General features: G+C 41.9%; 2 protein-coding genes and 1 pseudogene across 5 annotated transcripts; 1 reads left to right on the plus strand and 2 right to left on the minus strand.

The window, feature by feature from the left end:
* Nucleotides 1-928: 928 nt before the first annotated feature.
* On the minus strand, nucleotides 929-4,956 carry Armcx1 (armadillo repeat containing X-linked 1). 2 transcript variants are annotated; one of them, XM_057759219.1, is made up of 4 exons: nucleotides 4,841-4,956; nucleotides 3,933-4,011; nucleotides 3,110-3,205; nucleotides 929-2,844 (listed from the first exon to the last, which is right to left on the minus strand). In XM_057759219.1, the coding sequence occupies exon 4, from the start codon at nucleotides 2,711-2,713 to the stop codon at nucleotides 1,322-1,324; it is 1,392 nt and encodes a 463-aa protein (XP_057615202.1). In that variant the 5' UTR covers nucleotides 2,714-2,844; nucleotides 3,110-3,205; nucleotides 3,933-4,011; nucleotides 4,841-4,956; the 3' UTR covers nucleotides 929-1,321. The 2 variants fall into 2 exon arrangements, with proteins under 2 accessions (XP_057615202.1, XP_057615203.1); XM_057759220.1 differs by having other exon boundaries at nucleotides 3,929-4,011.
* Nucleotides 4,957-32,501: 27,545 nt separating this feature from the next.
* On the minus strand, nucleotides 32,502-42,557 carry Armcx4 (armadillo repeat containing X-linked 4). Of its 3 annotated transcripts, XM_057759218.1 has the most exons (7): nucleotides 42,479-42,557; nucleotides 41,902-41,979; nucleotides 41,048-41,137; nucleotides 40,675-40,757; nucleotides 40,318-40,388; nucleotides 39,921-40,002; nucleotides 32,502-39,798 (listed from the first exon to the last, which is right to left on the minus strand). In XM_057759218.1, exon 7 carries the CDS (start codon nucleotides 39,684-39,686, stop codon nucleotides 32,787-32,789), a length of 6,900 nt encoding a protein of 2,299 aa, XP_057615201.1. In that variant the 5' UTR covers nucleotides 39,687-39,798; nucleotides 39,921-40,002; nucleotides 40,318-40,388; nucleotides 40,675-40,757; nucleotides 41,048-41,137; nucleotides 41,902-41,979; nucleotides 42,479-42,557; the 3' UTR covers nucleotides 32,502-32,786. The 3 variants fall into 3 exon arrangements, with proteins under 3 accessions (XP_057615201.1, XP_057615200.1, XP_057615199.1); XM_057759217.1 differs by having other exon boundaries at nucleotides 32,502-40,002; nucleotides 41,060-41,137; XM_057759216.1 differs by having other exon boundaries at nucleotides 32,502-40,002.
* Nucleotides 42,558-66,607: 24,050 nt separating this feature from the next.
* LOC130868545 (lamina-associated polypeptide 2, isoforms beta/delta/epsilon/gamma-like) lies at nucleotides 66,608-68,754 on the plus strand (annotated as a pseudogene).
* The last annotated feature ends 3,335 nt before the right edge of the window (nucleotides 68,755-72,089 follow it).

Below are 72,089 nucleotides of genomic sequence, written 5' to 3' on the forward strand. Positions count from 1 at the left end.
GTGAAGAAACTGACTTCTCCCTGACCACAGACAGTCACAGGCCAGGATCCTACTTTTCCTAAAATGAGAGCTGCAACCTTCCAGGGAAATGCTGGTGCGTCAGGAAGTGGGCCACGCCCCACACTAGGCTCACCCAGCACTTGTTGGATCCAGCTTATCTTATAATTAACCTAAATAAAAACAAATAAATGAAAATGGAACACCAGAGAGAGATTAACCAAAGAATACTGATTCTTATTTGAGAGTAACAGGGGACATTACCGCTCGAATCCACAGAGCACAGTACACCGTGGGCATACTCAAAGAGTCTGAGGCGAAGCAAGCAGTAATTCCTGGCCACAGTGATTGATAAGAAGTGTAGCATCAATCGAGTGTTGAGCAGAGCGCTCCTGGGCAGATAACCTTCTTAAAGGGCTCTTTATGTCAAGTTTAGCAGCATCTACACATGCCTGTGGTTCTGCTAATCTTCTGTTATTCTCGGACAATTGTCTGTAAGAATCCTTCCCTAATAACCTGTCAGCTCCATTGATGTTTTATGAATATTTCTATAAGGACCTCCTCTTTAATCCTGACACAGGTTCACCAGCCTGCTCTCTGAAGCTGAAGTCCCACCTCCAGGCCTTTCTTCCACCAGTCTGCCCTCAATAATCTTCAGACCCTTTGTTTCTTATTCTTCAAACTCACCCTTCCCCTTAAAATATTCCCAGGGTACCACTGTATACAGTAGTTTCTGCTGCCTCTTAGCACCAATAGGAAGCGTTTGCCCATGACTAGAAGATCTTCCGGATTTTATAAACATACAAAAATAGTCTTTAATTTTATGTATTCTCTCTCTCTCTCTCTCTCTCTCTCTCACACACACACACACACACACACACACACACACACACCTTGAACCCAAGGACGAAGACAATGTCTTTTCTTTTCTCTTTTACTTAAACATAACTTTTTTGATAAAGCACAACTCTTAGATGAACAAATTTAAACCAATACAAAAGTATAGCTCATTTATGACATATAGTTACTTCACTGTCAGTTTGGGCAACCAATAAAAATATCTCCACCTAGGTAAGCAAGTTGAATTCATAAATGCTTTCTTTGTGTAAGCTCTAATATGTATTTGGCATATTTAAGATGGCTCAGTCTAAAGCCAGCATCAAGGGCTATTGATAATCTGTGATGCTCATCATCCCTAAATAGCAGCTCAGAGAATCTCTTTGCCACGCAAGCACAATGAAAATCAGAGAAGTTACAAAGCACATTGTCCCCACGTGCAGACTGAAGAAACGTTACGTCAGCAGGGCTTGGGGCACATGACAAATTACAGTTTGGTTAGCACTTTGAGAACTTTCACTTTGACCACCAGATCCTTATGACTGGCTAATGCTCTGATTTTCTTAACACAAACTCCAGACTCCTTGAATAAAAAAAATAGCGAGCTCCTGCTGAATTCTTTCCGGGAGGATGCAAGCCCTTCGCTTTTTATGTTGTCATTTATATTCTCAAAAAGGGTAAGGATGTTAAGAAGAATCTCTCTATCCCATTCCTTGTTAAAGAGGGAAATCAATTCTGATGGTACTTTACAACTGACCAGCTCTCTTGTCATGGCTGGATTTTCAGTAAAGTTTATAATTAGTTTCATAGTCTGTATCTTGGTGAAGTGATTTCCCAGGAATAACAAGGCAAAAAAGTCTGGAAAAGAATAGGAAAGCAAATGTTGGTAATGATTGGTCACAGTCATGTTGGTTAGCAGTCTTAGTCCAGCCATTTGTACGGCTGAGTCCAGGCGACAGATCATGGTGTCATCACACACTTGACTGATGTAAGTCTTAATCTTGCCCTGATTTTCGGAATTAACACTCAAGTTATTAAGGGCATTGTAAGTCTTTTCCCTAATAATGGGATCTCTTGTTTTTATCAGTTTTGCGATAATTGGGACCCCACCCAATTCACGTATGGCATTTTGATTAAATGAATATGCTGCATTGTTACCCAGTGTGACCAAGGCCACCTCCTGAGTAAAAGGGTCATTTGTTCTCTCCAAGATGTTAAGGACCTTTTGAAGGTCAGGAGCACTCAGAATATCATCAATTTTATAAGGAAAGCTGAACTTGGTCCTGCGTACAGGCCACGTTGTGGCTGGAGTCTTGGTGCTCTTAGTTCGATTCTTTTTCTTCGGTTTTCCACTTGCCCTATTTCTAGCCCTAGAGCCACTCCTGCCCGGGTGGCAACCTCCACCCCTGCCTCCTGGGCAGGGCAAACTCGATGTCAGGGTCCTTCTCCCAGAGATAGTACCAATCCTGTTCCCTCTGCCTGCCTTCGCACTTGCCTGTTCCTTCAGGATCTTGAAAAGGGCCTTAGCCTTAGCTTCTAGGCCCCCTCCACCCTGGGATTCTGGGTGTGCTTCCTTCTTTACACCTGGACCATTCTCAGGTCCCACATCTACATCAACCTTGGCCTTTGAGTCATCCTGAGGTTTGTCTCCTGCCCCCACCCCAACATTAGTCTTAACTCCTTTCTCAGTTTTGCCCCCCATTTCCAGTTTGTCACTACAAGACTCTTCCACCTCTTCCTCCTCCTCTTCCTCCTCTTCATCATCCCACAGTTTCTCATTCTCGTCTTTTCCCCAAGTCAGTCTGTATACACAGTAGCAGGCACCAGCCCCAATGACCATGCCCGCAGCCACACATCCAGCTTCCCGGGTGCGGCCCATGGTACAGCTGGGGTGAATTCCTTAACCAGGATACAAAGCTGGCTTGCTCTGGTCCGCAATATTCCCAGGTCAGGGGTAAAGTCTTCCAATTTTGTAGGTAGGAGAAACTACAACAGCAGATACAGTGAGACCTGGAGAGAAAGGAGATTTCAGACTTGTGACTTATCCAGTTGTGCCTTTGTACATAAGGAGACTGGATCACTTGCCTGCAAACATACAAACATACAGAGATACTGGCTAGCATTGGGGACTTGGTATCCTCTTCATTATTCCTTTCCTTTATCTGGAAGCAACTTTAGAAGTTTTCCAAACACCCAGATTCTCCAATCTTATGTTCTTCTACCCATCCCAAGAATGCTAAATTGAATAAATTGATATGTTGCTTATGATCTTTACCCTTCCAGATGTCCTGAGTCAGGGTCACAGGGTCACCCTCACAAATACTACCAGAGATTCCAGTAGTCCCTTCCTTCTTTCCAGCTTCTTGCAGATCTGCAAACAAAAGAATACAGAGGTCTGATCTGAGAATTCAAGAGCCAGATAATTCACACCCAACCTAGGATATATATCCATCTCCCAGGCCCTTGCCCTTCGCTGCAGTCTTTCTTAACTTCTATTACCTTCCTCAGTGCACAGGAATGTGGCATTATCTCCTTCCCCTTCCTCCTTGGATGATCAGTCTCCTGCCCCCTCCCCACTACTCTATCTGACACTTCTCCCAAAGATGACAATATCCACCCTTCCTCGTAAAGAAATGGACAGCAGTACCTAGAAATCAGATACACTGTGAGTGCATCCACTCCTGCTTCTGCCACCCCGACGATCTTGAAGAGAGCCTCTCACTCGATTGGACGATTATATATGGCTTTCCACAGCTCTGCGAGATTTCTTTCCTCCCTCATCTCAGTTTCTAAGTTCACCAAACTTAAGGACTAACAAACTAGGTGCCTATTAGACCAACACCAAGGACACTGTACCACACGGTATTTTAGAATAATGTCTTCCCTGTCTCCAACCCAGCACTCGCTACAGTTAGTCCCACCTAACCATTCCCTCAGCTTCTTATCTGCAAAATGCTTCCCTTGGTAAGCTCAGGACCAAAGTAAAGAGATGCAGGGAAAGTCTAAATCCACTCGAGTTCATTGTCATCATTATTGTCTACCCCAGTAGCCCTCCCCTCTGCACCCCAAACAGTGTCATCACGTTTCCTCTGACCTACTTGATTCTGGAAATCGTTTCTGCCTCCCTGCTTCTCGTTCGGACTGGTCTTCAGGAACAAGATCCAACAGATGCAGGCGCTTAAGCGGAGACAGAACACAAAACTTAAGCCGTCTAAATGCCAGCGTTCCCAAATCTGGGACCTGATTGATCAGACGGCTTTCACGTTTTTATTTCTCACCCAACCCCCAGTTCTTTGGACTCCGCTGACACCACCCTGACTCTATAGTACTACATCCTGGCATTCCTTTATGCGGTGGTCGGCCATTTTCCCAGTAAAAACCACACCCCTTTGGGAAACGCAGGGCCGGAGGCGGGCCCAGCGAGTAAGAAAAACTCGAGCTATGGAGGATGACAGATCTCTTCAGTTCTCCCCAACCCAGCCCACCCCCAAAGATAGCCATTTTTTTCTGTAGGACTATGAGAGCTGTTCTTTTTCCTGAGGCGGGGACATGGGAGGACAGACACGAGTTATGTTAAAGCCCTAAGCCATCACCACCCTTTTATGGTCCCTGGACAAACTCAGCTTTTAGACTGACATGCAGAAATTCAATGTCGATTATCCCTTAGCTCTTAAAGGTACTGCGCCCTACTTAATAACAGTCTTCACTGCTTCTAAATTCTGTCTTCGTGGATGGATCCATGCACCAATTCATAATAGTTGCCCTTCCAGATTCAGAACATGCCAAAGACACCCCCCCCCAAACTCCCAAACCCTAATCTGGGGTCTCCCCTGAAATCTGTCCCTCCAGTGTACACCGTTTTTTGTTTTGAGTTTTTGTTTTTTTGTTCTAAGACGGTCCGAAGACATTGCAAGAGTGTGAAGAGAGCAGACTGAGTGGCTAGCATCTCTGTCAACAGCTACCCAGAAGACAGTGATCCCAGACATCCCCCATCGGCAACACAGACCTGTTGGGATCCAGGCAACTTCTCCTGCTTCTGCAGCACGCCTGCCCGCTCAGCAATAACACCGAGAGAGCAAACACAAAACGTAGCGCAGAATTAAAACGATGTCTGCACACGTCGGCTTCTGCTCACGTGACGGTCACGTCACCAGTGAGATCAGGACACCAACTACACTCCCGCCAACACTGCGACAGGAGGCAGCATTTCCCCTTCCTTCCCTGCCACACCAGGTCCTGCTATTCATTTCCTCTTTGTTTTGTTCCCAAACTAGGAGCTTCTTTTGTGGTTAGAATTTGCCTTTCTATGGTTAACACAGAGGCTGCGTTGGCCTTTTCTTTCTCTTCTAGGAATAATCCTGGCTTTTCTCTATTCCTGCCTCAAACGCTTTTCCCTTCTTCCCTCCCCCTTTCAGCTGGGAAAGCCCAGCGTTTCCCCAGCACTCCTATACCAAACAGGATTTTAGAAAAGGAGACAGGGAGTGGAATTATGTTTCTTAACATTTTCTGCCCACTTATTTAAAATCAGCTTTACTTTTACACTGAGGATATAAAATTATGCTTTTCATTTGTGTGAAGAAAATTTGAAGTAAAAGAGGAGAACCCAGGGGACCTAACTAATTGTAATATATATGCATTTATCACACATTTTCTACTGATTGCAAATAGTTGCTTTCAAAATGCACTAATTTGTTTTTAAAACGGAAAACTGGAATGTTTTGAATGACTTATGAATATTCTAAGAAAAGATGGCTAGTTGTCTGATTTGAACCATTTTATACGAACTGTTCCATTTTTTTCTACTATTGCCTCAACTTGCAATTTGGTAAAATAAAAGCAACATAATCAATCCTAACTTATTTAATTAAAGTAAAACATGTATTTAAGTACCCAACATCTTTACTGCTTGCTACAAGAAAGGTTTGATGACGCTAAACACCTGCCCCTGGATTAGATTGCAGTCTACTGAAGCTGAGACAGCTGAGAGTGAGGGGGGGGGTCCCATTCTCCTTGCCCTACCAAGTGAGGAATGTGCTGCCTCCTACATTCCAGAGCCTCTCATTCCCCGTATTCGAGCAGCTGTTTGTTGCTCCGTCCAAATACACACACACATACCCATGCATACACGCATGGGTAACTACAATAATATATGCCACCTCTATTCAGATAACACACTTAAGTAAATATATCTGGCTCCTGCAATGCCTTTCCCCAAATTCCCAATAAGTATCTACGCATTGCACAGGAGATCTTACTGTTTTCGCCTCCCTCTCTGCCCTTATTCATGGTGCTCCTGGTCCTGCTGCTGGCAGTACCTAAGAACAGCTTGCTAGGCCTCTCTGGCCTCCTGAAGTCCTGGAGATCCTGGAAGAACCTAAGCTTATTTCAGGGTCACTGCCGACAAGTTCACAGTCACATTGATGACTGCTTGGCCAAATGTATTCCCAGGTCTACTGCCAGCACTGACCACACTTAACCTAGAACAGGCAGTTTCATCTGGACAACTGTTACCTAAAGTTGTGTTGAGAGTCTGTGCATACAGTTGTTCATTTTAATAGGGAAAAGAGTCAGAGCTTTTACCAGACACTCACGAGCTGCAAACAACTGGAAAACCCCTAAACCCAACCACTCAAAAAAATATAGATATATACTCCATCATAGACTTGCTTATCCTATGACATCACCTCATTTTAAGTATGAATTGCTCTTCTCAAAAAGAGAAAAACAACTACTGGGAAGGATGTCGAGAATTTGAACCCTGGTACAATAATCTGCTGAGGAATAGAAAATAGTGTAACAATTATGGAAATCAATAAGAAGTTGTTTCCAACAGTCAAAAAAAATGTAAGTATTGTCTTAGTTATGTTTCTATTGTTGTGATAAAACACTGGCTAAAAAAAAGCAGTCAACAAAGTCATTGTATGTTATTAAAAAACAAACAAAAAAGAACACTTACTAACTTCCAACTTGAGGAAGAAAGTGTTTTTCCATGTTCAAATTTTCAGGTAGTTGAGGAAAGCTAAGATAGGAGCTCAAGACAGGAACTTAAAAAAAAAATAAAAAAAATTAAAAAAAAAAAAGACAGGAACTTAGGGGCAAGAACTAGCTGAAGCAGAGAACATGGAGGAGTGCTACCTTCCGGCTTGCTCTCCATGGTGGGTTGGATCCCCCCACATCAGCAGTAATCAAGAAAATAGCCCCACAGGCTTGCCTGTAGGTCAGTCTGATGGAGACATTTCTCAATTGAGGTCCCCTCTTCACAAATATGTCTAGTTGTGTGTCAAGTGGACAAAAACAACTAACTAGCACACATGCGCTCATAGATACATGCACACACACATACAGATATACAAGGGAGAGAGAGATTGCAAAGAGATAAAGCTATGTCTGCCTGCACTCTGATGTTCATTGGAGCATCATTCACATTAGCCACAATATAGAAACAACTAACAGATGAATGAGAAAGGAAAATGTAGAATACACAGCAGGATAGCAGGGTATTCAGCCTTAGAGAAAGAAGGAAATCTTGCCATATGTGATGATATGGATAGCTCTAAGAAAGATCATGTTAGGTAAAACAAGCTGACAGAAGGACAAATAGTGTGAGATCTAAAACAGTCAAACTCATAGATTCCCAGAGGTTGTCAGGGGCGCAACAGAAGGGAAAATAGTGAATTGTTCTTAAATAGGTAAAATGCTTCAGTTACACGACATGAATAAGTTTTAGAGATCTACTGAACAACATTGTGCCTAAAATGAACAGAACTGAAAATTATGGACAATACATCATGGATAATGGCTTCTTCACTAAAACTGTGAAAAGCTGACCATAAGACTCACAGTCAAAGGAAAAACACCTTTGTCACATTTAGCCAAATAAATATGAATTTTATATATCACAAGTTAAAATAGAATGGCTAACATGGATTTTGCAATTTTCTCTCAAGCTTTATTTTCCCTTTAGCTGATTAGCTACTGGTCCAAATTGCTGTTATCTGCTTCATTCCCAAGAACTATTATTTGTACATTTCAATGTTATACTATTTAGCAAAGTTTCCTCTTATGTATTCTTATTGAATCATAATAGTTTAAAATATAAAATAACTTTTTGTACTATTTAATTCATTTTGCTTAGTTTATCCAAAATTAATTTTAACAATTCTATTTAAATTCTCATGCTTTTGACCCTTTCCCATTTCATTTTCAGTCTTCCTATGTCGATTTTTATGTGTCTTATAAAGCATAGTTTAGTTTTTTTATAAAATCAAACTGAAAGTATTCTAGTTGGGGGATTCAGTCATCCATATTAATTACAATTGCATATTTGAGGCCTTATCCCTGACATCTTATGTTGTATTTTCTATTTTGTGTAATTTTTTGTTGTTGCATCTTATGGGGTCTTCCTGATATGTGCTTTTTCCTTTTGCCACTGAAAACTTCTATACTACAGAATAATTTTATTGGTAATTACAACCATTCATACATACACTCACACACACATATACATAAGTATAATAGTAAAAGTGTATATATATATATTTTAAATATTATATTTAATATATTATTTATATACATACATACATACAAACACACACACATACTTTTTTGGTTTTCCAAGACAGGGTTTCTCTGTATAGCCTTCACTGTCTTGGAACTTTACCTGCAGACCAGGCTGGCCTCAAACTCACAGAGATCTGCCTGCTTTTATCTCCTGAATGATGGTATTAAAATCATGCACCATCACTTCCCAGCAACAATTATATTTTCATCAAGCATGTAAACATATTTTCTCCCAATATCACAATTTCATCACTATCAACAACTACCCTACCCTCCAGCAAGATATGATTTTTAAAGATTTGTTGTTATTATTATTATTATTATTGTTGGAGATAACACATGTGTGTATGACTACAGGTGCCCTCAGAGGTCAGAAGTCTCTGATATCCCTGAAGCTAGAGTTACAAATAATTGTCAGTGGCCACATATGGGTTCTGGGAACTGAACTCAGGTACCTGCAAGAGCAGTAGTTGCTCTTGATTGCCAAGCCATTTCTTCAGTTCAAGATATGTCTTTTAATATTGTATCCTAATTCCATTTCCAAATTTGTTTGTATCATTTTGAGTATAGAGGCATAATAATATCATTATATTATTGTAGTACATCACTATAATTTTAGAAGTTCTTTCTCAACAATTGCATCAAGCTTCATAGAATATTTCTATACTGGCTAGTTTTGTATGTCTACTTGACACAAATTAGAATCATCAGAGAGGAAGGAGCCTCAGCTGAAAAAATGCCTCCCTGAGATTGAGCTCTAAGGCAGTTTCTCAATTAGTGATCAATGGGCAAGGGCCTAGCCCATTGATGGTGGTGCCATCCCTGGGCATATGGTCCTAGGTTCTGTAAGAAAGCAGGAAGAGGAAGTAGCAGGGAGGATAAATAACACTGTGGATGTTTGAAGAAACCATAGGAAGGAATTTTTTTTTTTTTTTTGATTTTCGAGACAGGGTTTCTCTGTAGCTTTTTGGTTCCTGTCCTGGAACTAGCTCTTCTAGACCAGGCTGGCCTCGAACTCAGAGATCCACCTGCCTCTGCCTCCCGAGCACTGGGATTAAGGGCGTGCGCCACCACCGCCTGGCCAGGAAGGAAATTTTATCAGGCATATTTGTAGATGCTCTTTGAATATATTTCCACACTCTGAAAATTTTGCTGAAATGCAACTCTCCTTCACTTTCCTTCTCTAAAGCATGAAACATATATAACACACCTCAGGAACACATGCTCATCCATGTTTATTGCTTCATTGATTAATACAAGTAGTCAAAGGAACCGGTCTACTTGCCCATCAACAGATGAATGACTAAATAAAATGTGATACATGTACATGGTGTGGGAAGTTCTTCTATGTGTTGCTTTTATTGGTTAATGAATAAAGAAGCTTGCTTGGCTTGTGATACATTAGAGTAGATCTAGGTGGGGAAAACTAAACTGAATGTTGGGAGAAAGAAGGCAGAGTCAGAGATGCCACCTGAGACAGATGCCGGGGACGGAACTTTACCTGGTAAGCCACAGCCATGTGGTGATACACAGATTAATGGAGATGGGTTAATGCAGGATGTAAGAGCTAGCCAATAAGAAGCTAGAGCTAATAGGCCAAGCAATGTAAATAATATAGTCTCTGTGTGGTTATTTCAGGGCTGAGCAGCTGGGAGCAAAATAAAGTAAATATGGTAGTTCTTTTTTAATCATGATTTACTTTTATATGAAGAACTGAGATTTCGAAGTGTGTGTGGGGAGGTGATGTTAGGGGATCAGGAAGAGGATGAAGGAGTCGTGAGGGAAATGGGAAACAGAGAGGGTAATGGAATACATGTGACAAGAAAGGAGAAAAGAGGGTTAGCTAGAAGGAGGAAGGGAACCAGACAGACAGGGACAGGGAGAAAGGGGAAGGCTGGAGGGAGGGAAACAGGTGAGAACCAAGTATATATGTGTGAAGATGTTGTGATGACACCCAGTGCTTTATATACTTAGCTGAAAAACAATTTAAAAGAAGTGAAAGAGATACAAAAAGCCTCACAACTAACAAAATTTTAATTATGCCCTATTCATATGATTTAAGTAACAATATTGTTTTTATCATCAAGTAATTAAAATAATAAAGAATTTCAAAAAGAAGTAAACTCAAAATCACATCATTGAAATGAACATATTCAGAGCCACAAGTAGGAGCCCACATTCAGTCTTGGAGTCAAGAATATTATGCTAGGAAGGATCAAGTGTTACTAGAATTGCTTTTCTTTAAGGAAATGGGAAACCAGGATTAGGCAGAGTGGCACTCACATTTACTCACCACTTAGAAGGCAGAAGCAGACCTGTCTTTGTGAATTCAAGGTCAGCCTGGTCTTCATAGGGAGTTCCTACATACTGAGACTCTGTCTCCAAAAGAAGACAGAGAGAAAGAAAAAGGGAGAGAGAAAGGGAGGGAGGGAAGAAGAGTGGGGGAAGGGAGGGAGGAAAGAAGTAAGGAAGGAGGGAGGGAGGGAGAAAGGGAGGGAGGAAGGAAGGAAGGAAGGAGGGAGGGAGGGAGGGAGGAAGGAAGGAGGGAGGGAGGAAGGAGGGAAGGAAGGAAATAGAAAACCTTACTCAATATCACGTTTATAGAGGATCATAGATATTAGTGCCACCATCAAAGATGTGATGAATGAGTAGTGATTCCCCCACATTCCCATTTAACTTACCTATAATGAGTCTTTCCCTCCTACCATCCAGACCCCAAATAATGACACAGAGACTTCTTATTAATTATGAAAGCTTGGCCTATAGCTTAGACTTGTTCCTAACTAGCTCTTATAACTTAAATTAACCTGTTTATATTAATCTATGTTCTATCATATGACATTACCTCTCTTCCGTCTTGTATCTCCTGCTTCCTGCCTGTGTCTCCTGGTATTTCCTATGTGCCTGGATTCCCCTCCTCTTCTTTTCTCTCCCTGGAAATCTACCTGGACCTCCTGCCTAGCTACTGGCAGTTAAGCTTTTTGTTACACTAACCACAATAGAAGCATCTTCAGACAGTGTACAAATATCCCACAATACTTAGCCTATTTGGCCTATGCAGAAAACAAATCTTGGAAAATGACAGTGGACTGTCATAAATTAGACTAAATGATGACTGCAAATGCAGCTGCTGCTTCAGATTTGTTCAAATTGATTGAGGACATTAACTCATCCCTTGGAGACTTGTATGCAGCTATTCATCTAAAAAATGCTATTTTTTTCAAAAGTTTGAAAAGACTACCAGAAATAGTCTTTCATCTGCCAAAGAACAGAAATACACCTTAATTAACTGTTTCAGGGCTAGGTCAGATTTGCCATTTTGTTTCCTAATTTAATCTGCAAGGGTCTTGTGCAGATCAAACAAAGTGCGGGAGAAATGGCAATGACTCGAGACTTACTTGAAAAGGTGCTTTCTTTGTTTGCTTGGGTCTTAGGGTTACTATTGCTATGATGAAACACCATGGCCAAAAGCAACTTGAGGAGGAAAAGGTTAACTTGGCTGACACTTCCACATCACTGTTCATCACTGAAGGAAGTCAGGATGGGAACTCAAATAAGCAGGAATCAGGAGGTAGGAACTGATGCAGAGGCCATGGAGGGATGCTGCTTCCTGGCTAGCTCCACATGGCTTGCTCAGCCTCCTTTCTTATAGAACCCAAGAATATCAGACTAAGTGTGACATCACCCATCATGAGCTGAGCCCTCCCCCAACAATTACTAATTTTAAAAATTGTCCTACAGCTGGATCTTATGGAGGCCTTTTCTCTGTTGAGGGTCCTTTCTTTCAGATTACTCTAACTTGTATCAAGTGGACTTAAACAATTCAGCACAGTTTGTTTATTGTTTGTTTTGAGACAAGATCTCTCTATATAGCCCTGGCTGTCCTGGAACTTGCTATTGTAGACAAGGTTAGCCTCAAATTCAAACAGATCTGCCAGCCTCTTCCTCTTGAATGCTGAAATTAGTCCTCTCAAGCAACCAACCCAGCTATCTTAATTTAGAAACATGGAAATAAAGGCTTACTTCTCTTAAGAAAAAAATAAGAAATGGCATTTTTATGTTGAGGACCGAATAACAAATTCAAGAGCTTTCAAATGTTCTAGCGGTCCAGTGATGTTTACCATATGAAAGTGTCTCCTTTAAGGTGGATAAAACATGTTGAACATGGCCACTCCCACAACCGAAAAAGGGGCACAGCATCCAACGTTTTAACTTCTTATTTTTGAGGTAGCATATTCTTTATACGGATGTGTTACTGTGTCACATTACCTGAGTAACCCTAAAAGGCTGTCAGTGTTGAGTGGAGCCCACGAAAGAAAGATGGACAACAGATCTACATTGTCAGGCAAGCTACTCTGGTACCTGAAATCTACAATCCAGCAGGTCAAGTCGTGCTTCAAATTTTCAGTGTAGATGTGAGGTTTTGGTTTTAGTTTGGTTTGGTTTTTGTTTTGTGGGTGTTTTGTTGTTGTTGTTGCTGCTGCTGCTGCTGTTGTGATGTATTATAGACACACAACAGTCCAAACTCATGCATCTTTGGGGAAGAACCCTGTGACCTTCTGCAGATGGCAACTTTCCTTTAAAGAAATGGATTCTGACTTGTCAGTGGGCCTTAATGGAAACTGAATATCAAATCACGGATCACCAAGTTACAGTGTAACCTGAATTGCCCATTGTGAACTGAATGCTGTATGACCTAGTATGCTGTATGAAAATAGAGCTTCACCAGGCCCATAAAGTAAAAGTTATATGAGAAGGTTGTTCAAATGTTCACGGTTCTCACTTCTAGTGAATTCATTACACCATCTTTCCTAGCCTGTACCTGGCCTCATGGAGATTTCCCTACAATTGACTGACTGAGGAAGAATAAAGTCTTGTGTAGGTTACAAATGGGTGTGCATCATCTTCAAGTACCCCCCGTAGCTGTAAGACAGACCTGTACATGATGATGATGATCCTGTGATGGTTAGGCTTCATTGTCAGCTTGACAGAATCTAGACTCACTTGGAAAGGCATCTCAGTGAGTGAGTGTCTGGATCTAGTTGTCCAGTGAGTGTGTCTGTGTATGTGTCTTGATTATGTTAATTGAAGTGAGAAGACCTACCTACTGTGGGTGGTAACATTCCCTAATCACAGGGTTCCTGAACTGAATAAAAAAGAGAAAGCTGGCTCAACACTGGTATCCATTACTCCACTGTTCTAAAGTCTCGACTGTGAATGCGATGTTAGCAGTTCTCTCAAGTTCCTGCTGCTGCCACGTCTTTGACATGATAGACTGCTACTTGGAGCTGCGATCCAAATAAAGCCTTTCTCCCATGAGTTGCTTTTGTCAGAGCATTTCTATCACTGCAACAGGAAAGAAAAATTAGGGCCGTTCTTGAACAATCTCAGAGGGGAGTTGTGAAGTTAAGTTGTGGGTAGAACTTAAGCAATGCTCATGGTTGTTTCTTTTTCTCAGAAAGAAAAATTATGGCCAATACAAGCTATTACCAGTGCTCTCCGGTACCCTCTAAAATTTGACGATAATACCTTATTGCTGAAGATACCACATGTTTGAGTCATAGAACATGAAGAAATCAATCTGGTACTCAACTAAAGGCTTCATTGCCGCTCATTAGCTTTATAGTGCTCATAGCTGCCATGACCAATTGGGGAGGGGGATAGCAATTATCAGTCCCACTCAGATGTGAATCCTGTGGCCTGCAATAATGACTGACCCTACACACAATATCCCCATTATTGTAATAGGGGCATGAACATTAACGGAAGTTAACTAACCACTTTCTGATGAATCTAAGGTTTGCTCCGTGAAATGAAACCCATTCCTGGCATTAACGGGGCAAGAACTTGTGACTATATAGGTCATACCATAGGAGAGAACTTAATACTGCTATTCTGCTAACTGACATACTATTAAAACAACTCCTAATTACTTATTGCTATGCGTATAGATTAGAACATCTCTCATCCTCATCAGAGAAACTTCTTGCGGTAAATGGCAACTAACATTAAGTGGTCAACATGCCAAGAATTAGAGACTGTGCCATGCTCAGCCCTAAAACTGGGACATCTATGTAACACTCCCCACCCTAAGGCTCAGGGATCATTACAAAAGAGGGGGTAGAAAGATTGTAACTGTCAGAGGTGTTGAATAACTTCAACGGAACAGTACTTTCAGGCTATAACAAAACGCTGTACATGTAAACTCATAACTATGGTGATAACATGTGAAAGGCCTATACAAGCTCAAAGAAGACAAATGTCAGCATGAGGGTAGTGTGCTTCCCTCAAATATCTCACCACTGCCTGGGGAGCTATTAGCATTTGATAGCTGCTAAGTAAAGGAGAGTCACTTTTCTTCAATGTGAGCAAGGCCCCAATTCTTCCAGTTAATTTAGCAATACAAATTGTACTTGATAGGTTTGAAAAAGAAGAAAACCTGAAGTTAGGTAGATAGGGAGGTAAGGGGGAAGAAGGTGGATCTGGAAAGAGTTAGGCAAGTAGGGGTGACTATTATCAAGATATGATTATGAAATTCTCAAAGTATTCATAAAAATATTTAAATAAGTAATAAAATGTTTTTTAAAAGAGAGAAAAGGAAAATGTTCATGTGATAAACTGTGTTACAATTTATGTGTTTCCGTCGATTTTGCTGAGTGGTAGGAACTTCAAAGAAACACAGTTGGAAAACTGATGGCTAAGAATTCTGGGGACATGTATGTACATAGGCCTTTCTCAGTGGACTAGAGATACGAAGGTATTTGTGACCCATGTGAACATTCACAAAAGGGTGACCACAGCAGAGAAAGGCCTTAATAATCAGTGGACATTCCGATCTGTTCAGTTGGTGTCAATCAGCCTCTTTCTGCAGCTCTCTTACGTATTTTGCAATAAGCTTATTCACAGAACTGCCACTGTGGTAGACATGGTCTCAGCAACACAGGATTATATTCCCAAAGACCGACCTGCTATAGCCACTACTGACTGTCCAATCCTTATGTACTGACAATGAGTTCGATGTATTGCTCCTTCCCTCAGAATAACAAGCCAGATACCAGGTGACAGGCTTATTACATTGAACTGTAGCCATCATTCTGAAAGAGCATGTATTTTTATTCTTACTAGAGCAGATGCTCACTCTGCATATGAATTTGTTTTCCCTAGTTTCAATGCTCCTGCAAAGCAATCATCTGCAGGCTTGCAAAATTCCTCGTGCATCATTATAGCATCCAACATAACATTGCTTCTAATCAGGGAACTCACTGTACAGCAGATGAGGAATAGCAACAGGCTCATGCTCGTGGAATTCATTAGTCTCATGCCAAAGTGGGATGGCTTTTTGAGGATTTAGTTACAGTACAACCTGGGTGGCATTTCCTTACAGGTAATTCCATATGAGAGTAATATTATCCAAGGAGCTGAATGTGCTGCAAATCAGTATCAAATTTATGCTGCTGCTTTTCTAATAACCGGATTTTATGGGTCCTGGAATCAAGGAGCGACGGCTCTATCATCTCTATTGCTCTGCTAGTAAATTTTTGTTTTTTAAAGGCTATATCCTGCTTTCAGCAGCAAACTTAACAGTGACTCCGGTGAACTGGACATCATAACTGCCACCTACAACTTCAGCCTCCTGATGCCTTTCACTCGATAAGACTTGTGATACTACCTTGTTGATCCTTATTCGTAAGGAATTGGATGAAAACCTAGAGGTAATCTAATCCACGGAGTATTAAAGGCTCAGACCCATCAAGAATGAAGGTTTAGGCCACCTCACCTACCCAAGAACCATTGCCAGAAAGAGAGGAAAGAATAGGTAGAATAGTTACAGAACCCGGCAATAACCACAACTAGTTGCAGGAATGAGGGCCATGATTTCTGTGGGTGGCTCTTCTTTATTATAACGATATAGAGAGCGAATATGTTTGATTTCATCCCTCCTTTATTATTTTTATTGTACAGCATGAGATTTATTAACTTTATATCCTGCTATTTAGGTTACAGGATAGCAAAGAGAAGTGTAAACATCATCCAAGGACTTTGTATACTCTGGGAAAAGCCTCAGTGCATTTTCAGTGGTACAGAGAATATTTGCATTATATTAAAGAAACAAATCACTCTAGTGGTATTTTATTTATATTTTAACAAATAATATTAAGTGCCTGTCCAAGTCAAAACATCCACTTTATTTGAGCTGGAAAACTCATTAAATGAAAAACAAAACAGTTAAATATATATATATATATATAGGCTTTTTTTCTTTCCCATACTTAGAGGATTCAATTTTTCAGCCAAAAATACAGTTCTCAAAAGAATTGGTTTGGACAAAATTAGTCTACTTTTTTTAATACTTATTTATTTATTATGTATACAATATTCTGTCTGTGTCTATGCCTGCAGGCCAGAAGAGGGCACCAGACCTCATTACAGATGGTTGTGAGCCACCATGTGGTTGCTGGGAATTGAACTCAGGACCTTTGGTAGAGCAGGGAATACTCTTAACCTCTGAACCATCTCTCCAGCCCTTAGTCTACTTTTTTAAAATAGTATTTCTCTCTCATCTACAGTTTCAATACTGATATTTCATGGACCTGTGAGTAGGTTTTAACATTTACTTTCATTGTGTCCTACTATAGTTCAAAAATATAATGCAAAGTTCCACCTGTAGGTTTTAAGTAGTTTTGTCATAAAGTATTGCAATTATATATTTATATATTATATGATATAAATTAAGTATCATTGTTATGTTTTATATTATTATTATATTTATTTCTTGTGCATTGGTGTTTTGTCTGCATGTATGTACCAAGGTCCTCTGGAAGAGAAATCAGTGCTTTCAACTGCTGAGCCATCTCTCCAGCCTCCAATATATTTTTACTTTATGATTTGTTATTGTTATTAATCTCTTTATGATACTTAATCAATAATATATTATACACATAATATACATGGCATATATATTTATATGTTATATATGTGCAAATACATGTAGGATTGATGCTGTTTATGGCTTTAATAATCCACTGGTATCTTACAAAAAGGTCCTCTGTAGATTGATAGGTGGCCACTGCCATATGATTTCTAATTAGCTGCTTTTTTCCCCACTTCTGTACATTTATTCCTATGAAACATGTGTTAGTCATATTAAACTCTATTATAGTTTCTGCATAGCTAAGTGGTTAGACCTGACAATGCCTTGGAGTAGCCCAGTATCCTCTGAGATTTTAAATAATGACTTATTTTATACTGACAAGTTTCTGCAACCAAAACCCAAAAGTAAATTACTAATTTCTTTCTGAAATATGTGATCTTAACTCAAAGTGTGAGTGTTCAGCTCCAAAGCAAGTAAAAGTCCAGAAAGAATAAAATCAGGAAAAGTAAAATAAAACTGGTTTTATGACAGTTAAAAATGTGCCCCCAAACAAAGTATCTCTGTATAAGTGCTCAAATAATTACACACACTTTGAAATTTTTATGCAAATTTTAGTTTACAGATAAGTTTTTGTGTATTTTGGTGAAAGCAGTGTCTCAGAGAGTAGGTTCTTAAGGTTTGTGGACTCAAATTCCTGGAATTATGAAAACAGAATTTTTATTGCTTCCATCCTTTATATGTCTGGATTGTCAGTCACCTAGGAGAATCTTGAAATGTAAAAATTGGTATAACCCATTTGATTGCCTAACTAAATAGTTCATTATTTCATTTCCCTTGAAAATGTTACTGATATTTTCATAGGCACAAACTGTTCAGTCAGAATGTTATTTTTTTGTTTTTTTATTTTCACACCTAGCTCTAATAGGATAAAAGGGTAGATTATTGAATTTACTCTGAAAAGAAGGGAGAATATAGATATGATAAGATAAAAAGATGGATTGTTGAATCTACTTTAAAAAGCAACTGCCAGTTTTAAATGTTTTACATTGGATTGAACATTTGCATCTTGTATACAAATTTTGTATATTGATATAAATTTGAGATTAATTTTGTTAAAACATACTGTATACACATTTCTACTCTTGTTCATGGTATTGTACCTATATAACTCATCTGACAATGTAATACAAATTTCTAGTCTTTGAAAATTATTACCCAATTGTTTAGGATAAGAAGAAAATATAGATTAGTAGTTAGTCACGAAGTATAATCGAACTTGTAGTCACATTAGGTATGTTTTCAAGGTCAAACAAAGGTATATTTTAGATAAGTCATCTTCAAACACTTCAGAGATCTACTAAATATGGCATTTAAGATGTTTTAATAACCTAGATTTTTCTTTTGGCAATGAGACTTGTCTATTCCTGGAAGCACCGATCTACTTCAGAGAAGATAAGGGGCATTGAAGAAACTCCACATGGAGTTTACTTTCTTTGTGTTGAAAGTAAACCACTGGGAAAAAAAAATGCCCTTGCCTCAACTGCTGACAGTATGCTGTCTGAATTGGACAAGCAGGACACAAAAGAAAGTGACTGACTGGCAAACATTGTCAAGACAAATTCAGATAAAATATTCCATATCTATTCTATCTTGGTGAGTCCCAAGTCTTGTACCTAATTTACTTTCTATCATAACTTGGATTTCTGTGCCAGGTAAATAAGAAAAACTATAATATATTTAATATTCAACTCCATAAGAGACCCAAGAAGGAAATAATATTAACTGAGTAAGCAGAAAGTGTGAGCAAGTGACTTCCAAAAAAAAAAATGTGAGAAATCACAGAAACAGCTGACTGCCTGGACAGTCACCCAAAATTCCTCTATAATAATTCAGGACATCGATCTTCAGACTACAGGCCTAGCATACTCGACAGACTATTCTGTGAAGCATGATATTCTGAAGGGCTGTTTCTCCTTGTCTTGACAATATTTGGCAGTCAGTCACTTTCTTTTGTGTTCTGCTTGTCCAGTTCAGAATGATAGTGTTCAGCTCCCTTGTTCCCCTTAAAATATTTTAGAATTTTATTTTGTTTTTGTGTAGCACATCAGAAAAACAAAGCAGCCAAGCCACTAGAGAGTTTACCTCTATGAAATCTTCAGACTGAAAAGAGAGCAAGTTCCTGTCTCATTCCACTTTATAATCCTCTGTAGTGCTGGGATTAAAGGCATGCACCACCACTGCCTGACCTGTAGGGCTGGCTAGTGTGGCTGCTAGGATTATAAGTGTGTGCCACCACTGCCCGGCCTGTATGGCTGACTAGTGTGTCTGTTTTGTATTCTGTTCTTCAGGCAAGCTTTCTTTATTAAAATACAAATGAACTATCACTACATTTGTGTATGTGGATATGAGTAGAGACACATGCATTCCCCCATACACATGTAATGGTACAGCTATGATCTTGGCCTTGGTCAAAGAAATTTCTTTACACAGTGGGAGATGATCAACGTAGAGCCCAACCCTTTGCCCGTCGGCCTCCCAGCCCCTCAACCGCTAGGCCCACCATTGCACTCATGAACTCAGCATCTGTGGTTACCTGCAGACCACTGGGTCCATCAGCAACCCATCATAAATAGGGAGGGAGCTCATGAGCCCTTCCCACCTTGAGGAGCTTTGGGTAATTAATGGCAGCTTGAAAAGAAAAGAATTTTTTTTTCAGTAAGTATTTTTTTCAGGAATGTAGTCACTGGTAATTGCTTGCCCTCAAGTAATTAACAACACACATGCTCATGTAACTACCTAATTTAACTCAGCGGGTTGCAAGAAAACAACAATAATAAAATAAAGACATGAAAGTTAGAGGGGAACTCATTGAAGAGAAGGGGTTCCACAGCAGTAGGAAGGAGATGAGAGAGGGTAACGAGGAGAGGAAGTGACCAAAATACATTTTAGATTGCATGCAAGTGTGAAATTGTTTAAAAGTAAAAAATAAATTTTAAAAAGGTATAACCATGCTGGGCAGTGGTGACCCACGCCTTTAATCCCAGCACTTGGGAGGCAGAGGCAAGCGGATCTCTGTGAGTTTGAGACCAGCCTGATCTACAGGAGCTAGTTCCAGGACAGGCTCCAAAGCTACAGAGAAACCCTATCTTGAAAAAAAAAAGTCTAGCCACAACAAGATATAACTATTTATGAATAGACATTTTTACTGATCACCAGATGCTGTCAAGGGCACTAATGGAATATATACTGAGTAATTTTTGAGTCTTAGACATATAATACCTCAATGTTAAAACATATTTTTTGAGGGTCAGAGAAATGACTCAGCAGATAGAGGTGCTTGCCACCAAGCCTGTTCACTGGAGTTAGATCCCTTAGATCCACATGGTAGAAGGAGAGAACCAGTTCCCACAAGTTATCTTCTTACCTCTACATTCATGCCACCACACACACACACACACACACACACACACACTTTTTAAACTTGCATTTTTGAATGTCTGGTAAGAATTAAACAATTTTTTCATAGAAATGCTAACATGTTAAAGCTAAAAGCCACTTAGCAATCTTTTATAAGATTTTGTAAATGACCTTTTATATTAGCATAAAAGATAATGGTTTTTGTTATGGCCTTTTCTTTTTTTAATACTTATTTATTTATTATGTGTACAATATTCTGTCTGTGTGTATGCCTGCAGGCCAGTAGAGGGCACCAGACCCCATTACAGATGGTTGTGAGCCACCATGTGGTTGCTGGGAATTGAACTCAGAACCTTTGGAAGAGCAGGCAATGCTCTTAACCACTGAGCCATCTCTCCAGCCCTGTTGTGGCATTTTCATATGTAAGCTTCATATCTCCTCCTCCACCAGCCTCCCTACACTTCCCCACCAAAACTAAAATTGTTTCTTATGTATTTGGCTGTGAGTGAGGGGTGGGTGTGCATACCACAGCACTTGTGCGGAAATCAGAGGACAAGTTTTGAGGAGTCCGTTCTCACCTTCCACCTTCACACGGCTTCCAGGGACTGCACACAGATGGTGTTAATCCCAAAGAATGGAGGAGAAAGACCAGCAACTCAAATAATTGTGCCCAAGTTAATTAAAGTAAGTTTTATATTTGTGTACATAGGCTGCCTCCTCCAAAGGCAGGGTTTGAGAGGTCAGCATTGGATGTGTGGAAGACAGGGCTTTGATAGCTCAGGGGTAAAAGGGTTTCAAATTCGGGATTTGGTGCACAAAATAGGCAGGGTAACAGGAGTAGAACATATGCATAACACGTTAGTGCTGAAACAAAGACATGGTCGCAAAGTGGGCATAACAAGGTGATCACAGCAAGGTAGTCACAGGTGGTCACATAACCTTTGAAACAGAGGGAGGGTTGCAAGGGGTTATAAAGAACTTTCGAAACAAAGACATGCTTCTGTTCCTGTGACAGGCAGTACAAAACTATTTGTAGTTAAGGTTGCTTACAGATGAGGCATAGCCCAACCCTTGAGAAACAGAGGTTTAATCATAAACAGGAATGAACCTGTTTACTATAAGATGGCTTTTAAGCTTAAGATGGAGGCAAGCTGGTTCTTCAATTGCCCTTATGTTCTTCTAAAAGAAGATACCAAAGTGTTGACAGAGATTTCTGTCCTGCCCGGTCCTGCAGCTGTTCAGTCCCAAAGAAACACACAGAGGTCTACATTAATTATAAACTGGTTGGCCTATTAGCTCAGGCTTCTTATTAATTAATTCTTACATCTTAAATTAGCCCAGGCATTCTCATCTGTATCCTCTGAGTTTTGCTGACAACTGCAAAACTGACCTTTTCCTCTTCCCAGAATTCTCCTGTTCTTGTCACCCTGCCTCTAGTTCCTGCCTGGTTGCCCTGCCTATACTTCCTGCCTGGCTACTGGACAATCAGCATCTTATTAAAAAAATACAAAAACATTGTCTCACAGCACCAAAGAGCTCCTTTTCTCTCTCCCCCACCTCTTCTTTTGTCCTGTCTTTCCCCAGTGCATCAAGAAAAAGTTGTATGAAGACTTAGTGAGAAGGCAGCCTTGAAGAAAGCCCTCCCTAGAAACTGTTGACTTCTTGATTTCAGACTTCCCAACTTCCAAAAATTAATTTCTGTTGTTTAAACTAACAGTTCATTATATGTTGTTTTAGTAACCTGAACGGATAAATTCAAAAACATTATGCTAGGTGAAATCAGCTGATCACAGGACAAATGTATGACCCCACTTACATGAAGTTCCTGCAGCAGTCAAATTCATAAAAAAAAAGAAAGAAAGAAAGAAAAGAGAAATATTCAAATCCTTCATCCACAACTCCAGGTTATCCAGCCCTTTCTTTGAGGGGAACAATTAATTCACATGATTCCCTTAAGAGTCCTTCTTGTCCAGGAAGGAGGGTTGCATTTTCATCTTTTTTTTAAAGATTTATTTATTTATTATGTATACAGTGTTCTGTTTGTATATATGTCAGCAGACCAGGAGAGGGCACCAGTTCTCATTACAGATGGTTGCGAGCCATCATGTGGTTGCTGGGAATTGAACTTAGAACCTCTGGAAGAGCAGCCAGTGCTCTTAATCTCTGAGCCATCTCTCCAGCCCAAGGCAGGTACTGTGCATTGGCCGGGAATCGAACCCGGGGCATTTTCATCTTTATAAGTGATAGTAAATGTTTCCTCACATGTGCATAATCCTGCAAAAGCCAATAAACCAAACCTTAAACTAAGCCCTGAAACCAAGGCTATTACTGAAACATTAAAGTAAAACCTAGGGATCTGAAACCAGTATTGAATACAGACTTGGCTATGAGACCCCTTAACTCTCATGGAATGTTGTCCACTAATGTCTAAGCCCCTCCCTCACCATTACACTTAAAACCCTTGGGACTGGTCATGAAAGCCTTAATAAATTCCATGCTTTGTGCTCTCTTTCTCTCTCTGTCTCTCTCTGTGTGTGTCTCTGTCTCTCTCTCTCTCACACACACACACACATACATACACACACAATTATTAAGGAATACATGGATGCCTGTGCCATGTGGATTCTGATGCTCATTGTTAGCACAGTGCAACTCGTAACTCTAAACATTTACACTTTGACACACTGTTTAGGCTCTAGGAAAATGCCTCTTTATATCTAAACAAAAGGCAACTGTGTCCAAATGGCATCAAGATTTGTGAATTATGTCACTCTTCATATAAAAGATAAGCATTATTTCATGCTGCCAGAAACAAAAATTCAAAAGATGAAAGATTTAAGGAAAATACTAGTTAACTTTCCAAAGCCAAAAATCTATGAACATGATGCATTTTTGCTTAATAAACTATCATTCCCTAGTAATATACAGTGTCTTTTTATTGTTTCTCTGCATTTCCCAGCTTTTCTTGCACAATCAAAATTGGTGCAATATTTGCAACATATGGAGGAAAGTTGAAGAAAATTTTGCAATATTAAACAACCTGTGAACTCTTGATTTTAGGGTCTATACATAAATCAACAGACAGACAGATAGACAGACAGAAAGATAGATGATAGATAATATTGGTAAAACTTTATCAAATTGTGTTCCCCCAGAGAGCAGATTGTGAGATGATATTTTGAGGGAATACTGAAAATCGACCATTATGAGAAGGAAACAGGAATAAACTACAAGAGAAATCAAATTTCATTGCACAGGTAGTGGAATTTCTCAGCATACTCTGTCAAGAATTCTGAAGAATGGGATAAAACCTCATAGATGCTCCAAATTGAGTCCTGGCATCATCAGTGGGACACTTTATGACAGCATCAGTGGGTCACTGGATATGTGCCACCCTGCGAATAGGATCTACTCGTAAATAAGGAAACACTCTTCAGCTGAGGCTGTCCCCGAAGAGGGCTGGCAGCTACATTCTCTTTGGTGGCATTTCCAACAAATGAAGGGAATTTTAAACAGTACCACACTCTTCTTGTAAATTCTAGATCACTTCGTATAAGTTCTGTAATCAGTTCCACAAGAATCAGGTGAAACTAAGAACAAAGTACATCCCCCATCTCTACATTGTCTCAGAGCTACAAATAGCTACCTCTGTTTGTTGCTATCAAATATAGATCAACATCATTCTTAGAATTTGGGTTATGTGACCAGATTCTCACTTCTTGAACACATTGCCCTCTCAAGCTAAAGTTCCTACATTGTCTGGTACCTACACAATAAGCTTACTAATCTATGAACAGCACTTTTTTTTTTCCTTTCTTGGAAAGTTGTCTTTTTTAAGATTTATTTATTATGTATTACATGTTCAGTCTGCATGTTTGTCTGCAGGCCAGAAGAGAGCATCAGATCTCACTATGTGAGCCAATATGTGGTTGCTGGGAATTAACTCAGGACGTCTGGAAGAGCAGCCAGTGCTCTTAACCTCTGAGCCATCTCCAGCCCCCAGGATGTCAATGAGGCCATAGGCAACAAGGTGAAAGAAAGGTATTAGAATAGCAATGATAGATGTGTGTGGAAGACTTGAGCTTATTCAGCCTTCTACATTCACGGGTCTGACGTAGGCCACCTCAAATAGCCATTTGATTTCCTGTAATCATGCATGTATTCCATCTCTACCAGCCTGTAGTAGCATACGAGGCACTGTTTTTAAAAGGTCTGCTATCCTCCCCTGTATGTAAAAGAGCTCTGCTCCAGAAACTCAGCTAGACTGTAACTTCTCCACTAACGCTTTCTTTATCAACACACGCAACGCTGATACCACATACCAGAGGGTCTGTCTTTTGTGTGGGCCAAGTGTCTGGACTGCTTGAAACTTTACTTGGGGCCATAAAACCTTCTTCCACTCCAGGCCCCACTTAACGTTGGAAGTTTCTTTTGTTCCCCAATATGCAAACTGAAATAGGGAAGAATGTGCTCCTTCCAGAACCTAAGAAGCCAGTCAGATGGTGAGCTGCTTTCTTTGTGAAGAACTCTGGGAATTTGTCCCTTATGTAGCAGGATTCCTAACATTCCTCAGACCACTCAACCACTAAAAGTCACACTTAATATGGTCAGTCTCTGGTCCTTTCTGGAGTTTGGCTCTTATCTCCTATAGTGTATGTGTCTTGCCAAGGCCACCAACAAGCTACCTCTTTTGAAAGCATTGTGCAGACTCCTTTAGACTGTATTAAAGCGGAAGATATGAGAATTAGTAGAGCTTTGGGAAAAAATAAGAAATGGAGGGTTACCCACTCTATGTGAGTACAAGCATTTTTGGTTTTAATGATAGGAAGACAAGCACATTTTTCAAAGAACTGAATGCTATGTGCAAAGGTCATGATAATCGCCTCTAACCAAAATACTACATATATCTGACATGAGTTTAGAATTGCCTTAATATTTGGTTGCGTTGACAATAATTTACTATCATCTTCCAGGCATCATCCACATTTTTCAGGCCACAACACTGGCTAATTAAGAGAAAGCATAATGGAGATTGCATCGCTATATTTTCTAGGTCTTTAGAAGATGCACGAAGTTGTGCCACACCCCCTCCATATAAATACTAAGTTGGCTAGGGAAAGCATAAACAATTTCAGAAGCAGTCACTTGGTCCTTTCCTCTACTAATAGCACTGCTTTAATAGGCCAAAGAACAATGGGGCTGGGACCAAATAAAACTTCAGAGATCACAAAAGTAGCTACTGGGTCAGCCTCTGAACTCAGTAGACCTACTGTGTGCTGGACCTGGGACTTGATCTCGTTTAATACCTAATGTCCATATTCTCATGGGAACCTTGGGACTATAATGACATTTTGGGTCTCTGAGTATCCGTAGCAGGCAATTGAAAACCAACGTTTGTCCTCAAAATATTTGGTCATTCATCTTTCCTTAGCAGGTAGCTACCTGAGTCATCAAAAAGAACTGAGGACGCATTCCTATGAAGTCCTATGAAGGGCATCAAGAGATAGTCATTCCAATAGCATAACTTAGAGCAAAAGCTCTCAATAACTTAGAACTGCAAACTGGACAGGGACTAGCTTTTTTATTGATCTTACTGAGCTCTACATTTTTCTCTGCTCCCCTCCCTTTCTCTCCCCTCCCCTCAACCCTCTCGTATGGTCCCCATGATCCCAATATACTCAGGAGATCTTGTCTTTTACTACTTCCCATGTAGATTAGATCCATGTATGTATGTCTCTCTTAGGGTCCTCATTGTTATCTAGGTTCGGGAGTAGCTCTTTATTAAGGCAACTTTCTTCAGACTCCCAACCACCTTTGATTTCTTTTGAGTGGCTTATTAGCTGATTATTGACTGTGTATGCCTCATTAATCGTGCCTTAACTGCAGTAATATTTCATTTGTATTTTAATAAATAAAGCTTGCCTGAAGATCAGAGAGTAAAACAGTCCCCACTGATCAGCCTACAGACCAGGCAGTGGTGACACACACCTTTAATGCCAGTAACCACAGAAACCAGGCGGTAGTGGTGCATGCTTTTAATCCCAGCCCTAGAGTGGAATATGAGATGGGAGGAGACAGCTCTCAGACACAGGCTCATTCTGGGGATTCCTGGAGGCAGGATCGCCATTACGGACTGAGGTAGAGGTAAGAGCCAGTGGCTGTTTTGTTTTTCTGATCTTCAGGTTGAACCCCAATTTCTGTCTCTGGGTTTCTGTTAACTGTGTTACACTTAACCCATTATCCATCTGTAGCGCTGTGGATCATCCCTATGGGTCCCTGTAAGTTATGACACTCGACCCCCTGCTCTGATCTTACATTCTCTTGACCTCTGAAAGCTAAGGACATCCCTGAAGGATCTATTGTCTCAGAGTCATCAGCATTTCTACTGTTACTCCTCCACTCTTAGCACACTCTTCTCTGAGCCCAGGCCCCTAGAGAGGAACATCACTGAAATGATCCTCATAGCTTTGCTACCAGTGTGCACTTGGAGTTTTCCAGTAGAATATAGTCCTTGGGAAAAATTTCCTACATTATATAATATATTTTCCTATGATTCGTGTTTATTTGATTGCTTTAAAATTTTTTATTTTACGTATATGGGTTATTTGTCTGCATGTATGTCTGTATAGCATGTACATGTTGTGCTTGGGGAGGCCAGACAAGGGGATCAGATTCCTGGAACTGGAGCTACAGATGGTCGTTAGTCACCAAGTAGGTGCTGGTAATTAGGCCTGGGTCCTCTGGAAGAGCAGCCAATGCTCTTAACCTTTGCAGCCTCTTATCTGAGTCTTTAATCCATTCTTCCAGCATCCTTGATGGCAATATGTCTCAATAGGAACTTTTGTTTTCCCGTACTTTAAGGAACCATCTGAGCCATTAATTCACATCATTTCCAGGATCTTTGCTAGGGTTTTAAATCTTGTAAACACTCTCCAGTTGATTTATTTTCCCATTTTCCAGTGTGCTCTAGATCCACTAATCATGTTCCTGAGATTTCACGCCTATGCACACTCTCTCGGTACCTACGGGTACTGATAGCTAGTCAGATCTTGCAGCCACTTTCGCCCATATTCTCTTTCCTATCTTATTACTTTCTATCCACCCAGGAAGGTTATACTGCGATTTAGACCTAGTTACAGGCCCAGTGGCCAAGATGAGAAGTAAGAGCAGGTTCCAGGGTCAATCAAAGAGGAAAGGCATGCTTAAATCTTCAAGAAAGGTCAAGTTCCAGACTTCAATAGTCAAAAGTGAGACAGCTTTGAGTAATTAAAGAATTTAGAGAGATATAGGAGATACAAATATTCAATGAACAGCAATCAAGAGGTTCCATCCTATGAGCCACAAGGACATATTTCTTTCTAACCAAGGCTTGGGTCTAACATAGAAGATTTGGTAATGATTTTAACTTTCTTTGAAGCTTACTTTTTTAAAATAATTCCCGTACCTGCTCTTCATATTTCTCTTCCTGTACATTAAAGCTCATATAATCTGTGCAGGAAGCTCTCTTACTTTTGAATATAGCTCTTAGGTTTTAATTTATTTAAGTTACTTTTCCAGTTTTTAAAATATCAATCAGATGTAATAGCTTTCCCTATATATAAAATTTATACCATATTTGTCAAAGTACTTAAAATTTTATTCTTAGATTTACATATTTTTATGTTTGAGGGTTTTGTCTGCATGCATGTACGTGCACCATGTACATGCCGGGTGCCCACAGAGGTCAGAAGAGGGCATTGAATCCCCAGGAGAAGGACTTACAGATAGTTATAAACTATCACATGAGGGCTGGAAATCAAATTTGGATCCTCGGCAAGAACAAGTGCTCTGAATGAGCCTTGTCTCCAGCCCCACTTTTCACATTTTGACATATGGTACCAGACAATACTTTTACCAGCAAATTCCCTCTAGCCATTCCTGTGCCACCTCATTCCTTATTTGTACCTACATAACTTTCCACCAATGATGGGGTTCACGCTGACAACTAGTCAGCAAGAAATATGTCTAGAATAATTCCTCCCAGTGTTTGCTTTCTTGAACAGCTTCTTGTATCGATTTTTTGAAAGTTTGTTCTCCAGGGAGCAGACAAAGACAGAGTAGCATGAAAGATTTTATTAGTGAATCCCATGGGATAAGCATCCACTGAATGGGAAAAAAAAAAAGGAAGAAGAGATGGACAGAGGGAGCCAATAAGCTGTTTCAAGTCATGTCTGTCAGTCATTGGACACAAAATGCCCCCAGGAAGGGGGTGTGATCTTGGGGAGGTGGCTGTCTTCAACTGATGCATTTCTGGAACTGCAATGACAGCTGAGAGCTTTCTAACATCACTCCTAACAAATGAAATAAGCACTTTATTCCTGTAGGGGGGTCAGGCAGCAGATAATAGAATCCATTATAATGTGATACCATTTTTTAAGACAGAGTCTCTCTACATAGGCCTGGCTGTCCTGGCACTTACTATGTAAACCAGGCTGGCTTCAAGCTTGCAGAAATCCTCCTGCTTCGGCTTCTGAGGTACGAGGATTAAAGGTGTGGGCCACCATGCCTAACCTGTGATATCATTTCTTTACAGTAAAATGTTGGTGTTTCTCCAACAGTAGATTTGAGAACTGTTTGCTTTGGTTTGGATTGGTTTTTATAATGCCTCACTCTTTTGTCCAGCCTTTCTGATTCAGTCATCTGGCTAGCTAGGACAAAAAGTATACACCACTGAACATGAATCAATAATACTTACACTTTACATAATAGTTAAAGAGAACAAAAATTTTAAACAGGTACAGTTTTATTTAAACCTTTAAGTTATACCTTCCAAATATTTAGATATAATATGTGAACCTTTATTTAGCCTTTTGCTTTAAGGATTTCAAATGTGACTGATAGTCCTACCCATCCAAAATAAATTCTTTGATCTTGGGCTAAACTATACAAGAAATGTCTATTCACTATATAAAAATGATAAAAATACAGATGAGTTTTAAGAAAAAACAGATGGGGCTGAAGAGATAGTTTATCAGTTAAGAGTACTTGCTGCTCTTGCAAAGGACTTTGGTTTGGGTCCCAGCACATACATGGTGGCTCACAACCATCTGTAACTCAAGTTCCAAAGGATCCAACACCATTTTCTGGCTTCTGAGAGCAATAGGCATACACATGGTGCACATACACACATGTAGGTAAACACTCACACATATAAACATAAAAGAAACTGTGGTGGCAAATGTCTTTAATCCCTGCACTCAAAAGGCAGAGGTAGATGGATCTCTGTGAATCCAAGGACAGCTTTGTCTACATAGGGAGTTCCAGGACAACCAGGTCTACACAGTGAAACCTTGTCTCAAAACTAAATAAAGAATAAGTAAATCTTTTTTTAATATTTAAAAAATGATAAAAATTTCTCATCAGTCTAATTCTCATAAAATTATTAATGTTCTCATAATGTATAACAGTTCATTTCAGAGGCCATTTTATTGTGTATGTACGTGTTTATGTGTGTGTGCATGAGGAGGCCAGAGGTCATCTTGGGTGTCTTCCAAGTAGACTGGTTCTCCTTCCTTTTTGGGGGAAGGGGGGTATTTTTAATACTAATTTACTTTCTTAAAATTCGTGTATATGTGTATATCTGAAAGTACACCATAGGTGTGTGGGTCCCCATGGGTGCTGGAAGAGGGTGTCAGATCCCTTGAAGCTGGAATTTCAGATGGTTGTGAACTACCCTGCATGGATACTGAGAAATGTTCTCAGGTTCTTTGCAAGAGCAACAAGTACCCTTAAGGCTAAGCCATCTCACCAGTCCTCCGCATTAAGTTGTGTTGTTGTGTTTGTTGATGTTGTTGTTGTTGTTTTCAGACACTGTCACTCCCTGAACCTGGACCCGCCGATTGTCTAGATTGGCTGAGCAGCAAGCCCCAGGGATCATCTTGTTCCTGAGTCTGCAGTACAGGGATTACAGGAAAGATGTGCCAGTTTAGCTTTTTGTGTGAGTACTGGAGATCCAAACTCAGGTAGGTCCCCATGATTGCACCAAAAGCCCATCACTGAGTCAATCTCCCCAGTCCCTTCGGGATAATTCAAATGCACACTTTTTTTCTTCATGAAAAGCATATATGCTTTTACAATCTGTTTTCCTACTGAGGATTACAAACAGAGTTCTCTGCCCTAAATGCAGATGTCTATTTGAAATAACCCTATACTTTTTCACCCTTCAAAACAGTTTGAAGATGCACAACTTACTAGAAGTCTATTATTTTATTTGCTCCTAAAGATAGATTTCTACAAATAGAATTATTGGGTGAACTGGCATACACAGGGTTGGTGAGATGGCTCAGTGGGTAAAGGCACTTGCTGCCAAGCCTGACAACCTGAATTCAATCCCCAGAGCTCACACGGTGGAAGGAAAGAACTAACTCCTACAAGTGACCTCTGCATATGCACCATGGCAAGCTCCTTCCCCCAACACACACACACACACACACACACACACACATACTTAAAGGTAATTCAGTTTTCTATAAACTGCAAGAATCCCACATACATCCTCCACCCTCAAACTAAACAAAACTGTTTTTTAAAAGCTATTTCCCCCTACTAATTTCCTTTTCCTCATTTTCTTTTGAATACAAGGAAACTAAGGCAGTAGATAAGGACCGAAATGCTCAGGAGCGTATGCTATATGCAGCCAGCCACACAGTCTGAATGCTCACACACATATATAGATGCCCTTGGCAGTACTGTGGAGTGGAAGAAAGCTGCATCTCCTCCCTCTGGATCCCAACATCAAGAGTGAAAATCAACTCCAACCAACCTTACTAAAGAAATCCTGGTGTAAGAACTGAAATTTATTTTTTCTTTCAACTATTTTTTAACTTATTAATTCAAAAACAATTTTCTTGTGCACGTATATAGACACCAAAATTGGCCACGAAAGAGTGCGTGCTTCCGTGGACTCCACAACCCTGAAATAAAACTGATCTTTATATGTCCCCAGAAAAAGCTGTAACACTTACTTGGTACAAGGCATTCTGACCCCAGGCACAGTGAGTGACTCAGGCCTACATTCCCAATGCTTGTAAAACTGAGGCTCAAGGATTACCAGGAGTTCAAGGGCAGCCTTGTCTACATAGTAAGTCACAGAAGAGAAGTCTCACTTATGTTCTGTCCTTACCATCGCCACAGGAACTAATGGCATTTCAGATGGTTATCGTCTCATGCTTCCCCGATGACGGTAACTCCCTAGCTTGTTTCCCTATTTCTCGTCACCAGTCCCATCCTCAAGCCAACTTGGACTCATCCTGAACACAAATCGACCACATTATTTTTCTTTCATCCTCTGATCATGAAAGTCCTTGCTGTTTTCAGGGATAAATATAACGTTCAGACACTTTAGCAATCAGAGGTGCTCCATAAAGAATTCATGCTAACGTCTTCACCAGTTTACCTCCTCTCGTGGCCTTCCTGCATCATTCTACCCAGGTTATCCCGAGCTGGCTGTCCCACTTCCTCGCCTTTCTTCCGCCAATTCTCCCTCCTCAGATGACCTTTTTGACCTTCCGTGGTGTATTCTTCAAGCACAGCTTGCTTAAAAAAAAAAAAAACCCTTTTCCATAAAGCATTCCCTGAGCACCGATGCATCGTGCAGCAGTTTCTGCTGGGAAACTTCATGGGAAGCAGCTGTCTGGGGCCGGAAGACTCCCGGTTTTACTTCCGTGTAACCTTATCTTTCTAAACAGACCATAAACCCAAGAATGAAGACAATAGCTCTTTTTTGCTTCTTAAAACACACAACTTTATTGATGACATAAAAATAAAGTCTCAAATGTATAAACATAAGTCCACACAAAGGACCGAAGATTACCTTACTTATGAAGAATCAGTTTGGTTTCTGCTCATGAAGCATACTAAAAATATCTCAATCCAGACAAGATAAAAATTGACATATGTATTTCCAGAACAAGCTTGAATTCATTTGGTGTTCATAAAATTGTCCAGCTATAGACTCTCATAGGCAACATTTAGTTTCAAAGTTCTAATGCAATTTACAATGTACAGCATGTCCAGGGTATAAAATTAAAATGTTACTCAAACTTTAAGGGGAACAGACAGCCAATCAGAGTTTATTTATTAACACCTCAACTCTTTCTTTCACCTCTGGGTCACTACAATCTGCTGCTAAGGCCCTAAGTTTCTTGGCACAGGCTTTAGGTCGTTGAAAGAGGAAATAAAGGGAACTTTTACTGAACCTGTCTTGGGGATAAGTTTTTGCTCTTTTTTTAAAATGACGATTTATATTTTCAAAAAGTAAAAGAGCATTAAGAATATTCTCTTTTGTCTCCTTCTTGCTAAAAATGTTAATCAGTGCTGTTGGTGCATTGGCAATGAGCAAGTCTTTTGTCATGGATGGATTTTTAGAGAAATTCACAAGCATTCCCAAAACATGGTCTTTAGTTTCTCCACTTCCCATAGCCAACAAACGGAGAAATTCTGAAATATAATTGGTAACCATATGCTGATATTCACTAGTAATAGTCAGGTGTTTTATCAGTCTTAGTCCAGCTACTTGCACATTTGAATTTAAGGGATAGGTAACAGTATCTTCACATACTTGACTTAAATATGTCTTAACCGTTCTGTGGTTTTCAGCAGCAACTGAGATGTTATTCAAAGCATTTAAAGCCTTTTGCCGGACAGTAGGGTGGGGATTACTCAGTAAGCTTTGGATAACTGAAATTCCACCTATATTCCGATCAATTTCCTGGGGATAAGGATAATCAGCACTATTATACAATGCATTCGTGGCTATTTCATGAACAGAAGGATCTTCAGTCATTTCAATCATGCAAATGAGTCTTTCAAGATCTTCCGGGTCCAGATTAGCATCCCGTCTACAGCGGCAGTTGCAGGAATGCACCCTTTCTCCGGCACCGGCTTGCTTTCTGAAGCCATCTTCACCGGGAAAGCTGCTTTGGTGTAATAGCTTGCTTTCTGAACAAACTAGGGTTCCATCCCATACACCCATTCCTGCCCCAGGGACCATGGATGGATAAAAGTCGCTTGGTTCAGCTGACCTTTTGGCTTTCACCTGAGATGTAGATTCATCACCGTCACATCTGTTTTCATTACCAGTACAGAACCAAGACCGTATGTCAACTCCATCAGCAGTGCTGGCCTTATCCCCAGTCCCAGATTCAGAATTGGCATCGTTTTCATTTGTAGATTTGAGGTCATTACTGTCCTCATTGTCAGCCCCAAACAAGTTTCTTAGACTGATCTCTTCAATACCAGGGCTGGATTCTCTACTTAGCTCCTCCTCTTCATCATCATCATCATTTACATTCGTAGAAAAAGTCCAAGACCCTAAGCCAGCCTCTACCTCTGTCCCAAGCCTAGACCCTTTAGAGGCTGCATCTCCTTCCCAGGACCAAAGTTCCATTCTGGTTTCAGTCCCACCCTCTGCAACAACTCCAGCCCCAGCCTCAGTCTCAAGCTTCGACCCTTTGGTGGTTGAGTCTTCATTCCAAAACCAAAACCCCATTCTGGTCTCAGCCCCTGTCTCGGCCACGACTCCAGCCCCAGCCTCAGTCCCAAGTCTAGACCCTTTAGAGGCTGCATCTCCATCCCAGGACCAAAATTCCATGCTGGTCTCAGCCACAGATTCAGACACAGCCTCAGTCCCTGCTCCAACTCCAGCCTCAGCCTCAGCCCCAAGCCTAGATCCTTTAGAGGCTGCATTCCCATCCCAGAACCAAAATCCCATGCTGGTCTCAGTCACAGCTTCGGCCTCTGCCCCTGCTCCTGCCCCTCCCCCTGCCCCTCCCCCTGTCCCTACCCCTGCCCCTGTCCCTGCCCCTGCTCCTGTCCCAATTCCAACCTCAGCTTCTGCCTGAACTCCAAGCTTAGATCCTTTAGTAGCTGCATCTCCATCCCAGAACCAAAATCCCATGCCATTCTCTGTCCCAGCTTCGGCCTCAGTCCCTCCCCCAACTCCAGCCTCTGCCTCAGCCCCAAGCCTAGACCCTTTAGTGGCTGCATCTCCATCCCAGGACCAAAACCCCGTTCCAGCTTCTGACCCAGCACCTGCCTCAACTCTAGGAGCAGCCTCAGCACCAGTCTCAGACTCAGGTGCAGCCACAGCTGCTGCCCCAGCCTCTGCCTTAGTCTCCACTCCCACCACTGCCGCAGGCTCTGTCTCCGCTCCAGCCTCAGGCCCAGCTCCAGCCTCAGTTCCAACCTTGGCCTCTGTGTCAACATCAGCCTCAGCTCCAGTCACGGTGGCAGCCTCACCTCCAACACATGCGCCTGTCAAAGCTGTCTCCTCAGATCTGGTCCAGGACTCGGTACTTGGCTTCTTTTCATCCGTCAACCCAGAACCAATGATGCTTTCTTCCCTAGTCCCTGACGTGGTGGAGTCACTGGTCTCATCTTTAAAACCAGCTACAGGCAAAATAGTAGCCTCCTCTGTCCAGCACCAAGACCCTATAAAGGCCTCACTCCCAGGCCCAAACCAAAATCCTTCATTGGCCTCCACCTCAGCACTGACAAGGAATCTCCCACTGGCCTGGTCTTGAGTATCTAACCTAGATCCTCCACTGGCTTCATTACTAGACTTAGATCCAGGCCAAGATTCTCCACTAGTCTGGTTCCCAGCACCAGGCCAAGAGCTTCCTCCACATGCTTGATCTTCAAATCCAGATTTAGTCTGATCCACAGACCCAACCCAGGACCCTCCAACGACATGACCACCAGCTCCACCCCAGGAAACTCCTCCACTAGACTGATCCTCAGACACAGCTGGCCTGGACCCTGCAGTGGTCTGCTCTCCAGCACCAGTCCAGAATCCTCCTCCCATGGTCTGATCCTCAAATCCAGGTTTGGAACAGCCACCAACCTGATCACCAGTCCACGACACACCACTGACCTGAGTCCCAGTGCCAAGCCAGGACCCGCTACTAGACTGGTTCACCTGCACTGGCTTCGACCCTCCAACATCCTGACCACTGGCCCCACTCCAGGAGCCTCCTCCAATGGTCTGACTCGAAGTGTAAGTGCAGTACCATCCACCGGTCTGATCTCCAGGGCCAGGCCAAGACTCTGCATTGGACTGGTCCCTGGACCCCATCCTAGATTCTCCACCAGACTGGTCCCCGGAGCCTACCCAGCATCCTCCTCCACTGGACTGATCTACTCCACCAGCAGTCAGTTCTCCAGACCCAGGCTGAGATTCTGCATTGGCCTGGTCCAAAGGCCCAACCAGGAACCCTCCACTGAGTTGGTCTCCAGAATTTGCCCATGATCTTCCAGCAGACTGATCCTCAGGCACTGACTTGGACCCTCCAGTGGCCTGGCCAATAGTGCCAGTCCAAGACCCTCCACCACCAGTCTGGTTCTCAAAACCAGGTTTGGATCCACCATCAGACTGATCACCAGTCCCAGTCCAGGACTGATTCCTAGCGCCAGCCCAAGACCCACTAGACTGGTCTGCAGCCCCTGATGTAGATACGCCACCAGCCTGGTCCCCAGTGCCAGGCCAGACTGCACCAGCAGATGGATCTACGGTCCCAAGCCTGGATGCTGCACTGGCTTGGTCTGTGGTCTCAGCCCAAGACCTTCCACTGGACTGATCCTCGGGTCCCAACCTGGACTCTCCACTGGGCTGGGCAACAGCTCCAGCCCAGGTCGCCTTTTCACTGGCCTGATCTTCAAATCTTGGCTTGGCCTCACCACCAGCCTGATCAACAGTCCCTGTCCAGGCCACCGCATTGGTCTGGTCTACAGCCCCAGTCCAGTATCCAATACTAACTATGTTGCCAGCTCCAGCCCAAGACACTCCAGCAGCCTGGTTATCAGCCACAGTCCAGGTCCCAGTAGCCTGGTCCAAAATCCACGACACTCCACTGGCCTGGACTGCAGGCCATGACCCATCAGTGACCTGACTCACAGCCCAAGGCCCTGCAATGGCCTGGTTTCCAGAGACAACCCAAGAACCTGCACTGATCTGGTTCTCGACCCCAGTCCAGGAACCTCCACTGACCTTGTCCCCAACCCAGGCCCCCTCATTAACCTGAGCTCCTGCCCAGAGACCTCCACTGGCCTGGTCACCAGCACTTACCCAGGACCCAAGAGCAACCTCGTTCTCAGGCCTAGCCCCAGTCCAGGACTTGATGCTCGTCTCATCACAAGCCACGGCCCAGGAACTAACAACACCAGACTTATCATTAGCCCCAGTCCAGGGTCCAACACTGGCTGCATTCTCCTCCTCGGTCCAGGACACACTATTCTCCCAGTCTCCATCTATGGTCTCAAATCTAAATTTGATCCACCGCTCAGCAGCAATCCAGTCCTCGACACCAATCCCATTCCAGTAATAATCGTGCATGTTAGGCTGAGCAGCTACCACGCTCACCATTTCTGCAGTAGGCACAGCACCTGCGACCGGCCTCGCATAAATCTTATTGTCTACAGGGGCTGCTACCTGCAAACTGGACACACCCTTATTCCTAGCTCCAAGCAGGGCTGCGTTCTGGGAACTGACCACAGCCTGGGGCTGAGCAGAGCTCCTCGTCCCTGTTTTGGCTCCTGATTTAGTACTAGCATTGGACCTAATCTTATTCCTGGCACCCAGCAAAGGTTCATTCTGGGAACTGACCACAACCTGGGACTGGGCAGAGCCCCTTGCACCCAACCCAGCCTCTGCTTTAGGCACCATGTTGGAATTACTCCTGGCCTTATTTCTGGCACCAAGCAAGGCCTCAGCCTGGGAAGAAGCCAAAGCCAGTATTGTACTTGCCCCAGAATCTGCCTTAGGCACAGAATTGGAATTGCCTTTGCCCCTATTTTTGGCACCAAGCAAGGCCTCAGCCTGGGGTTGAACAGAGTCCGTTGTAGTTGCCCCAGCTTCTGTCTTAGGCACGGCATTAGAATTACCCTTAGCCTTACTCTTGGAACCAGGTAAGGTCTCGCCCTGGGAATTGGCCACAGCCTTGGCCTGGACAGAGCCCGCTGTACCTGCCCCAGCATCTGGTTTAGATACAGCACTAGAATGCCCCTTGACCTTAGTCTTGGTACCGGTCAAGGCACTACCCTGGGAAATGGCCACAGACTGGGGACAGGCACCCGCCCCAGCCTCTGCCTTAGGCACAACATTGGGATTGCTCTTAACCTTATTCTTGGCACCAGGTAAGGCCTCACTGTGGGAATTGGCTGCAGTCTGGGACTGGGCAGAACCCGTAGCATCTGGCCCAGCCCCTGCTTTAGGCACAGAATTACGATTACCCTTGACCTTATTCTTGGCACCAGGTGCGGTTTCACCCTGGGAACTGGTCACATTAGTCTGGGTAGAGCCTGCTGTAGCTGTCCCAGGCTCTGCCTTAGGCGTAAGGTTTGGATTGCCCTTGGCCTTATTCTTAGTACCAGGCAAGGCCTCATTCTGGCAAGTGACCACAGGCTGCGGCTGACCACATGCTTTCTGGTCTGCCTTCGCCCCTGCTTTAGAAACGGTATTCGAGTCACTTTTGCTATCAACCTTGGAATCAGACGAGGCCTCGGCTTGGGTTTTGGTCCCAGCTTGAGGCTGTGCACAGGTTTTCACGTCCGTCGCAGCTCCCGCTTTACACTTGGCTTTGGCTTTGCCTCTAGCCTTACCTTTAGTATTAGGTAAGGCTTCACCCTGGTTCTGGGCCACAGTCTGAGCTCCTTCCTTAGGTACGGTATTGGCATTGTCTTTAGCCTTGGTTTTGTCATCAGGCAAGTCATCACCCTGAACATTGGCCACAGGCTCGGGCTGAGTACAAAAAGCCACATCTATACTAGTCTCTGCCTTGGTCACGTCATTGGTATCACTTCTGGTTTTATCCCCGGAATCAGGCAAGGCATCAGTCTGCAAGTTGTTTTTTGTGTTTGCCTTGGCCCCTGCTTTAGCTGTGGCATTGGTATTACCTTTGCCCTTAACCTTGGCATCAGGCATGGCTTCAGTCTGATCACTGGTTATAGCTGGAGGATCTGTATCAGTTATGTCTGCACCAGTCACTGTCTTAAATACAACACTGGCATCTTCTCCGCCATCAATCACGGCACCAGGTGTTGCCTCAGCCTGTATTGTGGCCACAGTCTCAGGCTGTATTATGCAGGCGCTCACATCTGCCTCCACTTCACAAATGTCATTTGGATTATCGCAAGCCTCATCCCTTGCCCCTGGCGTGGATTCAGCCAGAATGTTAGCAACAACATGAGGCTGAGAAGAAGCCTTTGTATCTACCTCAGAGCCTGCCTTAGATGTGGCTTGAAGATTCCCCTTGTCATCAGCCTCATCAACCATCATGTCATCGTTTTGGATTATGGCCACAGTCTGAGGCTGCGCAAAGGACTTCCCGTTCACTCCAGTCACGATGAGGGGCATATCATGGAGATGTCCATCATTGTCAACTGTGGCATCAAGTCTAGCCTCAGAGTCAGTCCTAGTCACGCTCACAGGCTCTTCCAGTGCTCTTATCGTGGCTTCTGCCACGATTCCAGTCTCATTCATGGTTCCAATCTTGACTACTTCCTTGGTCACTGCCAAGACCTCACTCTGCGTCACTGTTACTCTGTTAATCTCTGTTTCTTTTTCAGTGAATGTACAAGCTTCTGCTTTGGTCTGGGTCATTGCTTCTTTCTTGACCTCTGCCCTGTCAGCCATTGCCCAAGTGTTAGCTTTGGTCTGAGTCACTGCCTCTTTCTTGCCTACTTCCTCAGGCTCAGCATCAGTTTGTGTGACTGCCTCTTTCATGGTCACCTCCTTGGCTTGGACTGTGACTTCAGTGAAAGTCACTGCCTCTGTCATGACCATTGCTTCCACCAAGGAACTAGTCCCAGAGGGAGTCTCTATCTCTTCCTCAAGCATCGTCATGGCCTGACAGTTGGTATCAGGACTAACTAGAATAGGGATCTCGGTGTCTACTTCAGCCACAGGCTCACCTCCTTCTCCAGTTCCTGGTACAGTCATGGCTCTAGTCTCAGTTTCTGTTCCAGCCATGGCTTCATCTGTGGCCAAGGTCTGGTTCTGTACCCTAGCCACACTCTCCGTCTCGATTCTGGACCCATTTCTGGAAAATCTGCTCACACTCTGAGTTCTTCCCTTGGTTAATCTGTAAATGCAGTAACAGGTTCCAGCCCAGATCACTAGTCCTGCAGTTGCCCAGCCCACGTCTATAACGCGGCCCATGTAATCACTCCTGCTAAGGCAAGAGCAATGTGTAAGAGGGCTTACTCAGGCTAGGAAAGGGGGTGGTGTGTCTGGGCAATGGTTCTTAACCTCTTAAAGGCCAGTAGAGCTGCCACCGGAAGTAGACCTAGAAGTGGAAGAAGGAAATGAATTTAACCGTCTCTTCTAACTCTACGGCATTATACAGATAGATACAAACAGGAACAGGAAAGCATAGAAACAATGTACTTATTGGGAGAAGAAGAAGATCAACCAACTTTTTATCACTTATTTCATTTCTCTTACCCTCCCCAGTGCCCAGCTATTTTCATATGCAAAATAAATTGTGTCAAGGACAGCAGAAGGGCCGATGATGAATGGATGAAGAACAGAAACTCCCAGAACTAGAGTTTTAAGGGATCTATTCTGGTTGCCATTATGACTCGTTCCCACTCATACGAACCTGGAATGAATGAGGACGTTCCCTCTTCTATCCTTTCGCTTGGTGAAACACCTTAAAGCATACCTTTAGACCTAGAGAAAGGGCAGACAAAGGGAGAGAGCTAGAGGAGTTTGTTTTTCATGGAGCAGCATATTCTTAGCAATTTACTCCCTCAGTTCACCCAATGTCCTTGGGTGCTATCAGACTCTTTGCCATATACCACAATCAAGGTAAGGGTTTGGGGTAAATAGCAGCAATGGTGAGAAAGATGGCTGTGAAAAAGAAGAAAAAGCTCCTCCAGCTTGTCGCCTGTGGAATGCACACTGGTCTCCACTAACACACATCCGAGGCAGACCTAGACAATTCCCACCCTCTTACCAGTTATAGTGATCAGAAAGAATTTCTTCTTTGCTTCCTTGCTTCCAATGATCTCAGACTCCGAAGCAGACATGCAGGGGGATCTATAGGCAAGTAGATAAGCAGGAGATGATGGAGATTGTGTCCTTAGCAGAATAGACAAGCACCCTAATTCTTAGCTCCAATGTCTGCATCGCCATCCCATCTCCAGCCTTCTTTGTCAAAGCCCAGTCCGCCCTCCCTCAAATATTCCCACCGTTTTCTTTACTGCAAATAACAGGTTGTATTGCAGCATTGTGGAAAGCAGCCATGTAGAGACAAGGCAGAAGTGCCAGCCACTGAAGCCCTTTCAAGCTCAGCCCACCCTCTTTTGTCATCCCCAGCCACTACCCACCTTCATACCAACCTCCATAGTTCCAAAACCGTCTCCCCCTCTTTCCTTTGCTTTCAGGAATAAAAAGCCCTACTTCAAACATGAAAAGCCCTGGGAACAGACAAAGAAAAGGGAGAGGGTGAGTGCTTAGTGCTTTTGATAGCCTAGCATGAAACATCTGTGTCCCCGGTCCTGTCTTTCAGCATTTAGAGACTCAGGCATAACCTAGGGCTTCATCTACACTGAAATAAATAGCACAGAGAGGGAGAAAGGAAAAGGAAAAGGGGGAAACGAGAAAAATTATTTTTAAACCACCTGTAGGATTCTAGATCTTTCCTAAAAAGTCCACCATTTCCTTTATCAAGATGGCCAGGTAGGCATGACTATCTGGAAATTGGAGGATGACGGAAGAGATGGAGGCCCCAGATCCCGTGATTCTTCAATCATAGCCTGCCATCTGCTTCCCTGAAAGCCATCCCTAGGAGTCTCAGCACAAGATACAAGGTGTGGAGGAGGGCTTTTGCTTCTGCAAAATCATTATCCCATCCCCCAAAGGCTATATCAAACAATAGTAACATCATTTTACACAATAATTTCCATTTTTCAATATTATCAGACACAAATCAAAATAATCTATAATACAGTTTTGTCCTTATTGGTATTCACCATAGAATTGAAGTGAAAAGCCTGAAGCCCGATAAGGAAACAAAGCTTAGGTAAAGTTCTCAGGCTAGCCCCACCCCACATCCTAATCGCATATAAATAAAATATATTCAAATACATATATATGCGCACACACAAATATAATAGTGCCTACGTGGCTGCATAGAATCCATACAGAACTTCAATGGTTCAGTATTGGTGCTCACACTAACCTCCATTGATTCTGTGCAGTTCTCTTGTCTCCGTCTCCGCTTTTCCCTCGCCTCAACCACAAACAGTGCCACACCGAACTATTGTCCAAAAGGAAAGAGTAAAGGCACTGAGTGCTTAGGCCAGCACCAAGGCCACGCATCCCAACAGCCTCCTTTTTGGAATCCGGTTGTCAAAGGTCCCTCCCCTCGTTCTGAGACACCACCCCTACCGAGCCCGCCGTCCAGGCACTAAGGCCCACCATTTTCTCAGCAAATGCCACGGTGGCGCGCGTCCCTCCTCTGAAAGGAGCAGGAAGCCCGCGGACATGTGCGGACGCCCATTGATGGAGTTAATTAAAGAGGATGGACATCTCCCTCTGTATTTCCCTCTAGAGACTCTCCCCACCAGCGGCCCTGTCAAAGCACAGGGTTCCCTTGCGCAGATTCAGCCAGGGGCTGGGGGACGCGGGAGAATGGGGGGGGGCTCCTTGAACTTGATCCAGCATGGACACCCCCCTCCTCAGTCCATCTCCGCGCGCCGCCAAATCCGGAGGCTGCGGCTAGCAGGGCTGTGGCGCAGCGGCCCCGGGGCCCTTACCTGATCAGCTCGCCCCTGGGCCCGATGCCAGCCCGCCGCGCGCAGGGCAGCGGGGAGCTGGTAGCCAGACGCGAGTGACGACTGCACCCAAGGCTGCGTCGCTCTGCAGCTCCAGGTCACGTGAGGGCCGCACGTCATCGCTCGCCCTCCTCCCCACAACCCCCCACTGGTCGGAAGGCAGTCAACAGGACCCCCTTCAGCTCGCACAAGCACCCCCCCCCTCCTCGGGTCCAAGCGCGGAGCCCCAGCGCGCCCCGCCCTGTCACTCATCTCCGCGCTCTCCAATCTGAGCGCCCACAAGTGTCATCACCATCTAGCGGTTGGAGTTTACCGGTCCCTGGTTACTAGGAAGGGTCTGTACCCCCACCCACTCTCAGACCTTGGCTGTAGCCTTTTCTGCATCTTTGAGGAATCCTTTCTTTTCCTCTCAGGATACAATGCCAACGCTCCCCACCCTCTCTCTATACAACCTGCGCTCCCTTAGTAACAACCCCACCACCAAATCGCCTAGAGACAGGAAAACCGTGCAACCAAAGCCTTCACTTTCTTTGTCTGTATTCCTTTTTCTGCTAACATCATTTTCTCCCCGTGATGGGAAAATACAGTAAGGACATTTTCATTTGCCATGAAAATATTCAGGTAGTAAAAATTTTAAAGACTCATCCGTTTACACAATTTTATGACACTTTAAAAAAATGTTTCCTGGTTGCTATAAACGACTTCGGAGCTTTGAAACAGATGCGATTACTGACATTTTAAATACAATTTTTTCCTAAACAAAGCCAGCTCGTTTTTCATTGCAATCGGCAAATTAATCTTGAAAAAGATGGATGGCTTTCAAGACTTGATGTTTTTACAGAAATAATTGAAAGCTTTTGAAATTTTGGCTGTACTTACCTTTGCCTATCAGGCACTTGAGTACTTCTTCACGGAGGACCCTGCATAATTAAAAAAGACCAAACTCGGTTGAAGTCAGTGCCTTCCTTACATACTAGTGACTAATGTCAAAGGTTAACCTGTTTTGTAGCCCTTAATGGGCTTTTTTTTTTTTTTTTTTTTTTTTTGATTTTTACATCAGCCTCACCACACCCACAAAAGGAGCAACTGCTATCACATAGATAGACAGGAGGCTTAACAGGTGGAATTTTTATTCTATCGTGGCACTGGTGAGGTCTCCCCAGGTTCTGCCATTTCTGTTCTGTCTGTCACCGTGTTGGTGGCGATCATTCAGCAATCTCCAGAGCATGAAGGTCTGCGGATTGCGGATGACTGCATATTGTTAGAACACCATGGCCGTGAGCGTTCTTTCCCCCCTCACCAACGGGAGAACGAAGTCCAGGAATCCAAGCAGTTCCCAAGAGAGGCTTTTTCTCCCTGCCTTCCTAAACAACTTTAGTACGCCACCCTCACAAAACCCAGAACTAAGGAACAAAATATGCAGGAAAGTCCCCAGGCGCCCACCTGTTTCCACCGGAGAATCATACGCCAAATATAAATGTCCAGGCAGTCTCCTGCTTAGAATGTTGAAATACGACACCCCAGCTTGAGGCCCTCCCTGGTGAGGGGCCCCTGTTTGGAGGCAGCCCTTTCAAGAGGTGAGCCAGAGAGCTCATAATGCCTGAAGACATTACTAATGGATTTTCAGAACTCAAAATTTACTTTCCCTACCGACGAAAAGAATTCATTGATTGATTAACATAAAAACTTAAATCTGTGTTCATGTTTTAAAAGAAGCATAGGCATTGGGTGGCAAAAGAGTATAATTTAAATATCTTTACAAATCATTAATAAAATAACCAAAATAGAAAAAATGCCAAAGACTGAAACAGATTTGTTCACAGAGGAGAAATAAAAAGATGAAACTATCTAACAAACATATATAAAGATGCTTGATTTTAAAAATATGTGAATCAAAACAACTGTGACTTACTGTGTTTCAGCTATGATGTCAAAATTTAGAAATTCAATAATACTATTGAATGTTTTATGTGAATATGGAAATTTCTATACTCTGTTGGAGGTGGATATTCTAATTCGATCTTTTTATGGAGGGCAATTTGGTAAAATCTATTAAACGATAAATATAACAGCCTACAATTCTTTCCTGTGGTAATTCTATTCTCTGGTATTTAGTTACGTGTATCCTTACAGAATGACATCGATACATCCTGTCACACCCAACTATGATATTCCTTGCAGTACTATTATTAAAGAAATACAAAGCATGCAATGGGATGGAGAGTTGGCTCAGCAGTTAAGAGCACTTACCGCTTTCCCAGAGGATCTGAATCCAGTTTCCAACACCCACATCATGTGACTCACACATCCAGAAGACTCACCGCCCTCTTCTGGCCTCCAAAGACATGGGCACACACATGGCATGCCCCCACATAGACACACACACATTTAAAAGTATCATGAGTTAGAGAGACGGCTCAGTAGTTAAGAGCACTGGCTGTACTAGGCATAGTATCCCCCGCCTTTAATCTCAGCACTCAGGAGGCAGAGGCAGGTGGGATCTCTGTGAGTTTGAGACCAGCCTGATCTACAGAGAGAGTTCCAGGACAGCCAGGGCTGTTAAAAAAAAAGCACTGGCTGATCTTCCAGAAGGTCAGGGTTCTAGGGTTCTATTGCCACCCATACGGGGGCTCCCAACTGTGTGTAACCCCAGTTCCGGGGATCTGACTCCCTCACACAGACATAGATGCAGGCAAAACAATCAATTCTCATGAAAATAAAAATAAGGAAATCATTTGAAAAGTACCAATAGGGGAGAGATTAAGAAACTTGTGATAAATTTTTATATTGTAGATGATTTTTTTTAAAGACAAGTCTCGTATGCTGAGGGGACAGTGGAACTAATTCTATTGTTTACTGTTTATTTCTTATAAGTACAAGTAAATAATTTTCCCTTATTTACTTTCTTTATTCCTTTTGAGATAGGATCTCACTCTGTAGGCCAGGCTGGTCAAAAACTCATATCAGTCCTCCTGCCTCAGTCCTCCAAATGTTGGAATTTTAGGTTGTACCACTATGCTTAACTCTGCTTTCTACTTTTTGAGACAGGCTCTTACTATGTAGGTCAAGCTAGTCTCAAATTCATGAGTCTTTGGCCTCAACTTCCTGATCTGGAATTACAGGCATGTGTTACCACAGCCAGCTTAATTTGCATTTATTAGCTATTGTCCTGACCACCACTTCATATGCTAGCTGATCATTTACACTTCCTGTCTGAAAATGTTACTCATGTTTTTCTCTGTTCACCTACATTTTCTCATCGACTGTAGCACTTGCACATTTTTGTCTATTAGTTATTGTGCTGGTATACAGGATGCACATATAGTCTCTCATTCTGTCACTATCATCTTAATTTTACAGCACGTTAGACATTTGATGATCAACTACTTAAACTGTCTCCTGTGTGGCTCCTGGCACTATATATACACACCCAAGCGTCAGCACCACTCACAAAAAGCAGTCCATTGCTGCCCCAACTAATTTTAAAAGATGATGTATCCTATGTGAAATCCTCATTTGTGGTCAGATCTGTTTCGCTGGATTTTGTGTTCCACTGATATATGTATCTCTTACTATCTTATAATTGGTGGAGATTCCTAGCAAGTGTTGGTGTCTGGAACAACCCTCAAATATTATGCGTTTTGGGGACAAAGTCTTATCATATAGTTTTGGCTGGCATTAAACTCAGATATCTGCCCTTCTCTGCCTCCCAAACGCTGAGACTAAAGGGCTACACCACCATGCCAAGCATAGGTGGTTAATATAGTCACCTCCTCAAACATTTATCAAAGAAGTAGCTAAAGTCTTCTCTTTTAGCTATTTGAAATGTACAAGCATTATTGTTACCTACAGTCAGCCTACTGTTCAAGCATGCATACCAGGGTTTATTTCTCCTATCTATGTAACATTGTACCACTTGGTCAACAACTGCCTATCTTGACCAACTCTGTCCTATCTATTTGTTCCTCAGCCACAAGTAAACATTGTTTTACTCTCAGCTTACAAAAGAAACTTTAATTAGGGGTTTGCTTACAGTTACAGAGAATTAGTAGTGAAATTTGGTATATTATTTAGGAAAACAATATGCGTGGTCCTATAAAAATCTAAAAAAAATGATATTTATCAATCTCTTACACAAGGCAAGGGTGTTGTGGGAATATTTTTATCCTTCTGTTAAAAATAGCGAGTACAATTTGACAGTACTATAACAGCTTATGCCCCAAGCACTGAAAGTAAGGAATACAGAAGAGAGCTAAAACACCTGCTTACCAATATCTTAAAAGGTACATTTAGAGTCGGGTAGTGGTGGTGCACGCCTTTAATCCCAGCATTCGGAAGGCAGAGGCAGGTGGATCTCTGTGAGTTCGAAGCCAGCCTGGTCTACAAGAGCTAGTTCTAGGACAGACTCCAAAGCTACAGAGAAACCCTGTCTTGAAAAACCAAAAAAAAAAAAAGTACTTTTATTTACTTTATATTTTTTAGATTTATTTATTATATGTGTGTATGTGTATTTTGTCTGTATGTGTACCATGTGCATGCCTGGTACCTGAGGATGTGGGAAGCAGTCACATGGTTCTCTAGAACTCAGTTTACAGATGGTTCCAAGCTATCATGTGGGTACTGGTTACTGAACCTGGGTCTTCTGTGAAAGCAGTAGGTACTCTTAATCACTAAGCCATCTCTCGAGCTCTATGTTTACTTTTTATGTGTATGTGTTGGTGTGAGGCTTCCATGGCATATTTGTGGAGGCCAGAGGACAGCTTGCAGGAATTGTTTTTCCTCTTCTACCATGCGAGGCTTCAACAGTGGAGCTCAAGTCAGCAGGCTTGGTGACTGCCTTTACGTAAGCCAGCTCACAGACCTGTCATACCCTGCTAGAAAGGTAAGAAATGGGCTGGAGAGATGGTTCAGTGGTTAAGAGCATTGCCTGCTCTTCCAAAGGTCCTGAGTTCAATTCCTGGCAACCACACGGTGGCTCACAACCATCTGTAATGAGGTCTGGTGCCCTCTTCTGGCCTGCAGACATACACACAGACAGAATATTGTATAATAAATAAATAAATAAATATTTTTAAAAAAGAAAGGTAAGAAACAGGACATGGCTTGAGAATGCATCAAAAACTGACTATCGGATGTAATGATTCTCAATCAAGATGCTACTTCTAGGGCTAGAGAGGTGGCTCAGTAGTTAAGAGCAGTGATGTTCTTCCAGTAGGACCTGAGTTCAATTCCCAGCATCTATATGGCACAACTGTTTGTAATCCAGCTCTGTGTGGTTTGGCATCCTTAAACAGATATACATGTAGGTAAAACACCAATGCATATTTTAAAAAATGAATCATTAAAAAGATGCTATTTCTATCATTTTGTCTATTAGTTGTAAATAATTTTTTGCATGGTATACTAAATGTTCTAATAAGTATTTTTTTAAAGGAGGGTGGCCAGAGAGATGGCTCAGAAGTTAGGAGCACTGGCTGTTCTTCTAGAGGACCAAGACTCAATTCCCAATTCCCCCATGGTGATTCAAAACCACACTAAACAGCAGTCTCAGGTGCTCTGACACCCTCTTTTGGCTTCCATCAGGGCCAGACATGCACATGGAGCACAGTCATACATGTAGAGAAAACACCCACACACATTAAAAATAAATAAATAAATAAATAAATAAATAAATAAAATGTAAGTTAAAAAAGAGGAAGTGGTAAAAAACAAATTAAAAATATAATTACCTAAAATTTCAACTATTTGATATATTCAGTATATCTCCCACAAATGGAATCAGTATCTAAAAGAGGCCACCTCCATGTTTGTTGCAGAACTACTCAGAATAGTGATGATACAAAATCAAGCTAAGCAGCCATCACAGGATATATGAGTAAAAATGTGATAAATATAGGTCAAGCATTATTATTCAAGGATGAAAATGGATTTTGTTCGAGGCCAGCCTGATGGTCTACAGAGGTAGTTCTGGGACAGCCAGGGCTACACAAAGAAACCCTCTTGATGTGGGATGTCCTTCTGTATGCTGCATATATGTGTTGCTTTTATTAGTTGATGAATAAAGCTTCTTTGGCCTATGGCAGGGCAAAATTTAGCTAGGAAAGTCATACTGAAAACAGGGAAAAAGAAGGTGGCGTCAAGAGGGACACCAGCAGCCACCAGAGAAGTAAGATGCCAGAGCATTTACCGGTAAGCCACAGGGTATGTGGCTGTATCCAGATTATTAGAAATGGGATAATTAATATGTAGAGTCAGCCAGCAAGAAGCCTGAGCCATCAGCCAAACAATTATAATTAATATTAAGCCTCTGAATGATTATTTCATAAACAGTTGTGTGGACCAGTAAGTAGGAGAGAAACCGGCCCAGTGGAACTGGACAGGACAAAGACACCTCCAGTTACACCCTCTCTCAAAAAAATAAGAAAGAAAGAAAGAAAGAAAGAAAGAAAGAAAGAAAGAAAGAAAGAAGGAAGGAAGGAAGGAAGGAAGGAAGGAAGGAAGGAAGGAAGGAAGGAAGGAAGGAAGGAAAGAATTCTACTCGGGTTCTTTGTTCATTAGGACCACAAAAGACTCTGTAGACGAACAGAAAGTGTAGAATGAATTTATTAGGACAGCTTACAGGCTGTGGTCCAGCTAGTCCAACAATGACTCCCTATGAATGTAAAGTCTAAAAATCCAGTAGTTGCTCAGTCCATGAGGCTGGATGTCTCAGCTACTCTTCACTATGCACTAGAATTCTGTAGGCCCTGTGCCAGTGAACAATGGATTTGCTAGCAAGGTGAGAGCAAGCAGACAAAGAGAACAAGCTTCCTTCTGCCATGTCCTTTATACAAGCTAACAGCAGAAGCTGTGGCCCAGAATAAAAGCAGATCTTCCCACCTCAGAAGATCTGGATAAAAGGTATATCTTCCCATTTCAAAAGATCCAAATAAAAAGTGAGCCTTCACCCACCACAAATAATTAAGAAAACCGCCTCACCAGTGTACCCAGCCAAAGCCATCGTAAACGTCGTAGCCAAAATAATCCTGAGAGAAAAGAACGAAGCTGGTAACATCACACTAAGTTCAAAATACTGTTGTGCATAGCTATAGTAAGCAAAATAGCACAAAAATCTCATTAAAATAGAAAGGTGGAGAGCTGAAAAGCAAGCCTGTATATTTACATTCAATAAAATTCAGAACAAAAAATGTGATGGTTGCAGGACAAGGAAAAAAACTGTTTAATAAATGGAAAGCAGGATCCATACAAAGAAGAATGAAATGATGTTAAAAATAGGTTCAATACTTGAGTGTAAAGCCTGAAATTATAAAATTGTTATAAAAAAAATAGGCCAGGAAGGATATTACATGATGTCATTCTAGTCAAGGACTCTTTTAGACAAAATCCCCCAAATCACAAGAAATAAAAGCAAAAATAATCAAATGATATTGTGTTGTCTAAAAAGCTGTTATATCACAAAAAATAACAGAGTGAAAAGACTATATATATATATAGGATGGCAGAAAATACCTTCAAATTATACATCAAACAAAGGGTTAATATGCAGAATATATGAGGAATTCAAACTACTAATAGCCGAAGTGATTTCATTGAATTTGTTGATTAGCTTGGGGAATACTTGAAATCTTAGTAACAAGCTATTTTGATCCACAGTCATGCAGTATTTCTAAAATTTATTCATGAAACTGGAGACGTGTCTCAGCAATAGATTATTTGCCTAAAATTTATTCACTACCACTTTTGTTTCCTTCAGGGAAATTGTATGGTCTTCTTCATATTGATTTGACACATTTCTTTTTTAGCTATAATCCCAGATATTTTATAGTTTTTAGTTAAGATTGTGAAATGTGGCTTTTTGTGTGCTATCTTCTCCCATTTTTTTGGAAAAATGTTTTTAATGTTTTTAGAAAAATTTTGCTTGCTTATTATGAAAAAGTAATGCAGTGCAGTGTAACACCAGAATTAAAGAGAAAAAATTCCTTGGAATCTAACAATGTAAAATAGCTCTCAAGCATGTGTCAGACTTCTCAGGCACATGATGTGTGGTTTTCCGTTTTGTTTCATTTTGTTTGAGACAGGGCCTCAGTATACAGCCCTGGCTGGCCTGAAACTCACTATGTAGACCAGGCTGGCTTCGAAATCAAAGAGACTTGCCTGATGTGTTTAGGTTATATGCAAATAATACATAATCTTACATAAGGTACATTAGGATTCACAGATTTGAGTATCTGTGGGAGCATCCTGGAGCTTTTATGTCCCTATGGACTACATATGCCTGCATATGTGTTCATGTATGTGTAATGACATACATATACCTGTTTCTTTTCATTTCTTTCACATTTTCGTGTCCAGTCAAAATTATTATCTCCAGGCATTATCTGTCCACAATTCAATTTTTAGTCGCATATTTGTTTTGTATGGTGTTTCTGATTTATTATTTCTGAAGCTTTTTTCTGTGTTTCGGCAGTACTGGAACATTTGTTACTTCTGGGAAGGGGATTTTCAGCTTGGTTCTTTGGTCCACTATCTTTCTGCTCACCTAATTCTGTGATTTTTACGTCTCATATTTGATCTCTTGTTTTAAGACCACATTCATCTCAAATTGCTCTATAGCTCACAGTACTTGCTGGACATTTCCATCTGCTCTTCGGGGTATTTTCTTCTTTAGACTCACTGTTTTTGACCTGTTAAATCGAATCCAGAGCTTCAGAGAGGTGAGAGCAAAGCCAGACCTTCCACTCTGGATTCTTTCTGTTTCTAGACTGGACGTTTCTGAAGGCGCCTGTGGAATGTGCTGCTCTTGGTTTCTTTGTTGCTATTGAACTCCACTCCCCTCCACTCCTGGGGTATTTCTGCTTTGTCCTGGGGCTTTATTGCTGTCGTTGGTTCCCCCAGCCCCATTCCCCACCCCTGCCTTTTTTATTTTTTAAAAACAAGAGAGGTTCTCTGAGGGCCTTTTCCCCTATTCTCACACAAAAGCTACTTTGAGTATATTTTCTAGCTGTTTATGGCTGGTATATGCTATGCTTTCTAAATTGTGATGTTGTATGGAACCTTACAAACAAGTCTTTATTATTAGTTCTAAGAGTTTTCCAGGCATGATGGTGCATTCAGTTAATTCCAGCACTTGAGGGTGGAGGCAGAATGATCAAGCGTTCAAAGCCTTCCTCAGCTACATAGTGAGTTGCAGCCTGGGATACAAAAGACCCTGTCTCAAAACATAAAAAAATAAAGGTTTTTCAACTGATGTCTTAAGAGACATTATATTGCATATCGATAACAGACTAGTACTTTTCCTTTTTGATATCTGATTTCACTCATAGTCAGTCCTTAGGGTCAGACATAGCCTTTTGCATACTCTATTCTGTTCATTTATTACTTTTTTCTTATTGCATGGAACAAAACCTCTAGGAAAATGTTGAATAGTAAAGAGATTATAGACATCTGTATAATCAATCTAAATTCTGATTATAATGGGAGTGCTTTGAATAGTTCATCCTCAAGTATGATTCTGTACATCTCTTATGCAAATCATGTGCCAAGTTAAGGACATTTTCTCTGTTCCAGGAACACTAAGAGATCATTCTCAGTAATGGATGCTTAAGGCTGTCAAGATAACTTAGAGGGTAGAGATGCTTGCTGCCAAACCTGATGATCTGAGTTTAAGACCTGGGATCTATATAATGGAAGAAGAGAAATGACTTAGCCCATTTTAATTCTGACTTCCAAAGGCATAGACATACACATTCACACACATACAAAAAATGGTAATTTTTGTTGTTGTTGTTGTTGTTGTTAAGATTTTTGGCCCGGTAAGCCTCTCCGCCAACACAATAATCTAAATCACACCAAATCAGATCGAATTAGCAGCACCCCAGGTTTAATAGATGCCAGCACTCCCGAATACCCACACACACTCCGGAATACACGGAGGGAGGGAAGAAGAAGCGGAATGACCATGTGTTCATTCTCTGGAGGGCAGTTTAAATAGCCTATGAAAGTGGTCCTGACCCTCCCTGGGGAGGGGTCACCTTCTGGCAGGCTTTCTCAGGTGGAGTTTGAAATGAAACAACTCCCAGGGAAGGGGGCTTAAAATGGAATTTTCCACTCAGAATTCCAAAATGGTTGTCAGGAGCTGGAGTGAAGCCCCCAACCAAACATTCCAGACTCTTTGGATAAAGGGGTGCCAGGGAGCTGAGGTGAGACTTTCAACCAAACGTTTTTATTTTTTTTTAAAGAATGGGGATGCCTAGCCAGGCTGTGGTGGTGCACACCTTTAAACCCAGTACTTGGGAGGTAAAGGCATGCAGATCCCAGTAGGTTTGAGGCCAGCCTCGTCTACAAAACAACTTCCAGGACAGTCAGGGTGACACAGAGAAACCCTGTTCTCGGAAAAAAAAAAAAAAAAAAGCAAACAAAAAGAAAGAATGGAGATGCCTAATTTCAAGAAATGATTTAATAATTTTGTGATACATATTGTGGTGGTCCTATTTTTAAATGAGTTTAATCGTATGCATTATAATTTTACCACACTTGAATTACCTATATAAACCTCACATGCTAATGATTATTGTTAACACCCTATTGTTAGGAATTTTTCCTAATGCAAGCTCTCTGACAACACAAAAATCAAGCAAAATCACAACAAGCCAAATTAAGAAATATGCAGGTTTAATGGGATTCCTGCACTCTCAGGTGGTCCCCAGAGGGAACTAGGAGGCTGCAAACTCAACGGGGTGTGGGGTGGGGGGACACCACGTGATCCTCTTTTGGGAGTTCAATTAAATACCCTGGGGGAGTGGTCCTGCGGGGGGGGGGGGGGGGGACGGACCAGGACCAGGACCAGGACCTGGCCTGCTGGGATTTGGAGTCCAGACCAATACAACTCTCAGGCCTGGGGCTGGGAGCTACACTCCCAACTTAACACCTATTAGATTTCAATTTGCTAAAACTTAGTTTCAGATTTTGTCAGGTATTCACTGATAAAATCAGTTTATACCTTTTTTATTTTTCGATTTTGTTTGTTTGTTTGAGACAGTTTCTTTGTGTAACAAGCTGTCCTGGAACTCACTCTGTAGACCAGTCTGGCCTTGAACTCACAGAGGTCTGCCTGTCTCTGCCTCCCGAGTGCTCAGATTAAAGGCATGCACCACCACCGCCCGGTAGTTTATACATTTCTTTTTGGTGTACTATACTTTTCCAATGTGAATGCCATCCACAATGAATTAGCTGGAATTTTATTCTATGGTCTATAAATAGTTTATATAGCAATGAAATTTTTTTGACTCCTTGCGAGTCGGAAAAGCTAACCTAAAAGAGAAGTTTGGCGTCATCTGCAGCTTCCAGGCTGCACTCATTTGCCCTGTGAGTCTTCTGAAATTCAAGAAGACTGTCGTCGGGATGCCCTACTGTCAATTCTTGCATTCCAACTGCAAATTCCTGTCCTCTGTGCTGCTGTGAGCTGCCCATTAACAATGAATGACACACTTATGAGGGGGCAAGACTGGGAAGCAGAAGCAGTGGCAGCATCTGGTAAACCTCCATGGAGCCACGTGTTCATGAGGCAGGTAGAGCTGAGAGCTCATTCTTAAGACATCTTCCTTTTACACCTCGAATCTTCGTTGTTTGGTAGGACGTTCCTTAATGTTTATTTTTCTGTTCAAATTTTTAAATTCTTTTTTTAGATTATTTTGTTGTTTATTTGCATTGCGTGCGCGTGTGCGTGTGTGTGCGTGTGTGTGTGTGTGTGTGTGTTTGCATGTACATGCAGGTGCCTGACTAGGCCAAAAGCGGGCTTGGAGCTAAAGTTGCAGGGGATAGTGAATCAGCCATGTGGGTGCTGGGAACTGAACTTCAGTCCTTCATAAGAGCAGCAGTAGGCGCTCTCAACCACTGAGCCATTTCTCTAGCCCCAATGGTTTTGTTTTTACTATTTAAGCCAATTTTTTATTTTAATGTTTTCATAATATATGATTCATTTTTGTCTGAAATTTCAAGTTGGTAAAAAAAAAAACTTGTGATTTTTGAGCCAGATATGATGGAGTACACCTTTAAATCCCACCACTCTTGAAGCAGAGGCTGGTCTCTGAGAGTTTGGCACCAGTCTGGTCTACCTAGTGAGTTCTAAGACAGCCAGGGTTGCATTGGAGACTATGTCTTAGTTAGGGTTTCTTATTGCTGTGAAGTGATGCCATGACCACACCAACTCATTTAAAGAAAACATTTAATTGGGTCTGGCTTATGGTTTCAGTGGTTCAGTCCATTAACATCATGATGGGGAGCATGGCAGTGTGCAGGCAAAGGCAGTGCTGGCTACATCTTGACCAGAAGGCAGCAGGAAACCGACTGACTGTCACACTGAGGGAAGCTGAAGAGAAAAGGAGACCTCAAAGCCGGCCTCCAAAGTGGCACACTTCCTCCAACAAGACCACACCTCCTAATAGTGCCACTCCCTTTGGGGGGACATTTTCTTTCAAACCACCACAGAGACCCTGTCTCAAAATTCAAATTGTATTTTTTCAACTGTCTTCCATGTAGATATGTAATTATATATGGAAGAAAATATGTTTATTTTCTCCTTTTTTCCTTAGTCCCAGTTGCTAAAATTTCTCAAATAAACTTAGTCAATATTAATCAATAGTACTATGATTGTATTTTCTCTATTTTCATTTTATCTTTCTTATGTCCTCCTTTCTGTTTTTTTGAAATTCCCTTTATTGCTTTTCTACTATAGCCATGATTTAAGTGCTTATTATACTCATTTATTTTAAATTGTCCTTGTTTTCAAGTACATATGTGAGTGTGGAAACAACTCACTGGTATCACCAGCTGCCTTTCTTACTGGGTAGTGTTTGCGTGTGTGTTGATGCCTAATTTTATTTCATTGTATTATGTCACTGTCCCCTCAAAACTTTAATTATGCAGCAAACAGATATGTCGGTGTGTGCCTGTGATTCCCACTCAGAGGCAGAAGTGTGTCAAGTTGTAGGTCAGCTTGAGTTATATAAAGAGCTTAATCTCAAGGCCAGCCTGAGTAAATATAATATGATCTAACCATCAAAAAAGTCTTCCAGTGTTTATGACATCCTTCAATTTCATTATCGTTACAAAATTTATCGCCTGTTTATCTATGCATCGCTTAATTCCTTTCTCCAGGACATTAGTTTCTTGGAAACAGGGGCATTGTCTCTTCTCCACCATCACATTGTCAGTACCTAAAGCAGGGCCTGGAATACAATAGGCACCCAACAAATCATTCTTGAATGAAGAAATTATGAACAATAAATGTGACGCTTCAGATTATTGGTTTTTTTCTTAGAAATTGGAGAGATTTCATTGTTGAATGAGGCTGTTCTTGCACACACACAAGGTTTATACCAAATACACTTGCAAAAAATATCTTCTGCTGTATAGAAAGTTGCTACTACTGGAGAGACTAGCCAAATTCCCTATAATTTCTAGGTTACTGGATGGTGAACTGCATTAAGCTTTTCAACAAAGATTGTAGATATGACAATTTTTTTGATATTCCTTCTTAGCCATGGGCTCCACATTCATAGATTCAACTTTGTTCAGACAGAAGGACAAAAATGTGACTATAATGAACATATATAGATGTTTTCTAGCCACTGTTCCCTAAACTGTAATACAACATAACTATCTACATAGCTCTTACAATACTATTAAGTATTATAAGTAATCTATAATTTAAAGTAGACGGGATCACTCACATATATTACATACACATATTTTATACTACAGAAATTGAACACCTGAAGATTTTGATGTCTCCACAGGGATCATGAACCTTAATGGATACCTGATGGAGGTATGTTAAAGTTAAAGCCTTTCTTTTTGTTTAAACAAAAAAAGGGGAAATGATGGAGGAAGGTCATTGACTAATAAAGAAACTGCCTTGGCCCATTTGATTGGCCAGCCTTTAGGTGGGTGGAGTAAACAAAACAGAATTCTGGGAGAAAGAAGCCGAGTGAGGAGTCGCCATGATTCTCCCACTCCAGACAGACGCAGGTTAAGATCTTTCCTGGTAAGCCAGCTCGTGGTACTACACAGAATATTAGAAATGGGTTAGATCAATATGTAAGAGCTAGCCAATAAGAGGCTGGAACTAATGGGCCAGGCAGTGATTAAAAGAATACAGTTTCCGTGTAATTATTTCGGGGCATAAGCTAGCCATGCGGGCGGCTAGGTGCCGGGGACGCAGCCCTGCAGCTTATATTACAACAGATACCAAAGATTGGCTATATATAATGTCTTCAACTCTATATTTTGAAACTATATTGTTAATTACGTAAAAGACTATGTGTCAGGTAGAAATTTTCAATAAAAAAATAAAACCTTTCTAAAATGACAAAAAGTAACTTAATAATGTGTGATTCTGACCTAAAAAAAAAGATTATGTGTTATTTTTTTAAGTTACATAACCATATTTATTAACATTATATATTATCGTTTCCCATTTTAGACCTTTCTATCTGGAACTACTCCATCATATAGGCCACTATTGATAAGGTGCCATCTGTTTTCCTTTCATTAGTTTCTCTTGGTACATCTTCCATTTTCTTACCTACTACAATGTATAGATGGAATTTGGATTTTATGTTTAATACAATTTGGGTCTATCTCTTTTTAAGTGAATTTAGCCAATCCTTGCTGTGGTTCGTAGGCATCACATCTGGGTAGGATATTGGTTCCTCCCGTCCTTGGCAGCTTGCGTAGCACCTTCTGGAAGCTAGTCCTTGGGGAGGAAGCTTCAGGTCAGATCTAGCTCGGATCTTATGAGTCCTGTGTCTGAAGTACGTGATGTCTCCAGCGGTAGAGGCTTAACTGTCCATCTCTGGCAGGCGAGCAAGGGCAACAGCAACAGCCTATGTTAATTTGCGAGTCTCTTCAATTTCCCTGACCAAAAGCTTAAAAAGAGATTTCTCCTGTTTGATGCTGGAGTTTTAGTAGATGCTCTTGGAGGAAGCACTGTCAGTCCAAGTGGCATAACTTCTTTTAAGTTAGTTATATATACACACGTGTTTGCACATGTTATATCTAATTTTGGGCAAATATAAAATACATTTCCTTAAGATGTTTCCAAACAGCCATAGTGTTATTTATCCCTTCTCTCACCTCTCTTACCAGCTAAAGCACCCCTCTCCATTTTTCCCTTTTCTCCCTTCATATCTCTTATATCCTGCTATTCCTCTCTTGTCCCCCTCCTCACCACACCCCTGCATAATCCTTTTTCTAAATGTCCCTGCTTTCTTCCGTTATTCCAGGTTTTATACATATATCTGAAAATTTGGAGCTAGGAGCTTCAGATAATAGAGAACATGTAATGTTTGTCTTTCTAGATCTGGGTTACCTCATTCACCACTGTCTTTTCTGATTCCATCCATTTACCTGAAATTTTCATTTCTCTTTATACCTGAATAGTATTCCATGGTGCATAGGTTGGAGGACATTTCGATTGCTTTTGTTTCCTGGGTATTGTGAATAGAAGAGCAATGGCCATTTCTGGCAAGTACCTGTGGAGTGGGATGCTGCCTCATTTGGGAATATGCCAAGAAGTGGTATAGCTGGGTCACAAGGCAGATTCATTTTTAGCTTTTGAGAATTCTCCACACTGATTTCCAGAGTGGCCGGACCAGTTTGCAATCCCACTAACAGTAAAGGAGGATTCTGTTTCCCCCACGACCCCATCAACATTTGCTTGTTGTTTTGTTATTCTTAGCCGTCTTGACTGAAGTAAAGATGAAATCTCAAAATTGTTTTAATTTGCACTTCCCTGATTGCTAGGAATGATGAACATTTTTGAGGCATTTCCTGGCCATTTTTATTTCATCTATCTTTTCTCTAGTGCATATTTTGGCATCTTGTCAAATGTCAGATGACTATAGTCACATATACTCACGTTTGGGTCTTCTATTCTGCTTCATTGGTTTGTATGTCTGTTCTTGTGCCAGTACCATACCCAAAGCAATTTTTAAAATGATATCCAGAGTCAGCCATGGTTGCATATACCTTTAATCTCAGCACTTGGGAGGCAGAGATTGGTGGAGCACTGAGTTCGAGGCCAACATAATATACACAGTGAGTTCCATGACAGCCAGGGCTATGTCTCAAAAAAAAATGACATCCAAAGGCACAGTTTTATCTGAGAGAAAAATTTTTTTATATTTTCTAAAATGTTGAACTGAGCAAAAGTGAGACTGAACCATGCAAAAGCAGTACATTCTCAGTGGAAATTAGTTTTGTTAAAGAAAAACCATCAACTCAGAGGTTAAGAGCATTGCCTGCTCTTCCAAAGGTCCTGAGTTCAATTCCCAGCAACCACATGGTGGCTCACAACCATCTGTAATGGGGTCTGGTGCCCTCTTCTGGCCTGCAGGTATATACACAGACAGAATATTGTATACATAATAAATAAATAAATATTTAAAAAAAAAAAAAGAAAAACCATCAAGCAGTTGTGTGTTTTCCCAGATGGAGTCATATTTCAGGTAACCCAAAAGTCCAGGCACTGATAGGGATATTTTCCTTCTCATTTAAAAGAGTGTTGTTTAATAAAAATATGAGAATGATCAGATTCAAAAGTTACCAGTTCGTGACAGCCCTCAATGAAATGATCAATACAGACAAGGATATCTGATAGATGTTTAAAGCATCAGATGCTACCCAAGAAGAAGGACCATAGCTTCACAAAAGAGGAGTTATACACTGTATTAGTCAAGATTCTCTAGAGGAATAGAAGCCAGTAGTTGTTCAGCCCATGAGGCTGGATGTCTCAGCTGGTCTTCAGTATACACAGTACACACCAGAATTCCAAAGAAGTGGGCTCTGATGCCAGTGAAGGAATGGACTTGATAGCAAGGCAAGAGCAAGGAGCCGGGGAGGGGTGGGAGAGGAGAGAGAGCTGCTTTCTTCCATGTCTTTTATATAGGCTTTCAGCAGAAGGTGTGGTCCAGATTAAAGGGGGATCTTCCTGCCTCAAAAGATCTGGATTAAAGGTATACCTTCCCACCTCAAATATCCAAAATACAAATAGGTCTTTCCACTTCAAATGATTTTATTAAGAAAAAATCCCTCACAGATGTGACAAGTTGTAGGTTCCCAAGCCAAATGAGGGACAGTAGAGCGCTGACCATACACCGGACATCTCTCAGAGAGCACGGCAGGAGTGGGACTGCTCCCTACCCAAAGTAGGCTTGGGCTGACTCAACTCCGTAGGGACAAAGGCCATGTCATGATAAAGTCCGTGAAGCTTCTTTTCGTCGTGTGTCGCCCCCCCCCCCCAAAAAAAAAAACTGGCTTCTCAGAAGTCATGTGACCATCAGTCTGCTAATCTGACTGTAAGCTTGGAGAGTCCCTGTCCAGGCTGCAGCACCTCCTCCCTTGACCTCCCCCCACATCCTCTCCAGCTATAGAAGCTAGCCCTGCCATTTTAATAAACTAGCAGCCCTCAAAACAGTCTCCCAGGTCTCCTCGTCAGAAACCCTGCTCCCCAACTCTTCTGCAGCCTGGGGCATCCAGTGCACAACCTCTGATCCTGGCCAGGGGACCCACACCAAATCATTTGGGTTTTAATCAATTCCAGATGTAGTCAAGCTGACAACCAAGGATAGCCATCACAATCACCAACAATGTATCGCACTGTAATTTAGCAGGGTCTAGTTTCCTTAAAAGTTTAGATTTATTAATTTGTGTTTAGTAATGTTTTGCCTGAAAGTTTGTGTGCGCAACACATGCATGGATAATGCTCATAGAAGTCGAGGGGGGGGGGGAGAGAGAGAGAGAGAGAGAGAGAGAGAGAGAGAGAGAGAGAGAGAGAGAAGAGAGAGAGAGAGAGAGAGAGAGAGAGAGAGAGAGAGAGAGAGAGAGAGAATTGAAGACTCTGAAACTGGAGCTACTGGTGGTTGTGAGCCACTGTGTGGAAACTGGGAACAGAACCTAGGTCCTCTGCAAGAGCAACTAAGATTTATTTATTTATTATGTGTACAGCATTCCTTCCTTGTGTGCCTACATGCCAGAAGGGGGCGCCAGGTGGCTGTGAGCCACCATGTTTTGAACTCAGGACCTCTAGAAGAGTAGTCAGTGCTCTTAACCACTGAGCCATCTCTCCAGCCCTCTCTTTCCAACTTCTTAAGACATGTTTTGAAGGCTTACTCCCTAGCTAAACTTGTCTTCAAATTGGGTTTATTGAGGTATAGCTTTCCCAAGCCTTAAACTTCATTTTCATAGTAACATTCTATGAGCTTTTGTTTTGTATATTTGATTTATAGTTTGGGGTCTTTGGTTTCTTTTTGTTTGTTTGTTTTTGTTTTTCGAGACAGGATTTCTCTGTGGCTTTGGAGCCTGTCCTGGAACTAGCTCTGTAGACCAGGTTGGTCTCGAACTCACAGAGATCCTCCTGCCTCTGCCTCCCAAGTGCTGGGATTAAAGGCGTGCGCTACCATCGCCCGGCGGGGTCTTTGGTTTCTGTGTTTGAGACACACTTTCACCATGTAGCCCATGGGTACAGCTGGTGATATGCCAGCCCCAGCCTCCAGAGAGCTAGGATTACAAGCATTCACCTCCACATCTAAGTTCTGCGAATACTGACAACTGTAACTCCTACCACAACCAGGATACACAATAATTTAATCACCCTCACCAAGTTCCTTCATGTCACATGGAGTCAATCCTATCTCCCCAACCTGGAAACTAGTGGTCTCAATTTTGATGTTTTCAAAATATCATATAAATGATGCCCGTCATTTAGGCCCTGTGTTTCATTCAATATTATGCTTTTGAGTTGCATTCACATTAGGGACTGATTGAATAGATTAATTTGTCTTTATTATATATGTATAGATAGCAAATTTTGCCAATTCGTTGTCAGTTAATGGACACTTGAATCTTTTCCAGGTTTAGCCAATTACCAACAAAGCTATTAAGCATATTTGCATACAAGTCTTTGAATTCATTTATATTTTCATTTCTGGTGTGTAAATTACGTAAGATTTGGACTGTTAGGCAATGAGAAGGATGTATTTAATCCTGATTTAAAAGCTGCTTTTAACATGTCTTACAATCTTCCGTTCCCATCAGAATTATACAAGAGTTTTGCTTTATCCATACTTATTTTGCACTGGGATTTATTATTATTGTTGAGACTGGGTCTCAAGTAACCCAAGTTGGCCTCCATCTCCTCAGGTACCTGAGGATAAGCTTGAATTTCTGAGCTTCCTGCCTCCAGGTCATCATCCTGGGTTTACAGGCAGGGACCAGCACACCTGCTGCAGGCAGCGCTGGAGGGGACAGAAGCAGGCTCTGCACACGCTAGGCAAGTGCTCTCGCAGCTCAACTCCATTCCCAGGCCCCGTTCATTTAGATATTGTGCCCCTGGATCCTTCATTAGCTCTGTTGTTTTACAAGTACCTTACCCAAGCCTATGGTTTTGTTTTTCGTTTTCTTAACGGTATCTTAAGAAGAAGATTTTAATTTGGATAAATCCAGTTTATTGGATATTCATGGCTTAGGCTCTCTGCGTCATTTGTCATTTAAGCTTTTACATTTAGGTTGGTGACACATTTTGAGTTAATTTTCATATAAGCTATGAATCAAGGCTGATTCATCTCCACATTTCTGTCCCCACCACAAATTTGTTGAAACGATTTTTCTTCTGCTGCTGCTGAGTTATCTTGACGCCTTTATTGAAAATCAGTTGACCAAATGTGTGGATCTAATTCTGCACTTTTTATTCTGGCTTATTGATCTGTATGCCTATCTCGTCTGTCCTCCAAACCACATTCTTCATGCCTGTGCTTTACAGTAAGTCTCAAAAGCAGGTGCTGTGAGTTCTTCAATCTTGTTCTTTCCCTACATGCTTTTGGCTATTCAAGGCTATCTTAGAATGAGCCTGTCAATTTCTACCCCAGAAAAAAAGGCCTGCTTGAATTTCATATCCCACAAATTTTCTTACGTTATGCTTTTACTTATCACTCAGCTCAAACTGTTTTCAAATATCTATTTTATTACTTCTTTGAATAGTACACCATTTAGAAATATACTTCTTGGAGCTCAAAGGTTAAGAGCACATACTGCTCTTCCAGAAGACCCAGGTTTGCTTCCCAGCACCTACCTGGAGGCTCACAGCTATCTATAACTCCAGTCCCAGGGGATCTGATGCCCTCTTCTGCCCTCTTTGTGTACCAGGTATGCATGTGGTACACAAACGTTCAACAGAGGCAAAACACGCCCATAGAAAACTAAAATAAAAATATACCTTTTAATTTCAAAAGATACCGTGAGTTCTAGTTTTTTGCTCAATTTCTAACTTTCTTCATAATGGTCAGAGAATATACTCTGCACTATTTTAATCTTTGCAGTTTGTTGAGACTTGTTTTACATTCTTTGTGCAGTCAATTTTGTAGATTTTTTTCATTTTTAAAGAGAAGGTATACTGTCTACTTTTAGAGTGTAGACTTGTGTATTCATTAGTCATATTAATGTGGTGCATTATGCTAGTCAAGAATTTTATATTCTCACTAATTTTGTGTTATTATTTTACCAATGGTGAATTTTTATTCCCAATTATACTTAGGCAATAAATCACCATACAGCAATAATAGCGAATAAATTACATTCTCATGCAACCAGATGGATGATTAATGAACCGATAATGTTGAGTGGGAAAAAGGCAGACACAAAAGAGTACTTTCTGGATGAGTCTATTTAAGTAAAATTCAAAAAAACAGACAAAATTTACCTATATTTTCATAAGTCCCAACAATGACTGCACCTGGCTGGGGAAGAGGACATCTGTGTGGTGTATAGGATGCTAGTAATGTTGTCTTTCCTAGTTTGGTCTCTAGCCAGACAAATGTGTTTATTTTGAGGAGTTATCAAGGTGTATATTTATAACTTGTGTACTTTTAGTGACGTTCTAAACTTCATTCCAGACATAGTAACACATGCCTATAATCCTAGCCCTGAGGGCTGAGGCTGGAGTTGCCCTCTGAAGCCAAAGTAAAATGGAACCGGGTTTTCTTTTCTTTTCTTTTCTTTCTTTCTTTCTTTCTTTCTTTCTTTCTTTCTTTCTTTCTTTCTTTCTTTCTTCCTTTCTTTCTTTCTTTCTTTCTTTTTCTTTCTTTCTCTTCCTTCCTTCCCCCCCCTTTTTTTTTCTTTTTGCCCCATCTCAATCTATTTTAATCCACTCACCACTAGGTGTCAGCAAATCCCAGAAAGGGGTAGGCTCCTGGGTCTTTTTATTCCTGCATCTTTCCTGCATCATTCTTAGGTGTCAGCAAATCCCAGAAAGGGGTAGGCTCCTAGGTGTTTGTTTATTCCTGCCTCTTTTTGTTTTTGTGGATTTTCTGAGAGTTCTACAAAGCACCTGTGTCATTTCAATCTCGGGGGGGGGGGGTGAAATAATACCACACATAGTAAGAGAGATCCTTATCCATTTCTCACTGTCATAAAACAAAATAATACCACTCATGATCATTACCAAGTTGTCATCAGGTATCTTGACTCTATAAGCCTAGTGTCGTTCCCAAAGAGAAAAACTGGTCCACATACTTCCTGAGACTCAGTTTCTACATCTTTAAAGAGATGGCGACAGTATTATCCTTTAAAGAGTTCACTGAATGCATACTTCCGTCACACATGTACAAAGGGCTAGAATCCGTCCACTTAATCCCCAGCCTGCTAAAGAGGTACACAAGGAATGCAAGAGTCCCTTAAGCAAGCAGGGCAACATGCGGTTTTCCAAAAGCCCAGAGCACTTGGGAGATGGGGCGCCAAACATAACCTGAATCCGTGTGTTCAAGTGCCTTGAATGCTCATGGGGAAAATTTTGGAGTCCCTTGTTAGATAGGAGATTTCCTCTGAGAGTGTTTATGCAATGATGGCAGAGTTCGCTTCAGGGAAACTGCCCTGGGAAATTATGGGTTAGAAAGCCTTACAGAGAGAGACACCGGGTGGACTCACACATTCTCTCCAGGAAAAATCTACTCTCCGGTGTGACTAGAACAACAAGGAAGAGAATGGGGAGGGCGAGAAGGAGGACAAGAGGAAGGAGGAGGGGCAGCAGGAGGCAGAGTTAAATCAGACCAATGATATATAGCGGTCTCTGCAAATAGAAAGATTTCTGAGCTGTACGGATTGCAGGCCAAAGGTAAAGGTCTGCTCTTGGAAAAGATTCCTTAAGACACTAGCAGCATGGCCAGTTAGCAATCGAAAAGTAGTATCTTCCGGACCCAAGGGTCTGGAAGGTTGTATAATAAAATTTGGGAGAGGTGAACATAGGCTGTTTGCAGTAGATATGCCTTGAGTGTGCCACAAGCAGAGGAGCAGGCCACAGAGAAGCTGGCAGTGGTGGCCTGGGCTAGGAGGCTAGTCCATAAAGAGTTTTGGGCTACTTCTTGGTTGGTTTCTTCTATAACCAGAATGTGATGTGGCCTCGATCCATAACGTTCAGCAAGAAAGAAATATAGATCGGCTAATTTTCTTCCATTTCTTTGCTTTGATAACACAGCTTGAAGCTGCGAGTTAAAATGATCTTTTTTAAAAATATTTTCCAGTATCTAACAACAACCTTATAACTTAATGAGCTAGGACGCCCCAGTCGTCTTCTCTTCTCTTTTTTTATTTAATTAAAAATTTCCACCTCCTTCCCTCCTCCCATTTCCCTCCTCCTCCCCTCACTCCCCCTCCCCCTCCCTCTCCAGTCCTAAGAGCAGTCAGGGTTCCCTGCCCTGTGGGAAGTCCAAGATCCTCCCCTCTCCATCCAGGTCTAGGAAGGTGAGTATCCAAACAGGCTAGGCTCCCACAAAGCCAGTTCATGCAGTAGGATCAAAACCCAGTGTCATTGTCCTTGGTTTCTCATCAGCCCTCTTTGTCCGCCATGTTCAGAGAGCCCGGTTTTATCCCATGCTTTTTCAGTCCCAGTCCAGCTGGCCTTGGTGAGCTCCCAATAGATCAGCTCCACTGTCTCAGTGGGTGGGTGCACCCCTCGTGGTCCTGACTTCCTTGCTCATGTTCTCCATCCTTCTGCTCCTCATTTGAACCTTGGGAGCTCAGTCTGGTGCTCCAGTGTGGGTCTGTCTCCATCTCCATCCATCGCGGGATGAAGGTTCTATGGTGATATGCAAGATATTCATCAGTATGGCTATAGTATAGGGCCAGTTCATGCGCCCTCTCCTCAGCTGCTCAAGGAACTAGCTGGGGACATCCCCCTGGGCACCTGGGAGCCCCTCTAGGTTCAAGTCTCTTGCCAACCCTAAGATGGCTCCCTTAATTAAGATATATGCTTCCCTGCTCCCATATCCATCCTTCCTTTATCCCAACCCTCCCATTCCCCCAAGCTCTCCCCATCCTCCCCTTCTCACTTTTCTCTCCCCATCTCCCCTTACCCCCACCCCATCCCCACCCCCAAGTCTAGCCATAAACAAAGGACATTGAGCCTATAATATGAGATCCTAGAGAAGCTAAATAAGAAGGTGAACCCAAAGAAAAACATAAAGTTATCCTCCTGATATTGGAAGGAGACAAGATTACCAGGCAAAAATTGTCTTCTCTTCTTAAGAGGTAACTGAAGCTTGAGAAGGGCAATGGCACATGGGCATCTTCCCCTGTGTTTTCCTCCAAGAGTGTGGACAGATCCAACCCCATCTGAGAACAGGTAGCGGGTGGAAGCATTCAGGAGGCAGAGGCAGATAGGAGTTCGAGGCAAGCCTGGAGCACCTAATGGGGATCTGTCTCAAAACAATCAGCCAGGCATGGTGGCTCACGCCTTTAATTCCAGCAATCGGGAAGCAGAGGCAGGTGGAGTTCTGTGAGTCTGAGGCCAGCCTGGTCTACAGAGGGAGTTCCAGGACCGCACTGCAGCAGAATGAAACACTAATACATAATGAAACAAACGTTCTGTCTGGCAGAGGACGTGACTTCAGGGTGCTGATCTATCACCTGAGAGGCTTTCCAGTATCTCCAATAGCCAAATACACTTTGTACCATCTTCCGTTTTTCATTTTGGTTCTATGGATTGATTCATGCATGCTAGACAAGTACAGACTGCATCATCATTTTCTGTTGGTCTTTTTTATTCATTTTTTAACAAGACTGATGAAGTAACAAGTTTCCTTATGACATTTCTATGAATACTTTTGTTTTTGTTGATCTTTGTTTCCCACACCCTCACACACATCCCCGACCCTGCTCTCTTCCTATTCCTGCTCCCAGACCCCACTTCTGCTTTTTTGTTGCAGGTAAACTTGGGCCTTCTTTCCTCTCCTCTTCAATTCTCCCCAGCCCCCCCCCCTTCTCTTTCCACCATCCTTTTTCTTTTTTCATGACAGACAGGCACACACATACATAAAAATTATAATCCAAGTTCTACATATTAGAGAAAATAGGGTTTTGTCCTTAATCTTCTTCGGGGTTGGAGGTGGCACACAGAGTTTCTCTATGTAGCCCTGGCTGGCCTGGAACTCACTACGTAGGTCAGACTGTCCTTGAATTCACAGACATCCTCCTGCCTTCACTTCCAGACTGCTGAGATTATATATATCCAGCCCAGATGTAAAAATTTTCAATTCCATTCACTTTACTGAAAAGCATCATAATTTTATTTTTATTTATAACTGTATAAAATTCTGCTGTGTATACATATCAACTTACATGTGATTTTTTTCCTCATAATCCACTTTTTGTTTCTTTGTCTTTAAACCATGTGGAGGGGTCTATGTGTGGATTTGTGCACATGTTCCTATAGGTATCTGTGGTGGCCAGAGGACTTAGATCCTGGCTCTGGACTTGCAGCTGGCTATGGGCCAGTCACCCAGTGTGCATGTGTGGAACTGAACTCTGATCTTCTGGGAGAGCAGTATGTGCTCTTAAATGCTAAACCATCTCTCCAGGCTCCCTTTTCTGTTTCCTGAAGCTGTCCGTGTTGATAATATTATAGAAAACACTGAGCACAGCTTGCCTAAGTTCCGTACAAAAAAAGAGATCTAAGTCCTGCTCCCTTCGGCACCGCATATGCTAAAACTGAAGCAACACAGAGAAGATTAACATGGCCACCATGCATAGACACTATGCAAATTTGCTATGCATTCCTTTTAAAAATATTTTTTGGAGCAAATTTTCACTGTGTACCCTTTACTCTCTTGGAATTCGCTATGTAGAAGCAGGCTGGCCTTGAACTCACAGAGATTCGCATGAAGTCCTTCTGGATTAGCTTGTGAAATACAGGGTGAATCCTGGCCCTATTATGAGAACGACTAGGTAACTATATGAAAAAAGAAAAGTTGTTGAAACTCAAGGAACAAGGAATAGAATCCCACGCTTCTCATTTTCTACCAACTTTCTTCTTTCACAGAAAATACGAGGCAGAACGGAAGTAAGGACCCTGACAGGTCCAGTGACGGTGATGAAGACTCTAATAGAGCCCGAGCCTGTGAAGGGAGATCCACCGCAGGGCTGAGAAAGACTGTGGTGACATTCAAGCAGGGAAGGTCACAGCCAAAGCTAGTCTCAAGCTGGAGTAAGTGAGACTGAAGGGACACATGGATGTTCAGAAGGGCGACCTTGGCAGACATTACCTAAAGAATCTACCAGAGGGTCCGGAAGAACTGCCAGGAAAGGGGCAGAAACCTCACAACACTTTCCTGTAGATGGTGCCGTGATTTCAGAGAGAACTCCCATGGCTGAAACTCTATTACCTTCTAGTAACAGGGTCTCAGTTGTAGGGGCGAGGGGGGGGGCAGGAAATTTCAAGCAAGCGGTTGCAATGCTGTCCGTCCCTGAATTCTCATACACACCCAGAAGGAAGACAAAGGAATCATTGAGGAGAGCTGAAGGAGGAGAAAACAAGACAAAGGAAAGAAGAGCAGAAGTGGATATTCTGCTCCCCTGTGAAGCATCTATGCCAGCAGAAATTCAATGCTCGCTGACTGCAGACCTACCACCTACCAAAGGGGCTGCAAAACAGCCGCTCTAACTTAAGCCACAGATGACCGCAGGGTGGGGAAATCATTCTCATCTAAACATGTCCCTAAGTATTTCCTCCCTTGACGGCTGTCAGGTCAGAAAGGACAGAGAAGGGATGCTCCATTGCCCGGTGGATAAAAGTGTTGTTGTTTGTTTGTTCTTAAAGAAATGGGGTGTTTTTTTTTGTTTGTTTGTTTCATTTTTAAGCCTATCAAGCTGTGGGAAACAACCAAGGAAATCCCTTCTCTAATTTTCTTCAAGATGCTAAAATATCTGGCTAGAAAAATTATTTCGGCACATTCAACTTGACCTGCTCTTTTTAGTAACTGTGTAGGAAAACATATGTGGTCCCTTACTGGCTGAAGAACTGAAATTGTGGTTTTACCTGGATAAAGTTAGTGTGGTATTGAAAAGCAAACAGGATGCCTCCGTGGACTTCAACAGTTTGTCCTTTGGAGAGCACGTTGTGCCTAGTGAGCGACCATCTCTAGCTCTGGAGCTTCTCTGGAGGTTTTATACATTGCTCCGTGCGTGTACTTGCAAAATAAGGCAAACCATGGTGACGTAATGCAAAGCTGCACATCCAAGACCTGGAATTCTTACAGAAAAGATTGATGGCGTATTCTCTGCCGAGGAAAGATGTTACAGATGTGAATGAAGTGCAGTGGGTCACGTGGTTGCGTTTCCTGGACCACAGCTGCTCTGTTGTTCATGGAAGGAACAGCTGTACGCGCTTCTGTCACCCCTGACAACGGCGGTATTGCTGCTGTAGCCCCGGCAGACTATGTCCTAAAATAGTTCTCATATCATGAAGTCCTACTTCATGAAGACCCACTTAAGTACACTAGATTTTTAGCAGGGATCTCTAAAACATAGACCTGTTTTAGCAAATCATAGCTAGCTGTCCAGATTTGAGAGCACTATTAACCAGCTTTAAGATTGTCGTTGGAATTTTGTATTTTTATTTACAGTAAGGGATTTATACCCTTTCAATACATCTTATTATCAAAATGTTTTGATAAATATGTGTGAGGTGAGCTTGTTTAGAAGTTAGAAACTAAATACTGGTCCTCTGTTCCACTTGGACTCCTTATTGCATCATCTCCTAGCAATATAAATATTAATTTTTTGTTTTGGGTTGGGAAGTGGTGTTGAGATTTTTGTTTGTTTTAACCATATGCTTTCTGATGTGATTTGATTTAAAAAATAACAAATATTTGCTTTTGAATCACACACACACACACACACACACACACACACACAAAATCCTGTCTTTTAATTAAGGACAATGACGATAGCTGCCACCTGGTGGTCAAAATAAAAATTGCAGTTCTGAAAGGCTCAGATCCTGAAATGGGGGAAAAGGAGGGGCTTAGACTCGTGACTGAAGCCAGATCTTTCTAGAATTTACAATCCACTGCTAGCGGTGCTCTAAACACAAGATTTTCTACAGCCTCTAAGCCCCAAACTAGATTTTCGCTTCCTATCTGAACCGAAGAGAAAACTGCATGATTCTGTTGGAAGAAGTTTGAGACAGACAATACACCCAAAGATAAACCACCAAAATAAAGGTTTTAATCTAAATATTCTTTGTTCAACAAGTCAATATATTATGTACACACTTCCAAAATATAATAGATATCCATAACTTTTGTCAGTTGGGCTACGTTTTTATTTTTACATTTTAAAATCATTTTTACATTTATTATTTATTTACTCTGTGTGTGTGTGTGTGTGTGTGTGTGTGTGTGTGTGTACAGATGTTGATGTGATTGTGCCTCAGTGTATGAGTGTAGAGGTCAGAGAACACCTTGCATGAGTCGCTTCTCTCCTTTCATCCTGTGGGCTGTGCAGGAGGCAAGGAGGTCTTTGTGCTCACAGATAAACACTAAAGGAATCTGAAATGCCAAACACATAGGGTTGTTCCTTCAAAGGAAGGCGTGCACAACCTGTTATCTGCCCAGGACCTGGGAGTTAGGAGAAGCTATGCCCAGCCACTGAAGCTGGAATCAGTCAAGGTTTTCCTTTGGGTCCTGGGTCCTGGCATGGGATGCTCCCCAGGGAACGCTCAAGTTCTGATACTATGTTCAGTTTTATTCGTTTCTTATTTATAACTCTAAATACCTTAGAAATGGCTATTTTACTCACTTCCAGGAGCACCCTTCAGTGGAAGTAAATGCATTCACATTGTCCCGGAGAGGTATATCAGTGGGGAGGACAGAGCCCTGCATTCAATCCTATCTATATACAAATAAGCACATTCACAGTGCTGTGAAATTGTCATCACCATTCTTCTCCAGTGCTTATCCTGCATCTCTGGAAGTCTAGATTCATTAAGATCATTTCCTGTTTTCCCTCCCACAGACCCCGAGATACACCATTCTACTTTCCATTTCATAAGAATTTGGCTGCTGAGTACATAACAGAAGTGGAATCACAGTGTGTTTGTCATTTGCTGTCTTTCTGCTTTTGCTTAGCAAGTTTTCAAGTGGCTTACCCGTGGGTTATAACATTTAGCAGACATTCTTCAATTTTGAAGGCCCAATAACAGTCCACACTGTGGATATTCTGCTTGTCTGTCCACTTACATGGTTGTTTCTGTCATTTGGCTATTATAGATAATGCTACTATGACCATAGATGGGAAACTACCCCACTTGGATCTCTGCTCTTCTTTCTTTTCAGTATATATGCCTAGAAGGTGAGTTATTGAATTATGTGTTAGCTCTATGTCTAATTTTTCAAGAGCTGCTATACTGTTTTCTGTGGCTCCATAGTGAGTTGAAGATCAGTTTGGTCTACATGAGATACTGTGAAAAAGTAATAATTTTAAATAAAATATAAAAAATAGTTAAGTAAGTTCTGTGGATGGCAGGAAAATAGTCAAAAGTTAAGGAACAATAGAATATTTGCAAACTATATTGAGTTTCCATTTGCAGTATGTTAGGCAAACTGACTTACTAAGAGATAGGTGAGCTAAAGCAATATTTGGACCTGGACAAGGAGATGCATACTTGTTATTCAAGATGCGGAGGCAGGAGGGTTCTGATTTCAAGGCCATCTTCAAGAGCATAGCTATCCTGGATTACAAGAGATCCTGTATTTAAAACAGAAAGTCCTATTTTGGCCTATAAAGCACTAGTTATTTAATGTCAATGAAAATCTGAGCTATAATGGTAAGTGAAATAGTCAGAATGTAAAAGAGTAAGTATATAATGATTATAATTTTGGGTTGTATGTATTTTAGCTGAATGCTTCCCTTTGTGTGTTGACTGTACTCAGAGAAACACATCTGGAGTGCACACATCTATTTTCAGTGAATACATTTGAGTCAGGGAGTGAGAGTCAGGCAGATGAGACACACAGGCTTCAGCTTCACATTTCGTCTTCTTGGAAAACTTGTAATTAGGAAAATATATCCAGATAGAAATGTGAAGCTAGGGAGATGGCTAAGCAGGTAAAAAAGACTGCCACCAGGCAGGATGATATGAGGTTGATCTCTGGAACCTTGAGACGTGGGGGGTGTGGAGGGGGGGATGTGGAGTTGGGGGGGTGTCTCTGAGAGCACCACAGCCAGCAGAGCGATGGTCTGAGGGAAGTAAGAAGTCAATTCAGTT

Source organism: Chionomys nivalis, chromosome X (assembly GCF_950005125.1).
Source record: "Chionomys nivalis chromosome X, mChiNiv1.1, whole genome shotgun sequence".
NCBI classification, from domain to species: domain Eukaryota; kingdom Metazoa; phylum Chordata; class Mammalia; order Rodentia; family Cricetidae; genus Chionomys; species Chionomys nivalis.

Bases quoted from the DNA above. Each gene is read 5' to 3' on its own strand.
- Armcx1 (XM_057759219.1), bottom strand. From the start codon at position 2,713: ATGGGCCGCACCCGGGAAGCTGGATGTGTGGCTGCGGGCATGGTCATT.
- Armcx4 (XM_057759217.1), bottom strand. From the start codon at position 39,875: ATGGGCCGCGTTATAGACGTGGGCTGGGCAACTGCAGGACTAGTGATC.